Below are 72,089 nucleotides of genomic sequence, written 5' to 3' on the forward strand. Positions count from 1 at the left end.
CCTAAATTTGTTTGAATGATCAATAGTCTTCACTTCTCTCTGAAAGTATTCAGCTCGTTCATTTATTTTCATTGTCGTTATCAGTTGTATACAAATATAGTGTACATTTCTACGGCTTACTACGATTTATTGCTGCTTTGCATAACTATCTTTCTCTTTACGTGTCTCTCGTGTATAGAATTATTGAATTTACAGCATGCTTTCCTCAAGTGCGGATTCATTAGCGGTTCACTGCATGCATCTGCTCTAGGGATTCAGTATTGCTATGGTAGCTGTGGTGTGTAGTTGTGAAATTGTGTCCGGAAGTTTCAAATATCTCATTTTAATTGTCTATCAAATTTAAGTTATTAGAAAAAGTGGTTTTCGTTAAAACTAGGATATATATTGTAAGTTTTGAATGAATTAGAAATTTTCTTATTTCGAAAGGGAGTGAAATATTTGTCAACGACTTTACTGTGTTACGCAATGGACCGGATATTTTAAACGGTCCGGTGGGTAATTTCCAGTGTCGAGTCGTCAAGTGAATTTTTTTTTTGCAATTAAAAATTTTGTTGCGGTCCTGTCTAAACAAATAATGCAGACACACGTTATAGCATCCGAAGAAAATGGAATGCATAAAAATACTTTGTGGTAAATTTATTTTGTTAATAGGCCTACTCGTCCATACTGAGGAGTGAGGACGCATGATTTACGGTATTCGAGATTAAAATAATTTTTCTCAAAACAAATTAACATATTTCCGTTTCTGGTATTGATCATGCAGTGATTATTATGTTATAAATTAAAAAGATTAATATTTTGTTCTTGTATAATGAAATTTACTGAATTACCTATTATTACTGGAACGACGCAACCGATTCTATTTGATGCAGCTGTCTGCGCCATATTGCATTATGTAAATTATATTGTGTAGAAGAATGCGTCATTTGCCTCTGAGTAGAGGTATGATCCCAGCTGTCTACTATATTGCATTATGGTAATATGGTGGAGGAATAAGTAACATTTGTCTCAACAATTATTAAATATTACGATATTTCAACATGTAGCGTGACTCCAGAAACGAAGAATGCAACCATTTCCTGAAGTGTCAAAACACAAGTCACGTGTCAAGTGTTGGTTAGAGTTCAACGTAGCAACGTCGTCTATGGTCACAGTATGGTGAGTACAAGAACTGGTGTTATTTCCCAGTTTAATGTAATAAAAGGAAATCTAATTCTTATTCAAGCTCATTTTTATGATGTATCGCTACGGTAATTCTATTTGGTAAAATGAGGCTTATAATTAAATGAAGTGTGGGGCCGAGCTAGTAAGAATTACTTGTTCTTCCATCATATACTGTTATTGAGCTTAGAGGTTCTTGGACGATGCCAAATGAATGTTTTTTTTTATTCTATTTCTCATCCTGACATGCAATCTGAAGAATTGTGGTTATTTACTTGATTTGATGTTGATTTCGATGTACAACCGAAGCATTCAGAGAACTAGATTAGAGCAAATTTTGACTTGCCTCAGAGGGGGAAAGGTTCATGCAGTCACTAAAAATGTTGAATTTAAGCACGCTTTTTTTTTTACACCAACCCAGTGGGATGCTCGATCAATCTTGTTAGAAAATGTAACTATATAACATACGTGTTGTTGTAAACACCACTTATTGTAAGATAGCTTTAGCAAACTCATTTTGGCTAAGATTCCAACAATACGTCGAGTTGTTTGAGAATGTTTCTGTTGGTATCTTGATCAACTTTAATGATGATAATGATGCTGATGATAAACTAAGCTGTTAAAAACGGATCTAATCTCGTCGCTGTGCTCAACAGTCCAGTTTACTTTCCACCGTAAATATTCAACATATCCACTGCGTATTCAGCAGTCCAGTTGTACTGTTGAATATGCGGGACGAATTCAACTACACTCAACGGAGGCCGTATTAACGTAATTACTTCAGCCCATAGTTTGTAAGTCATTTTGATTGATAGGTCACAATTACTCAGGTGACAGAAATATTGGAAAATTAGAGGAATAAATAAGAAATCTACAGTAGCTTAGTTATGTTATTTGAGACCATCTCAAGAGGACTTTGCAGCGCTGTGCAGATGGACTGCTTTAATTCTCAAAATTCTTCCAAATGTGAGCTTCATGTATTTGCTTTAACACTGGCCCGTGATGTATTTTACAGTGCAATAGCTTTACTACGCCTTAAAAAAATATTAAGACCATGAGTTAAATTATGATGATATGGCTTGAAACGTTAGTTGACCCAACTCTAACGATGTTGACTTCACCACTTTAATAATTAATCACTTCGAATATCAATTTGAACTTTAACGCGATTAAAGGTTCACTTCGAAGTTCGTATATTCAAGACGCGATTTTCAAGATATTTTGGACTGGTTTTCGCTCTAGTCTGTTTGTGTCTTCCACGAACCCTGCGTATTTTCGTTCAGTTTTCTACCCGCACCCTTAAATTTGACGCACGCTTCGGTAAATTCAGTAAATTGGCAAATACCGAGCGAAGTTCAAAGCTCGACTCTTGTCTCTGAACAACTCTGTCTCGTTAATTGGATCTGGGGAAATACTGAGTATAAAATACTTACACTCCAAGATATTATGCATGAGATGTGTCGCTGAGAGACTATATTTTATTTATAGTCAACTTTTCTTTTAGCAAATGAAGTTCCTTTGCCAAGTTAATAGCTTCGCTTTGATTCAGTATTGTAAAGGTGCTGTTCAATGTTCAGAGAGCTTCATGTATAATATTTATTGGCATTATTAATATCCTTTTTCACGACATCGAGTGAAGTTAGCTAATGAATAAGGAATTAAATGCTTGTGAATTACATTCCAATGGGAATAAAAAACAAATGGAGTTGGCGAACGTCATTACTCGAGCGATAATCGGGGTTGTTTCGTGGTCATGATTTTGAACTCAATTCTCATTAAAATTTACTGAAAAATTTTCATATTTTCCCAGCAATAAACGCCTCCGGCCATGAGATTAATTTTGATTTCTCGAATGAGTGCTTATCTCACTTTTGAGATAAGCTCTTATATTTTCGTAGCAATAAATTAGGAAGCTTCCATATGAGCATGGAAATGATTAAGCGAGCAATTACATGGGAAACGCTAAAAGAAAATTCCTTCCACGATTGAATTTTTCGTGACTGACTGATGTCGGGTGAAATTTTCATGTGATTTGTAAACGTTATTTGTACGGTTTCAATCCGCTGTGATAAATAGACGTGGAGGCTGATTTTATTACTGTGGTTGACTATTCCATCATAACTTGATCGCAGTTTATTTTGTCCTCAGAAGATGAATTTGGGCCAGTAACCGAGTCTATTTCTTAGCCTGTTAAACTGATTAAATTTTTTAGTAATGGTCGACATGTACGTATCGGCCACTGATCAGACGTACACTGGTCAGACGTACACTGATCAGACGTACACTGATCAGACGTACACTGATCAGACGTACACAGATCAGACGTACACTGATCAGACGTACACTGATCAGACGTACACTGATCAGACGTACACTGAGCAGACGTACACTGATCAGACGTACACATGTACTTACCGTCACCGTGTAAAAGTTCAAGAACTGAGCATATTCGAGATGAGAAATTCAATTTAATTTTAAAATTTGTAACCCACGATATGAACAGTTATGGCGCCCCAAATGCAAACTGTAAATTAAAACGTAAATTTGAGCGTCACTTAACTTTCGTTGCAATTTTTTTCGATGAAATATGGTGCATCTGCAGTCAGAATGTGCGACAAATAACTTTCAGCAACTTTCAACTCAGGATCTTGATTTTTCGAATATCTTAAAATTTTCGCATGTTTCGGAAAAGAAGTCAGATTTATTGCGAAATAATTGACGCAAGTAAATTCGAAAAAAACTGCTTGTCCCATTCGTTGAGTGTTTTGGTTATGAAAATTCTAGCGGAAGACCGGAACATAAACTTATTTTATTTTTGGGTCGGTTAGTTCTGTAGTCTTAAAAAATTTGCCAAAATTCTTGCTTAAAATTGGTTCTGGCTGCATACACTTGAAGAAAATTTTTCGCAGCAAAATATATTACGTAATCTATGGCGCAGTGTGGATGGCATCGAAATTACCGAATTGAGGACATGTTCGGTCGAATTTCCCCAGGAAATTCCCTAGTTTGCTCGAATTTACCTCGAATGTCACACGTTGTGTTAACTGCGTAACATCGTCATTCAACCAAATCAAGCCCTGATTTCACCACAACTACCTCGTGAGACTCCAGTTTTTTAAGCGCAAAATTTACGGCCATGCCGAGAAAAAAGCGCCGACCCTTTATCATGGACACAATACACTTCCACGTCTAAAATTTCGCGCTAAGGAAGCTGTGATGATAAAAAGCATGTGTCGCAACGAAGCCATAAACTTTGAGCGGGAAGACTAAGTTGTGAGAAATCTTTTTCAAAGAAAAAATCGGCTACATGGAAAAAATGTCGTTATTCTTGATGGGCTTGTCTTAATGAGAGCTTGGGATTAGTACAAAATATGAAGCATAAGGTTTGGTACTCGAGGACTGTTTTAGGATATTGTGTTTGGTCCGTTGGAATTTTTTCAAATAGAATAACTATGTAGATTTGTTAATGTTTCCGCAACTGATTGGAAAATTGCATACAGCGTCAAGTAGATTTAATTAGAAGATAAGTTGCAAAATTTAAAGTTTTTTTTCACGCTACACTAACGTTTTGAATAGATCATTACGGCAGTATTTCATAACGTTCAGTGTTTTGAATTTCCTTTCCATAAATATTTTGACCATGAAGGCATTTCAGGACTCAGATGAGCTGTAAATAAAGGAGCGCCGCCGGAATCTCAGCTGCATGTCCGTCCGTATAATTGGTTCCATGCAACGCTCAGTCCGAGTAATAGAGGCGTTTGCTGTAGCTAAGGCTGAATTCGATAGATATATCGTAGTAAGATATTTTGGATAAATATGTGTTAATGACCAGAGAGTGACAGAGGTACATTGTGATGTTTCAATTATACACATGCTCGAACACTGACCTGACAAGACATGCACATGAACCAGCTAATAATTGTGTTCTACCAACGGTCATAAGAATACATTATTACTTAATAATATCACTCGTTTCCTCGAATCGCAAATTCACTATTAACTTAAAAACAAAGAAAACTCCACAAAAATTCATACTATCTTTATAGAAAACGTTCAGGAGTCCAGCTCCACCGTCAGTTTTAGGATATGGACGACGTAGCTGGACTCCGAAACGTTTTCTATAAAGATAGTTTGAATTTTTGTGATACTGTTACTTTAAATGAAAGAGTTTTATTGTAGTAAACGGTTTTCATGACTAACCCTGGAACCCTGACTATAACACACACGTCTTGTAGAATATTCACCCTCAAGCGACAGCCTCGCTGCTGCATTGGAGCAACTGGCCACCCGCATGCAGCAAATGACAGAGGTACATTGTGATGTTTCAATTATACACATTCTCGAACATTGACCTGTGCATGACATGCACATGAACCAGCTTAATAGTGTTCTACCAACGGTCATTAGAACACATTATTACTTAATAATGTCACTCGTTTCCTCGTATCGCAAATTCACTAATAACTTAAAAACAAAGAAAACTCTACAAAAATTTTTATTATCTTTATAGAAAACTTTTAGGAGTCCAGCTCACTTTTAGGATATTGACTATAGCTGGACTCCGAAACTTTTCTATAAATATAGTATGAATTTTTGTGACATTGTTACTTTAAATGAAAGAATTTTATTGTAGTAAACGGTTTCCAACACAAACCCTGTAACCCTGACTATAACACACACGTCTTGTAGAATATTCACCCTCAAGCGACAGCCTCGCTGCTGCATTGGAGCCTGAAAACTGGCCAACCCGCATGCAGCAGTGCCAACACTCCCGCATGTCGAACTTGTTTGCTGTGTCGCTCAGCCCAGACATCCGTTACAATTCAGTTAAATTGAGGCATTAATCATATGGTAGTTTGTTCATGTGTTCTTAAATTGAGTAAATAGCAAGTAGCCGTTATTATTTGTTTAGTATTTATTAAAAAAAATGTACAGTGATGCGATTTATTCTGAAATAATCACTAATTTGTTGGCAACATAGTACTTCTTTTACAAATTTTTTATTGCTTCAAAAGTATTTCTTCCAGATTATCATCAGTAGGCGAAAGTTTCGTTTTCAAAATAAAAAATTACTCAATAAATCATCTATTTTTCATGTGACGTCACCGCCGGAAAGATCACAACACTCATTATTATTGGATCGGTAAATTCAAATGGGCGACGAGCCACTGCCGTTACATGACAAAATTTGTAATCTCAATTTGTGAAATTCTGAAAAAAAATTTTCAACATGTCGGTGAAACGTCGAAACTCTTCGGAAAATGCACTGCTTCATTAGCTGCGGTCAGGTAAGTTGTTTTCAAGAAGTTGTTTGTCTGTAAACAAGCTGACATCCAAACTTCGCGTTCGTTTCGTTACAATTTATTTCATTGATTACTCAAGACTTTTTCTTCCAATTAGCGGACAAGACCGAAAGAACCTTAAAGTTTTAGACCTTGTAAATAAGCTTGCTATTTTAGCTGAAATTCGTGAAAGTTTCGATGCCTGCAAGATTTGTTTGCAGTTTGGCCTTCACCATGAACCATGGCCGTGGAATAACACACACGCTGCCGAAATCTTCCACCTGTACACCCCATGAAACTATGCGGGATTGGCGCAACGGCCGCTAAATTCATAGGCATCTGAATTTGAATTTTAAATAAATTCATAAACGAGTCTCTAGTATCTTTTGAAAGCTTGTCGGAACGTGTGAAGATGAAACGAATGCTAGAATTTGAAGGATTAAATGCAGCGTTTATCATCATTGGTGGATAAGGATCACCATGGACAAATGTGATCAGAAATCTACCGGCAAGTTATACGGAATGCCGACTGGGGTACTGGTTGACCGTCTTTTAGCACTTCGCAGAGTATTTCAATTTTTGCACTGATTAAATTTATCAATTTGCAGACATTGTCGTCTTTCAAGTAATATACACTATACAAAAAATATTGAAGGTAAACTTATTACATACAGTGGGGGGAAATAAATATTCGTACACTTGAAATGAACCATGGCCGTGGAATAACACACACGCTGCCGAAACCCTCCACCTGAACACCCATGAAACTATGCGGGATTGGCGCAACGGCCGCTAAATTCGTACGGTATGCGTCTGAATTTTAACTAAATACATAATCGCGTCTCTAGTATCTTTTGAAAGCTTATCGGAACGTGTGAAGATGAAACGAATGCTAGAATATGAAGGATTAAATGTATAGTTGACAGAGGTGGGCAGTAGCGCGCTACATGTAGCGGTAGCGGCACTACATTTAAGCAATTGTAGCGGTAGCGCCCGCTACATTTAGAGCATGTAGCGGTAGCGGCAGCGGCCGCTACATTTCAAAGTAGCGCTGCCCAGCTCTGATCGTTTAACATCATTCGTGGAAAAGTATCATCATGGATAGAAGTGATCAGAAATCGGCCGGCGAGTTATACGGAAAGCTTACTTGGGAACGGGTGAACGTCTTTTAGCACTTCGCTGAGTATTTCAATTGTTGTATTGATTAGATTTATCAATATACAGGCATGGTCGTCTCTCATCCAATCTACAGTATAAAACAAAGAAATATTGAAGTTATAGGTACTTGTTATATATTTTCAAGTAGAGTGTCCTCTCCATGAGTGCAAAAGTTGTTGCAAGCTGGAATTTTTAAAGCTGCCTCATTTTAGTTTGTGACTACATAATTTTTAATTATATTTACGTCGGAGCTAATTGCTGATGTACTTGGTACTTTTCGATGCCACGCCAGAATCTCCAACAAACATAATGTATTCAACAACAAACATAATGAATTAAAAAATACTCGACTGTGTCTTGGGCATATCGTTTTCTCGTGATGCCTAAGGAAGCAATTTCTACTTTCTAGTCACTCAGCTGGCTCGCGGAGACGTAGAGTCTCTTACGCTTTCTTCGTTAGCTCTTCCACGTTATATACTTCGGATGTAAAAATGCTTTAGTGAAGAAAATTGTGTTAAAAGTGTTATTTCCGTGTCAGGAAGCCTGCCATCAGGTCCTCAGGCCCCACAAGAACGCGCCTAATCGCCCCGTCTCGCTCCTTGTAAGCGGCAAATCACTTGAATTTTTTGACACGTTCGGCCGAGCCCGCGCTGCGTATCCGTGATACGGCACCCTCGGCTACCCTCGACGATTTTTTGTAAAGAAATATTGAACACTAAACCTCATGTATGCGTATTAGTATATATCGCTGAGAATATTATGACGATATTGGTATTAATTAATAATATTAGTATTATGCCGATAAAAGTTTGTTTTTGGAAAATCAATGTAAGTGATTCTACCATGAAATAGAAATAGTTGCTTAATGATCGATCATATGGTCCAAATTGCTCATTTTTATCCAATCAATTTTTGATATCTACTCATTATTGATGCTATATTCTCTAAAAAATTACCTACCTTCACTGTTCATCACACACAAATTATTTCATGTAAAAAGTTTTCTACCATGTTTAAAATCTATTCGCAAGTGAGCTTACCCATCATTGAAGTTTATAAAAACTATTTTCGGTCTTAAGTGCTTTTTCTTACAGCGGCATCAAACTGTAGGAATTTCCGAAAAATTTCTGGACTCACATTTTTACTGGTGATGAAGTATAGCGCAAAGAATCCTCAGCCTCCTTTGATGTCTGCATCAAGAATATTTCAGGTCTGTAATCAAAAGAGCTTATGAAACTTACTCGTGAAATTTGTCTGCTTGGAATCACGGTTGAAGATATGGCGTAATTGACTTTAAGAAGTTTTGCCTGAAACGGTTCGTGGATATTTCGAATTGCTGTTTAATTTTTAAAGGAATTTTAAGGCAACTTTAATGGGAACAGCCAATTACGAATGCTTACCCGAGTCCATGATGTTTGATTTCACTTAAAAAATCTTGTTTATTCCGTCGCTTTTGAGTGCACGAAGCCTGCAACAACTCTAACAGCGTTTGAATGTGTTTGTTATTGTGAATTGTATCTGCTAATTGTGGTTGTTATTGTACATGTAGCTAGCGGTTGTTATTGTAACTACTTTATGTGGTAGTTATTGTACTACCTGCTACCTGCAGTTGTTATTGTACCTGCTACCTGCGGTTGTAATTGTACCTGCTACCTGCAGTAGTTATTGTACCTGCTACCTGCAGTAGTTATTGTACCTGCTACCTGCAGTTGTAATTGTACCTGCTACCTGCAGTTGTAATTGTACCTGCTACCTGCAGTTGTAATTGTACCTGAACAAATCGCATGATGGCCTAAATGAGCGACATGTACAATTCCTGTCTTTAAGTGAGGCCACAATTGTTGGTCCTAGTTGCCTATTTTGCGTGCATAGCTTCGTTATGCCCACACCTTAATTCTAATTATCTGTGTATTGTAATCGTTGGGAGTGATTAGTGTAGTTACCCAAAGTAAAAATTATTCTCAAGAGAGTATCTTCTATAAAATAAGGGTTTATTATGAAGATTATCAAGCTTAGTGCGGTTGAAATTTCAAATGGGACCACAATATTTAGTAATCAAACAAAAGTATTCGAATGCAAATTAACGCCTATGACCGAAATTTGGCCGTATTATTATATGTTGCAAAATTATTTCAAATTTAAAGCGAATTAAACTTAATAATCTTCATAAGCAACATTCATTTCATTTGGCCAGTTGACCGCTTTCCCGACATGAGATCATTAGCGCTGTTTAATAATGAGGAACATGCTGCATCGCTCCTGTAGCTGCTTCATTATTCCTGCACCTTCTGCGTTATTCTTGCAGCTGCTGCACTATTCCTGCAGCTGCTGCACTATTCCTGCAACTGCTGCACTATTCCTGCAGCTGCTGCACTATTCCTGCAGCTGCTGCACTATTCCTGCAGCTGCTGCACTATTCCTGCAGCTGCTGCACTATTCCTGCAGCTGCTGCGCTATTCCTGTAACTGCTGCACTATTCCTGCAGCTGCTGCACTATCCCTGCAGCTGCTGCACTATTCCAGCAGTTCGAGTGTACGTATCCCTATCGTGGGCTGATGCTACGACAAGGTAGCACAGTACAGCTGCTCTGCGCAATGTACTTCATGATATTACAGTGCTATGCAGTAATGCTACTGGGTCCTGTAAAGTCTACGTTCAGGGGTGTAGAGTACTGCTCCATGTAGTTTCTCGCTCTGCAACCATTCCGAATATAATCATTATATAGCACAAATTACTTGTTGTTAGATTGGTTTTACATTGAATTTCCTTTACAATTTTCAAACTTATTCACTATTGTAATGATGAGCAATGTAATTTTATTAATAATCAATTAAATTCAAAATTACTCATCGTCGTATGGAAGCGACATATCTTACGAAATCGCTCCTATAGAAGATTGTTCCGAGTTATTATTATATGCTATGGATTAACTGTGCATGGGAGTGACGTGTGCGCTGCAGCGTGATGGTCTGTGTCATAACAACGCTGCAGTCAGCGCCACCGCCCTGCAGGACGTTTAATCAACGTCTATTCAACAAAACAACGTCGAATTCAACGTTGATTCAACGAAACACCGGATAATTCAATGTTAATTTAAGTTTGATTCAACGAAATAATTGATTCAACGAAATAGTTGAATTCAACGTTGATTCAACGAAACACCGGATAATTCAATGTTAATTCAACGTCGATTCAAAAAAATAACATCAAATTCAACGTTTATCCAACGAAACGACGTTTAATTCAACGTTGATTCAACGTCTGTTATCAGGGTTATACGTCTTCAGGTAACGGCGTAGTACAGCAAGGCATTCATTTATTTCTAGAAAATGAAGAGTAACGATTATATTCTTATGTAAAAAGCTCACGGTAATTCTGAAATCGAAAATAATACCTTGCTTTTCTTCGAGGCTTGGGTCGGTCTAATGGTTACGATCACTCAGACTAGTGTAGCGAATTAGGAGATCGAGAACCACAATTAAGTGCACGTTTCGAGGCAAGTTTGGAAATTTTTGATCAAAATTGGCAAGGTCGAGTGGTTGAAAATCGGAGACCGACATATCGCCTAGTCGAAAAGCTGACACCACTATATTTTAATTTAGAAATTAAAATGAAATACGAGTGAGTCCCTTAAAACACGGCGTTCGTTCTGAATTCGACACCTTATATTAAGAAAAGTTTATAGTGTCATTACATGTATTTTTTCGTTCATTATCATTAATAAGTTACTCTAAGCTCTCGGCCATACCGTAGGTCGACGAAAGATGTCGTTAATTAACTCAAGCATTAAATCATTTAATATACAGATATTTATTCTCTGAGGAATTCAATTGCCTAAATTATCATTTATGATGTGGTTTAAAAGCATTAATCCCTCCTACCCCTGCTTGCAGGTATCAAATTGTCGTTAAAACCTCACGCTGCCTCCAGATGTCGCCACTGCGACGTGTCAATTCCCTGTTAACATCCGTGGAAGTTTAGCATTTATTAGCGCATTTCTCATTTATTGAAAAAATACACTAATGTGCTCGCCATGTCCGTCTGTCCGTCCGTCTGTTTGTCCGCGACTTCATGTTTTCGCCGACGAGAAAATGCGCTCTCTGTCACTCACTGCAGTGAATACTGAGTTATATTTTCGAATATATTTGTGGTTAACGCAGTGCAGTGCAATGCGAGAAATATCTCCGATATCACAAGGTGAGCAGAATCACCAGTAATTATGTAGCATGGTCACTTTCTGTTAAACCAATTATATCATTACTTTACTCTGTTCCAATTATTCTAGATTCCACATTATTGAATAAAATATACGTTTAAAAATTACTTTTTAAAGACAACACTTCTAAAGAATCCAGTGTCTTAGGCAGTGTCCAGTGTTTTATTAGGAATTTTCTTAATTTTCTAAATTATTTATTTTGTCACTTGATTCATGCACTGTCTCCAAATTTACGCAAGTTTGCAAAAATTCAGATCGATTGGATAGGTAGAAGCGTGTTAAATATCGATTATAAGATTTGTAGCAGACAGACAGACAAACAAACAACAAGAAGTGAAGTTAAAGAGAAGTGTTGTAAAAATAGAACAGCACCAGCGTTGGTCAATTATCTGCCACTGAATTTGAATCATTTGCATTGAAATTCTGCAAAAATTATTTTTGTAGAAGTTTCGAGGAAATTATTGTAAACATGTCTCTAATGCATATTATTTCTTTATCATTTTTCTTATAAGATAATCATGTCGGTAAATTTTATGTACGCTAAATCTGAAAAAATATCCAACTATGCTTGAAAGCCACGAAAAAAGGGCGAAATTATTAATTTCTCTAAGGAAGTTGATGAGCCTGGGGTAACTTTAATTCTGGTCGCAATTTCTGCAGAATTTGTGTCTAGTGACGGTCATGTATGAAAGTTTTTACACCCGTAGGTACTTCCCCTCGAGCTCCTTGAATATTTCTTCTAAACACTTCGCTAATGATTCATATTAGTTGCCTGCTCTTCAACTTGGTAAAGGAATACAAATTTTGGCCTAGAAATAATTTCCGAACACAGTTTTATCAAAGTTCACAGTTGATTCACATCGCATAATTCTTATTATTATACAAAGAACATTTTGTCTCAAAGCTTCAGTGTAAATAATGCTAAGCCAAGAAAGCGATTTTCTCCGCCGAATTTCCAAGACATATCCTGGATCTCTATTAATTAAATTTCACGTCACACAAAAACGATTCCGAGTTCTTTAATCTGGCTTAAATTGATGCAGCGGCTGTGGCCTTCAGTGGAAACGCTTCGACTGACTCTTCAGTGAATATCAGACATGAATATTCTAAAGGCGATATCCTGCCGACAAACCAAGTCTCGAAACAAAGACACCAACACGTTGATAGAGCCTATATTTGATAACGATCGCTGCTGCCGATTACTTGAGAGTCTGAAACATTTTTATTTGGAACAGTAAATAATAATAAATAGTTTACAACTATATTGCAATTCCTAAATTCGAGGTGCTGCTTTAAAATATAATAAAAATATCGGGACAGGAACGCATGAAACTAATTATGAGTTGTCGGGAATATGAAAGGCGTTCGAACTAATCTGTGTCAATGGTAGCATAATGAATGAGCCAACGACGGACGATGCTGGTAGGTATTTAGTGTGCCGTCAATGCGATGCCCGTTGATTGTCTCGTATTAATTCTACCAGGTATCCTACCAGGTATCCTACTGGTATCCTACCAGGTATCCTACTAGGTATCCTACCAGGTACCTGATGCTGGATAGGTATCCAGTGTGCCGTCAGTGCGATACCAGTTGCTTGTCTCGTATTAATCCTACCAGGTATCCTACCAGGTATCTGATGCTGGTAGGTTGCTTGTCTCGTATTAGTCTGCTATTCGGATACAATTAGGAAAGAATATTCCATCAAAATGGTTTAGTTCAAAACTAAAACTTAGAAATTAGAGCTTATCTCTAGAGCTCTGGCAGAACTGAATCAGTCATTGTTTTCTATCTTAAAAAATCAATTGAATCATTTCGTGTTTTTTAAAATTATTTTTGTAGAAGTTTCGAGGAAATTATTGTAAACATGTCTCTAATGCATATTATTTCTTTATCATTTTTCTTATAAGATAATCATGTCGGTAAATTTTATGTACGCTAAATCTGAAAAAATATCCAACTATGCTTGAAAGCCACGAAAAAAGGGCGAAATTATTAATTTCTCTAAGGAAGTTGATGAGCCTGGGGTAACTTTAATTCTGGTCGCAATTTCTGCAGAATTTGTGTCTAGTGACGGTCATGTATGAAAGTTTTTACACCCGTAGGTACTTCCCCTCGAGCTCCTTGAATATTTCTTCTAAACACTTCGCTAATGATTCATATTAGTTGCCTGCTCTTCAACTTGGTAAAGGAATACAAATTTTGGCCTAGAAATAATTTCCGAACACAGTTTTATCAAAGTTCACAGTTGATTCACATCGCATAATTCTTATTATTATACAAAGAACATTTTGTCTCAAATTAAACAAGTATTTCACACAGTATTGAACTTTGATGCGGAAGATCTAATCAAGATCTAATTTGCATGCCTGTCTATCTCTGTTCCATTGGAACCGTTCATGATAGATCTTGGCTTGTTCGTGGCTTGGCAGCCTCGGCGCATTGATTAGGTAGTATTTACTGGGACGGGATTAATTAAACTCTGAAGACATGCAACGCATGCCTTCCCTTAACGGGTCTCATTCGGCGGAAGCTTTATGTTCTGCGGCCAATGTTGCATGTTTAAGGTTTTCTCTTCCCACGAAAATATTATATTAGGATAATGTATTATACCTACCTAGCATGTCATATAGTATTACCTATAGCAGGATAATGTATCAATATAGGTAATAGCAGGATAATGTATCAATAATTATAATACATAAGAAATATATTGTCTGCCTCCATGTTAGTATTGCTCTGAAGTCCGATTGAAATTATACTTGTATAATAATCGGACTGTAAAGATTTTAATGATAGCTTCTTTCCATAGAATAGGCCCCAGAAAAACAATGTTATTGAAGCGTAATTTTTAATTAATGGAATATAGGAAATTTGCTTTTACGTAGCAAATTAAAGGAATATGTAAGAGAACAATTACCGCAAGAAGATTTGCACAACCAGAGAAGTTTTTTTTAAGAAATCGCTGGCTCGTGATTTCTTGAACTGTCCCGAATGAAGTCTGAATGCTACATAAATGTTTGTAACGGAAATTATGAACGAGAATATGCAAATGAGATAGCTGACAATCCAAAAGCTTTTAATCACCAGCGAGTTATGAAGAGATGAAACGTTGATAGCACAAGACCATAAAAGTAGCATGGTGAGTCCTCGTGTCTAACTTATATCAAAGTATTTAGTAATTAAGTCTGTCCCGTGTCCACGCAAGTCGCTTTCGTGCCCATGTAAGCGGTGGTCTATTCAATAATTCAGATACTACTTAGACGTCAAAATAATGAAGCTCTGGTCTCTCTCATTAAGCCTAGAATCTTATACGGTTTATTAATTTTATTGGAAGAGATCATTATTATTTTATCGAAAGTTGGGGCCGGGTAAGAGGTCTCCCATTAGATCCTCAAGATTCGTGGATGCGACTCCTATTTAGATGTGATGGATGCTTTTTTTTTTCTGATGAGGTCCTGGTCACTGGATATAATACATGATATAATTTGCTAATTATTGGTAACTTTGAGAATAGTTTTGACTCGAATTTTTAAGGCTTTGGTTTTCGCTGCCGCCGGGATACCACCTATAAACATAAATCTTAATGCAATGCTGTGCCACAAAATCTCTCTTGATGTGTGTAATACCTAATTCAAATTCGTAATTTTATCTTGAATAATGAGTGAACTAATTTCAATATGTTTTATGTGATATAAAGATTCTTGCATATAATTTATTTTTTTTATGTTAAATAAGTCATAACATTACAAGGGTACTTCTCTGGAGTCTCCAGCGCATTCTGCTTAACTGTTGCTTTAGTGGTAAATTTAAACAAAGAAAACAAGGAAATTATTTTTCAAAGAATATTTAAGAACCTGGCATTCTCGAGGAGTTCCTTACATATTTTCTTTGAACCCTTCTCGTGTTCTTAGAACTGCGGCTCACAGCACCGAATTCCTTGGCAGATTTTGGCACAAAAATTTTGGGATTTTAGTTCTATGGCAAATTATTTTGGCTTAGTTTAAGTCCTTCATAATTGTAATTGGTCTCTCATAAATGAAAATAGTTATATTAGATACAAAGATGTAAGTTGGTCAATTACAGCATGGGCGATATCACCCTCTGATCGACAACTTGGTGACAATCTTCGATTGAGATCTGGCTGCATAGAAACAAGTTATTTCCAGCGTTGGAGTCGAATACCTGACAACAAGTTTCCTCTGGGAAGTTTGTCAAAGGAAATATCTCATCATCTTGACTGAGCAGCGTCTGGAGAATGACTGCTTCGTCGACACGTATGACTGAGCAGTGTCTGAAGAATGACTTTGCTGCGTTGACACGTATGACTGAGCAGTGTCTGAAGAATGCCTTTGCTCAGTCGACATGTTTGACTGAGCAGCGTCGAGAAGCAAGGCAACTGGACCGAGATGCTTGCTTTTTGCGGGATGCAAGAATATATTAAGATTTTCTATAAATAAATCGTATCGTTCACTGGTACATTTTGCTAGAAAAATCTGTCATTGATGCAATTTTGATCAGGAATTATTTTTTATCTTTAAATCGGAATTATTATTATTAGGAATTATTTTCAATCTTAAATAAACAACTGTTTTGAAGATCTAGCTTCTCGATTTTTTTGTGAATGGCATCTCAAATCAGTTGCTTGATCGTACATGGGCAACTCTGAAGCCTTCTGGTGTATATAGTATAACTTCCGTAGTTCGCTTCAATGCAGAAAATATCAAGTGATTAAATCTTCTTCTGCAGTGAGTTGTTATTACTTAATCCTTCACCTTCGCATGAGCAGCGTTCTTACCATTCATTTTTTTCAGCTTACAAATGTTTGTTTTTTTTTGGCATCTGATTGAACTATACTAAGCCACAGATTTTGTAATCAGGATCGTATTGAACATGAATAAATTGTAGATATTATAACTAGGATCATGCTCAATATGGTTTTAAACGGCTCAAATAAAGATTACGCCAACAAAGTTCATTACCAGGATCAGGTCGAAGAAGTTTGAGTGAAAATTGCATTTTCAAGATTGCCCTAAGAATTATTGTATAAATTAGAGCACACATTACATAGTTTTCGTGGAAGCAATGCTAATATCGCTCGTTTTCTCGTGAGCTTTGAATAAATATCCCAAAATATAGTATTGAATATGATCATGCGAGGTCCGGAGAACGTTTTTATATGCATGCCGCCCGGTTCTTTCGTCTGGAGTATTTCATCTCAAGTGTCGCATATTTTGTGCAGCGAACTGGCGAAACGCTGCAGCGCTGCACGATAATGGCAGTGCGATCTCCATTCCAGGGCCTATACTTTAAAAAAAGTTAGGAGATCGTATGTTCATGAACCAATCATTGACGGCCTTTTAAGCAAAATCCACCAATCATAGTCAAGAAAATAAAGCGTACCTAAGTACTTACGTTCACTTAGCGCGTTTTGAAAGTATGGCCCCAGGGCCTATACTTTCAAAAAAAATTAGGAGATCGTATGTTCATAAACCAATCATTGACGGCCTTTTAAGCAAAATCCACCAATCATGGACATTAAAATTGAGCGTAAGTATACTTACGTTCACTTTGCGATTTTTGAAAGTATGGCCCCAGAAGCAGAACGTTGCACATATTCGCAGAACTTTCATCGTCTGTCAAATGCTGAATGACAAAAAGGCGCCTAAGTTAATGCATAAATAAAACCTGATAAATTACATAATTGTTCGCAAATTCATAAGTTACGACTAAAATTCTCATTCTTTTTCTCTTAATTTACTTATGAGAACTCCTCTTCGCAAATTCGTACTGAAATTCCAATTGGTAATTCCAGTTACTGAGAAAGCCTTCTGGTAGTTTGATGAAATTTTAGGTTCTTGAATTTAAAAGTAAAAGCTTAATAGAATTTTATGAGCACGCGTCTAATTTAAGTGAATTATTAGCAGAGTTTCAGAATCCTTGCACAATAAGACAGATAAAAATACTCTTAAATATTCACGTACTGAAAAAAATATGTTTTCAGATTATCGATGTCGATTGCCAGAATCTCCAATAGATAGAAATGGATTGATTTACGGTCGCTGTGAATTTGTATCATAGAAAGCGTTAACCTTTCTTTCAAATCCGGAAGTTTAAAACGTGTGAATGCTCGTATCAAAAGGTGCAAGTAAAAACCGTCGCTGGGGATTAGAACTTTACTCTGAAAAACATCGTCGTTATGAGCCATAACAAGATATATTTTTCTGTACATGCCTATGACTCTCAATAGAGACACCAGTGATGGCATCTCTTCACTAGACGGAAATCGACCTAAATTTTAATTTAAAATTATCTATAGTAACACTGGTCGAAATACATTAAGTCTAAACTCTCAAAATCGCTTCACAGCAACAGTAAAGATAACATTCTAATACTAGGGATTAGAATTCTCCATTAACTTAACTTAACCAAAACCATGGGTTTTGGTTAAGTTATTCACTCTATTAATAAAATTGTCAACCTGCTTATTTGCGCATATTTAATTACACTGACACATAATAAGTATATATCGTTTGTTTCGCAATGACTTATTGAATTTTATCAGTATTCTCCTGGACACGTATTTCTTTTGGAAGCATTTCTGACTTCATGAAACGTTGAGCCAGATTAATCGAGAGCAATTTTCTGTGAATGGTTCGCATAATAAAATTTAATTAGGACAAAAAATATAAAAAAATTCATTGTGCCACAAAATTGGCGACATTATCATTACACGTATCGTGAACATGCGCGTCAACGGGCAAGTTAAAGAGTAGAACTTAGAGCTCAAACCTGTTGGACTTGAACTTTAACTTTAACTTATTGACTGTAAGTTTCACATATGACTTTAACTTTAACTTTTAGGACTGTAAGTTCTTGTTTATTCTGAACAGAGGTTATTTTCCTTCCATATTTTATCTATTGAACGAATAAGATGAGGTTCTGCAGACGCCAGTGCAGCAAATGCCATGAAGGTTCCCTGTCGTTTGCATGAATGTAAGATGCCCTCTTAAGAATTCATTAATGCGAAAACATTTAGGTGGATTTACGAAACTGCTTAAGAGGTTCTATTCATTTTAATGGTGGTTTCTGATGGGGTATAAAATAATGCGTTCAATGTATATTTTAACTATCGTAGTCATGCTAATTTATATTTTATTATTTTTCCAATGGAAATAAATTAAGTGATCGATTTTGTTCTGAACATTAATTAGGGTAAGACAATTATTTACAATGACAGCAATCGGATTATACCCTAACATAGAGCAGCTTGCAGGCCAGTCTATAGGTGCAGGCTGGCCTTCCCAGCTCTAGGTGCTGGCTGGCCTTCCCAGCTCTAGGTGCTGGCTGGCCTTCCCAGCTCTAGGTGCTGGCTGGCCTTCCCAGCTCTAGGTGCAGGCTGGCCTTCCCAGCTCTAGGTGCAGGTCAGCCTTCCCAGCTCTAGGTGCAGGCTGGCCTTCCCCCAACCAACAATGAATAATTCTTGATATAAATCGCTGAATAATTTTATAAATGAATATTAATACACCGCATAAGCTTTATACACGCATATACTCTGCTTCCTTATAGTTACTTCAACATTTATCAATGCTACGGATTACAAAACACATTTAATTCACATGCAAAGCACCACGGAATGACTTTCTTATACTCATTCAGTGTTAAATAATTGATACAAAGCTTAGCAATACTTTAAGTAGGACGGGTGATAGTGCTAGCTTAATATTTAATCTATGTCTGGGCGCTGGTTATATCTTATTTCAATGATAATATCTTATTTTAAGTAAGTTTTCATGACCGACGTATGGATTCTCACCCCCGGAGAAAGCCAAGCATGAGTCATGAAATCATGAACTAGGATGTAAGTTGTACAATCATTCATAGTGAATAATGTTATGTATATACGACACGCAACTCACACAAAATTCACTTAATATAAAATCCACTTATAATGAACAATTCAGTGAATATACAAACTAGTTAGTGAATATATATTTACACTCTGGAATAATTCAGTATGAATACCTTCTATTTGTTAATTACACTCCAGTGAATATTTTGAAAATATTTTATGCATTGACAACGCATAATTGTCACATTGTAATTTTTAACGGATTTAATTATGCACAATCGATTTTGGAGAAAATTGAGTCTGAAATGAGTTTTCCTTGATATTTACCATTAATATGAGCCATTTGGTAATGATTTATTATATTTTTTTTTATATATGATGAGCCATTCGGCAATGGTTTAAATTTTTTTATAGCGTTTGCTACATGCAATATTTTAGAAACATTTACTAATATAAAAGAATAGTTATTCACTAATTTAACACGTATATATTCATGATGTATACGTGCCTTTGAAATCCACCATTTAAAGTTGAAAAAAAGTTCTAGCGCATAGCGAGATGGCAAAACATTTTATCCGTCTACGATCACAGAATTTTACCAGATCAATTTTTATTTAGATTGTAATCTGTCCCTTCTCATAATTACCTAAAAGATATTATAATAAAATAACCTTCCAAAATGACAATCATCTCCTAAAAAATCACCAGAAAATGCTCTTAGCAATTTATCGAAGTCACGGTGCATTCAGAACTAGCCGCAATATAATGACTGTGATGTAATGTTGAACTTCATCGTTTATCAAAACAAGCTTCCATACTTTAGCTGCAGAGTCGATATTGTTTTTATCAGCAGAAAAATTCACGGAAAAATGTGCATTTTTAACAATTTTGATTCATTATCAACGGGGCAGTGTTGTTAGCTTTGAAGCATCTTGCACGTTTCTCTGTGATGACTAGCAATATTCTACACACAAAATATATCGAACTCATGTATTGTGGTGCCAATTCGATGAGGGTAGTTTCGGTCGCATTTTTAAAAAGAACGATAAATCAAATTTAGCATATTGGTCTTATTTAATGTTTTCGAAAGGTAAAGATATATATATATAAAAGTTCGTCAATTATTATTATGGCGACACGACCGTATAGGGTACGAAGTTCTGAGCTCAGCCTTGTTATTAAACACTTGTCACCGAAAATTACACGTGTTAAAATAATGGAAAATTGCACGTGTTAAAATAATGGAAAATTGCACGTAATAAAATAATGGAAAATTACACGTGTTAAGTGATTCAAAATTCATCGGGTTGATGATAGAGCTGACAATCGCGCCCGTTGCACTGCAATGATTAACTTAAAAGCTTTCAGTATATCAGGTAATTTAGTTATAATATACAGAATATCTCTCAGACTTCAGACAGCAATTTACCCCTTGAAGACTAGGAATGGTATTGTTTATTTATACAAACAAATATTCTATGGACGATTATAGCTTATTTCTAAACATATTCACCTGAAACGTGTGAAGCAATAAATTCTTAAAAATTATTCTGCTGTTCGATGCCTTGCGCAATCTCTAGTGCTCTTATTTTAACATTTAATATACTATTCTTTAATAATTATTATGTAAAAACTTAAGCAGCTCAGGCTGAACACACATTAACATTAACTAATTAACATCTACGCCTAAAAATTAGTAATGAAATTTGGTGGAAAATTAGTGGAAGTGGAATGAAAAATAACAAAGTGTAAGCTTCGTGCCACAAGCGTAAGTTCAGAACCAATAATCACTCCCAGTATGAATAAAGTTACAGTTTACACGGACATATAACAACACAGTGTCATGGATTTAACAGATGAACATTGTTCTTGTTCTTCAAGTTAGAGTAATTGATGTTATTGTGCTGTTCATGGTCACCAAGAATATTTGTGTCCAAAGCAGGTGAATCCTGTGCGTCACTGATATTCTGTAACTTTTTTGCAAATAAAAAAAGCTTTACCTGTGTTGGTTTATAATTAAGGAATATAGAAAAGCTCCCCCTGTGATGGTTTAAAAGGTACTCAACGTAGCAATAATACATGCACAATCAAGCGCATAAATTATGTTTGATAGCTTATACAAGTTGTATAAATAAGCACACACAAAGACACTTAAATGAACACACTAAGCTAGAAGGTTTGCCCGGAATGGCGCGAAATAAATCGTTGCCGTTTGAGTAAACTATTTTTCCGAATTTCGTCGTCCCGAGTCGGGTTATTTTAAATCCAGTTAATAAATTTGAAACCTATGTAAGAGAGGCCCGGCCAAAACCACATTTAGGAATGAACTACCATTTAAATCATGTTAAAGAATTTGAAGTAACTTTTCCTTTTAAAAATAATGTACACTTGCGATAGCAGAGATAACATTTTAATTTTTATATCTCAATTTTTTTAACTATAATGTGCCCATGCGATAGCAGAAATCACATTTTAAGTTTTAAATATCACATTTACCTCAAATTTTCAAGGTCATAGAATTTCGCCAATTAAAATAAATTTCCATGAAAAACGCTCAGCTTCTTTGTATTCACGACGCCAGCCTTCATATATACTCACAAATCTTGAATTTTCTCAAAAATTGAATGGATACACGCATGTAAATGCTGACTGTTGAACATCTGGTCATTATATAGCGAATAAAAGATATCTTTCCAGCGTCATATAATGAATAATAATAAACTTTTAAACGTCATATAATGTTGCATCCTTTTATGTGTTTTTGTTTTTGCTAAAATAATGGTGCCGTCTTCTATCGAATAGCAAAAAATATGTGCACGCATCAAGGCGCTACCCGATTATTTTTTTGCCCCTTAAAAGTAAAGCGAGGATGATTTTAATGGACTTAATTGTAGCATTAATGTTTATAAAAACTTTAACCTAATGATCTTCATTTTTGTATTAAAACCGTTACTTGTTTCGTGGATGTTGTTATGCTAACTACAATAGAACTCGGGTGAGTGGACTATGTCATGGGCATTGCGTGTTGATTGAATGCATGTTTCGTCTCGATGTTCCCAGTTGCGTAGAGAAACAAATTTTTATTCATAGATAATATCCTATAAATTTAATTGCGCGCTTTCCAAAAACGCAAATGAATTGGAGGTGAAAGATTTCTATCTTTAAAATCAGCATACATGTGTATTAAATAGAACCTTCACTTAACACACGGTGCACTTGCTTTTTTAAAATACGTTCTTCCAACAAGTTTTTTCTCAATAAGTTTTTTCACAAACAACTTTGGTGGTTGAAAAAAACATTATTTTAAGCTAATTAATGCAACACGCGTTTCAAATTTACATGCTTCGTCGTTTCGATGTATTTTCTTCTCGGTGTCACAATGAATTAACGTTCGAAGTATGGCTTAGGAGGTCGGAATCTTTTCGCTCAAGTTGACTTTGGTTTCTTAATTTCGTCGGGGCATCAGGCAGCTCAATTGTTGACATCAAATTCACTGCTGAATCTGACTGCTGGCGTTGCGGAAACTCCGAGAGCGCGTCTCTCGAGAAGTCTTGTTTTCCAAGATATTTTGGAGCGCAATCTAAATCTCTTGTTGATCTCTCGAATTTGGATATCGGTGAAGTGACAGGTAAAATTGAAGTGAGATTCCTAGCAGAATCCACTGAAGGATTAATGAATAATGCGTCGTTTTTACGAGCATCTATGCGAGCGATGTTGTTTTGAGCTAACGGATTAATGTTCGTGCCGTCGATAAAATTATCACATGAGAACCGGATTGCCGGGGTAAATCTCTCAGCAGACACTTCGCTATTCCGTTCAACTGGATGTGTATTGTGGAGTATATTCGGCTGCGGGTGTGCGTCTCCTGTGAGTCTCTGACAATCGTTGTCACTAAACGAATATAGATGATGGTGGTTGGCTGTACTCGTCATGTCCAAGCTATCATACTCTTCCTTATTTATGCACGTATTATCATACTCGGTGTTTGTTTTACTGTTCAAGACACTATCAAAATTATTTTGCCGTTCTTCCCCTCGCGGAGACCCCGAGATCATCTCTGAGCCATCCTTCAAATTTGAATATCGAACGCTCTGATAGGCGCCGACTCCAGGATTTCGAACGTCGTTGAGATCTGCGGCGTGTGTCTCTGGAGGACGCGACGAGCTTGTCTCATTTCCGAAACTTCTGGATGCAAAAAGACCTGGTGATTCATAATTAACTTGGGTGTCACTGGTGTGTGACACCAGAGGGACTGTGACAGGTGTCGCTTCCTTTTCCGAAGAGTCTTCGCAAATCACGGCCAAGACAGGCGCCTTCACCGTCGCTGTCATAGGTATGGCCTCGCTATAAGATGGAGAAGAAGGGGTATATTAAAACAGCGGGTCATGTTCAGTGGTTGGAAGGAGTTACTAAATTTGAATGTTTTAAATGAAAATGATGGAGTTTGAACAGAAGCAATTATGACAGTTAAATTTGATACGGCGGGTCATGTGCAGTTGTAATGGAGTTACTCGATATGAATGCTTCAGAAAAAAATCACAAAGAACGGTTAGCCATAATGACAGTCAATTTGACACGGCTTCATAAATTTTGTAAAGTTTCAATAGTCTGTTGCTTAGGAATAAAAATTGCGCAGATAGTCACCTAACTATAAGTAGGAAAGCGAAAGGCAATGTGAAAATTATCCGGCTGGACCTTAAATTTATGATCAATTTTGGATTCGATCAAAAATTGTATAAGATGAACGGCTTTCATGCCGTGGAGAGTGATGCATAATGATCTATAAAGGAAAGTTGAAAGCGAGCAAATATTTTCCTGCTATCTAAAGTGAATGAGAAAAATATTATGTTATAAAGTTCAGGAAGAAAAATCAATTTCAAACAGGACTCCATCGCCTCTAATCGTGCTGAGACATGACATGTTTAAGACACTATCGAAATTATTTTGCCGTTCTTCCCCTCGCTTTTGCATATAATCTTCAGGGAAGGAAACATCATTCTGAACAAGAACTAGTGTTTCAAAGACGAGTTATCTGTAATACATTATACTGAATAAGACGTAGTGTTTCAAAGACGAGTTATCTGTAATACATTATACTGAATAAGACGTAGGGTTTCAAAGACGAGTTATCTGTAATACATTGTACTGAACATGAGGTAGGATTGTAAAAAACACAGTAGTAGTATTAACAAAAATATTTTCAAGTCCGCTATAATCACAGTTGCTTTCGTAGCTAGAATATTTTAATTTATAATATATAAACTTTCATGAAGACTGAAAATTGATTACGTGAGAGCAATTCAAATGACGCTCAGTAGAGCTCATCCATCGCCAAGTTTACTGATAACCCCGCACTTGTGACCGCGGTGTGTCCTCCCGCTCATGATGATCTCTTGTACATCCGCACTTATTGGTAGGATGAGTGTTGTGACATGGAATTGTGGTGTTATGGTGGGAGTGTTGTGACATATGGTTGTGGTGTGTTGAGAGTGTTTTGTGTGGTGGTGTGGTGGGAGTGTTGTGACATATGGTTGTGGTGTGTTGAGAGTGTTTTGTGTGGTGTTATGGTGGGAGTGTTGTGACATATGGTTGTGGTGTGTTGAGAGTGTTTTGTGTGATGTTGTGGTGGGAGTGTTGTGACATATGGTTGTGGTGTGTTGAGAGTGTTTTGTGTGGTGGTGTGGTGAGAGTGTTGTGGTGTGGGGTGTTGGTGGTGTGATGGGAGTGTTGCGATATGTTGTTGTGGTGTGGTGGCAGTATCGTGTTATAGCGTTTTAATTTGGTAGCAATTGTTGCAGGTGGCAAATTCATGCGAGTGAGAGTGTTCATTTGGATGTTTCTTATAAGTTTATTGGGCCTGATAGTAACATTAAACTATTGATGAGATTAAAATATAGGAGTAAGGAGTGTATGGTTTGTTTAGGTTGTTTGAGTTACATTCATATTCTTGGCTTCTAAATTTTCTTTCTAACTCTCGTTTTAATAATTTAAAAATAATAATTTGTGACAGCCTGATTTGTGCCATTCTGTATCTATACGTACGTAAATACTATACGTAAATTTATTCATATTGTGTTTATTCTGATTTAAACTTTTTTCCTTGTGCGCTCTTCCGTTTGAATATTAAAATAATCTTACTGTTTGAGCATAGACACAAAAAAATTAGAGGATCAAAATATAGTTTTAGCCCCACCTCTGTACGTTGGTGGACATAGAGAAGCGTCGGGATGACTTGAAGAGACTGCGACTGTGCGAGTAGTTAGTGCTGAACTTGCGCAGTGTGATGCGCACCTGCAGCACAAACAGTGATGATATATGCGTAGTGTGATGCGCACCTGCAGCACAAACAGTGATGATATATGCGTAGTGTGATGCGCGCCTGCAGCACAAACAGTGATGATATATGCGTGGTGTGATGCGCACCTGCAGCACAAACAGTGATGATATATGCGTGGTGTGATGCGCACCTGCAGCACAAACAGTGATGATATATGCGTAATATGATGCGCACCTGCTGCTAATATGATGCGCATCTGCTGCTGATATGATGCGCACCTGCTGCGCGAACCATTACACTACTCGCGTAGTGTGATGCGCCCCAGCAGCACAAACGTGCACCGTAATGAGCACTCGACGCACTCACGGCTGCCGCAGCGCACTATAATGAGGCAGTACGGCTGCTGCTGCTGAGTGTTTATGTTGATGCTTGTGCGGTCTCTAGTAGACTTTCGGTGAGGGAACCGCGCTCGAATAGGGCTGTAGAATAAAGACTTTAAGACTTGGTCATTATGATACAGGCGTATAGACATCCTCAACGTATGGCTGCTTTACCTTTAAGGCCTTGAATGTGAACCTTACGGATGAAGAAGCGCGGCTTTAGAAGTTCTCATGCTTTGTGTAATTCATGTCAGCGTAACAAAATGAAAACAAAACTAATTCTTGTTTACCAAAAATAAAATTAAAATTATGAAAATTCATCTCACAATATACATTCCAAATTGAGTTAATGTGGAAAACTTCCCACTTTCCACAACACTCGTACATAATTCACTAACTCACGTGGCTGGCTTTTCAGGCTAATTACTTGTCCAAAAGTGCAAATGAAATTCCAAACGAGCAATATAGGAGCTCATTTTTCAGTTTGGCAACAAGCAATTTCCTGGCGGGGAGAAACGCCAGCTCATTTCATCATTTCGACAGCTTTATTAGGCGACTATTCGTAACCATTCGTAACTATTCGTGAGCATTCGTCTCAATTGCAAGGAATAAATCAGGCTCATTGCGGTCGTTAGGAGACGCAAGGCACTAGTCTGATCAAGCTCAGCCTCAGCCCGCATTTTGACCTCAACATCGGTTAATGTCATTTTCGATTTTATTCTAAATTGAAATTTGCGAAGCAGTTTAGAAAAAATTTTGATATCGTATTATTTATGATGACATTTATTGGGATGTTTCTTATATTGAAAACAACTGATATCGGTGCTTTGAATCTGATTTTTTTTTGTAATTGTTCATAATGGTTTAAAATTTAATCTAAAACGTTCAAAACAAACCTATGTTCTGACTTCTGAATAACGGTGGGTTCCAAGGGATCAAAGTTATCTTAGATAAAATTTGTTAAGGCAAAAAGCTGAATATTTTTCTTTTTTTTTCAGTCATACTTTAAAAACTAAAAAACTTTAATCGAGAAACATTTATCGCTAGAAATTATTGATACTTAATTTAATGTTATTATGAAAAAATTTAATTTTCAAATAATTTTATCAGTCAAAAGTCGGACATGAAGTTACGTCGACTTGGTTGGTCACTTGAGACAATTTCAGCATTTCTAGATATGAAATTGAATCCAAAAGACGTGCTATGAACTTTAATGGCCTACTCAGATGCGGCCACGGCAGGTCGTGATATGCGAGGCTTGTTATGTATCACCGTTTTGACTGCACCAATATCTGCCATCTTCTAAAAGTAGCTCCATTAAATAGTTATGGAAGAGTTTGTTGCCGCCACGGGAAGCTTTTCTTAATTTCCTAATGTTCGGGAAGTCAATGTGATAGAAATTTGGACCTAATTCTTTTATTTAGTTAATATGATATGATTGGTCTACGGACATATTCAAATGATTACACATTGGTTCTCAGTTCATTTATAAAGTAATCAACTTATTTTTTCGATTCTTTCGAGTATTCCTGCAAATTTTTTCGATTCCGTCGTGGGTAATTCAATTAGAATTACCCACGCACATCTTGGTTACGCAAAATTATAAAATTTTGATTCATATCGCCATTTCCTTCCTTAATTATCCTCGCACATCCTGATTTCGTAAACACATAAAACTGTGAGGAATTTCACTCTTCCGTGAATGAATTACCGCGCAATGATTGGTTACGAATACACACAAAATGAGACGAATTTCCCTTTTTTCTGAATGAATTACCCACGCACCTCATATGGTTACTTATTCATAAAAACCGTGCAGAATTTAGCGTTTTTTTGCAGGAATTACCCACGCACCTCATGGTTACTCAATTATATTATACATAAAAACCGTGCTGAATTTTGCGGTCTTGTGCACGAATTTTCCACGCTCTTCATGGTTACTTATACATAAAAACCGTGCTGAATTTCTTGATTTTATGCATGATTTCCCACGCTCTTCATGGTTACTTATGCATTAAAACCATGCTGAATTTTGTGGTTTTGTGCATCGATTACCAACGCTCTTCATTGTCACTAATGCATTAAAACCATGCTGAATTTCCCTATTATGCGCATGAATTACAAGCGCACCTCTTGGTTGAGGAAGCAGTAGATGAGCGCCACGAAGAAGCCCTGGAAGGAAGTAAGGATTGTGTTGAAGTAGCTCCAGGCTGCGAAGGTCCAGGCCCGCTGGTCCAGTAGTGATGACACCATCTGCAGGCTGTTAGTGATGCCCAGCAGCGGCAGCAGCACTATTGCTGCACGCACCGCTTTCCTGCGTGTCATAACAACAGCACTTATCAGCACTAATGTATTTTTTATCATTTATCAGCACTAATAGCGTATTATTGAGCTGGCATGACGACCAGCAGCAGCACTATTGCTGCACGCACAGCTTTCCTGCGTGTCAAAACAACAGCATTTCTCTGCATATTATTATTAGTAACGTATTATTGTGCGCTGTTGAATTACTTTTATGTTGTTTTCAGTAATTATGCATATTATTCTAGGCTAAAGCAACGCTTTTCTACGTGTCAAACAACAGCATTAATCAGCACTGATAAGGTAATACGGTGCCGGCGTGATGCATATAGCAGTGGCAGCAGCACCATAGCACACCTATTTATTAATAGTTAATAATTGGTGGATTGAATAAAATAAAATGCTACTGATGCTATATATTGACGGATGATACGTAGCATTAGTGGAACACAGCGAGTTACCTGGTGGTCCACGATACAAAAATGTTTGTGAAACCCTGTATTATATTAAATTTGTTTAGTTTAAAGCAATGTTGGGGAAATTTTTAATATTCAATATTACAACCTATTCAGCTTTCCGTATTATATGATCGTTAATCATTGGAATCATTCAAGAATCGATGTTAAGAACAGTTTCAATATTCAAGCTTATTAGCTGATGTGCCGTTGGATAGTAAGCATGGTTATAATTGCTTAATACTAATTAAAATAAATTGTTAGCTATGAAATCATCAGTAAAACTTTTTCATCTCCAGCAAGCTTCACCAACACATAGGCTGCGTTCACACTAATCAAAGGCCATATTCTATGAAATCATTACGGTGATCGCAATTTGTCTGATGACCATATATTGCAATTTATCATAAATCGTTGCAAAGTAAATCATACCATCATTAATCCTATTATCTCAAATCCTAGCATCATAAATCCTAACATCATAAATCCTAACATTATTAATCCTAGTATCATGAATCCTAACATCATAAATCCTAGCATCATAAATCCTGGCATCATAAATCCTAGCATCATAAATTCTAGCATCATGAATCCTAACATCATAAATCCTAGCATCACAAATCCTAGCATCGTAAATCCTAGCACCATAAATCCTAGCATCATAAATTTTAGCATCATGAATCCTAACATCAAAAATCCTAGCATCACAAATCCCAGCTTCATAAATCTTAGCATCATAAATCCTAGCATTATAAATCCTAGCATCATGAATCCTAACATCATAAATCCTAGCATCACAAATCCTAGCATCATAAATCCTAGCATCATAAATCATGACACCATAAATCCTAGCGTCATAAATCCTAGCATCATAAATCCTAGCAACATAAATCCTTGCATCATAAATCCTCGCATCATAATCCTAAATCCTAGCAACATAAATTCTTGCATAAATCCTAGCATCATAAATCCTGGCATCATAAATCCTAGCATCATAAATCCTAGCACCATAAATCCTAGCATCATGAATCCTAACATCATAAATCCCAGCATCGTAAATCCTAGCACCATAAATCCTAGCATCATGAATCCTAACATCATAAATCCCAGCATCGTAAATCCTAGCACCATAAATCCTAGCATCATAAATCTTAGCATCATAAATCCTAACATCAAAAATCCTAGCATCACAAATCCTAGCGTCATGAATCCTAACATCATAAATCCAAGCATCATAAATCCTAGTATCATAAATCCTAGCATCATAAATCCTAACACCATAAATCCTAGCATCATAAATCCTAGCATCATAAATCCCAGCATCATAAATCGTAGCATCATAAATCCTAGCATCATAAATCCTAGCAACATAAATCCTTGCATCATAAATCCTCGCATCATAATCCTAAATCCTAGCAACATAAATTCTTGCATCATAAATCCTCGCATCATAATCCTAAATCCTAGCAACATAAATTCTTGCATCATAAATCCTCGCATCATAATCCTTAATCCTAGCATCATAAATCCTAGCATCATAAATTCTAATATCATAAATTCTAGCGTCATAAATTCTAACATCATAAATCCTAGCATCATAAATCCTAGCACCATAAATCCCAGAATCGTAAATCCTAACAGCACTGTCATCGGGCCACGTAAGTTGAGGGCTAATTTTTGTACCCTATCTGTGAACAGAAATTTGATAGCTAAACGCTTATAAAATTTAATCGATCGCAATTTTTTTTAGCATTTGACTGCAAAAATTCTACCGACAATTAACGTGCACAGGAATATTGTACAGAAAATTGGAATTAGATCTGGGGTCGGGGGAATCGGCCACGAGAAAAATGCAATGATATATCCGGCATAACGCTTTCTCTTAGTGATAGGTAAATTCAGTGTGTTTTGGTTTCATCTTTGTGCTGAAATCGAGAACCAATTTAGATACACAAGAGAAAATTGCTATTTTTATTAGATTTTTATTAGTCGAACTCACAGGAAATACGTTTTTCTCTCGAATCTTTAGAGTCAAAACGATCTGTAGGTTGAGGACGCTTCACATGTACACATTTTCCATTAACATTTTCCAAAGCAAGCTGCGCAATCTATGTTGTTTTAAGTTACACCTTTGTTAATAGACTGAATTAGAAGTATTGATTTGACATTTTTATTTGAATTCAGATTTCCAGTTACCTATGTTTTTCAATATGCCTTTTTGATTTCATTTCACGTCTATTGCATGGAGCTTTTGTTTTGAATGCAGCACTAAATTGCTATTTAAACATTTAAAAAGACTATAATCAAGCAGAAAAAATATTTTGGTGTTGGAAATTAAAGGTAAATTGACTGTGAGCAGCGCTACTGTTCAGATGCGGCTAATTAAATCCTCACAGGTAAAAATGCGTGCCGAAAGCATATTGTACTCGATTAATAAGTAAAAATTGTTCAAAATGTCAGCCTTCAAATTATAGTGAATGTACGAGTTTTTTCTTTGCTTTTTATAGCATATTATTTAAGGTAGGCCTTAATTAATTAAAATCCTGACCGCTCCAGATTTTTAATATAAATTCTATAATTTGAATATCTCATTAAAATAAATCTGAGCAACATGTAATCCTATAAAGCTAATGCGAAGGAAAACTAAACTAAAGAATTACTAGAGGGAAATTAACTAAATTTGAAGGACTCACTTGACTTGCTGCGTCTCCGTAGACACGCTCGCCTTCAGTTTCGTGATGAGTACCCGCAGGATGTTGAGTAGGAACAGCAGGTTCGTCTGGAAATTACATGTAGAAAGTTTGTTAACATTTGCCAGCAACATCTCTACGTCTCTGAGTCGATTAGCCGAATAGTGCTTCATTTTTGTAACACTTCTCTTCAACTTCACTTCTTGTTGTGTGTTGGTCTGCTACAAATCATATAATTGATATTTAACACACTTCTACCCATGGTTGAATTAATAGTATTAATTCAACCATGCTTCTACCCGTCCAATCGATCTGAAATTGTGCACACTTGCGTAAAGTCAGAGACAATGCTTGAATCAATTGGCAGAATAAATAATTTAAAATATTTAATAATTTGTTTCATATTAACAAAATTTCAAAAATAATTTATTTACATATTTAAAAATGAAATAATAAATTCATTGCGCATGTGTAACATCGGAGACATTGGCAAGTTTAGAAGTGTTGTCTCTGAAAAGTAATTTTTAAAAGCACGTTTATTTAGGTTCATCAAAGTACAATTCGAATTTAATGTGTTATTTCCCATTACTTCGACTTAGCAGCTGGGGCTGAAAAGCGGTTTTCACACATTCTTTGTAAGGCCGTTAAAATCATGGATATTAGGATTTAAACAGAAATTAGAAATCGTGTAGCGATATAACAGAGATTTTGTACAGGCACATAGGAAAAACTCGAAGCCAGTGCAATTGCATGAAAAATATATTCTCACATTCGCCAACGTTGAGAGTTCGACGCAAAAAATCCTAAACCAATCCTGATAGGAAATACACATGTTTTCAAATTGCAATTTTAAAGGTAATAATTTCAAAGTGTATATTGGAGCAAATTCCCAAACTTTATGCCTCAATTCAAAGCTGCCTCACTCACTGAGGCAGCTGCCTTACTGATGCTAACTCAGTCCTGTGACTTAAGCAATTAACTTGAAACACACCGCGGGATTGTGGGTAGCGTTTGTGGTCACGGGCAAAAATTCCGGCACTTCTGTCACGGGGATATGACAACCACAATAATTTCTCGCTGATAGGCTCGTCTTGACTTTTCTGACTTTTCTTTTTGACTTGACTTTTCTGGCGCTGAATGCGTGATTCTCAACTCTAAATGCAAAATTTATGATCTTATTGTCGTAAATTTTTGAACTTTTCTTCATTAATATACCCTTAACCGCCGTATGCCGCTCTCCAGGAACATAATTTTCAACTTAAATTATACGTAAACTATTGCATGAGCGTAGCAACCTGAGGACGTTTGTAGGCAATAGAGAACATTTTAAAGTTGTCGTACGTGGCGGCAACCATCAGTGCAAGTCATTTTGCGCTCACTAGAACGTTTCCTTTTTAGGATGTAGGCGCGTGACAATATTGCTCCGATTACTCGTGTCAGGCGGTAGAGGGTTAAAACCTTAATATTTAAATGTAAACTTTCGCCTCTCAATGTATTTTTCCTTCTATTACTGTAAATTTTTGTCTTTTTTTCTGAAACATTGTCTTCTTCGTAAACTGTAGTTTTCAGTAGTGCTTGCGACCTTGATTTTTGCTGTATTTGTTTCAATCTAATGTATATTAGCAAAGACATTCAGCAGGCTGTCATTACGCGACTAGAAAGATCACAAAAACTTGTTATCATCCGCATTAGATAATTGCAGCTTCTGGGGAAGTACTAAACCTCAAATGGCAATACTAAAATTACTCACAGATGCTAGATGAAATAGTTATTTTATCTAATATAGATTATTTTTCGTTCGTAGATACGTAGGAACTGTACGTATATAATGATTATGTACAGTGTTTTTTTCAAAATAATTTGTCAAGATAGGAAATAATATATATTGATAAATGAGACACTAAACGTTATGTTTTTCATGTTAAAAATCTGGCGTAATTATTTTACCTATGATAGTGAAAAATATCGAATTGATAAAATGAAATGATACTGTCTAGCAGCATCGTCCGCTCAAAGTGAAATTTAATGCCCAACAATGTCACAATTTCAATATAAACAATCGCTACTACGCTTCCTCTCCTCGAAAAGGTCGCGTGTGATGTAAAAGCTGAACCTATAATAATTGATTGTATGAGAAGAGTTCGCCTAAAACAACATCATATTTCATTTATTACATAATTTGATACTTGATGTTGTAAAATTAATATGTATGATAAGTGCAATATGTCTATATTCCATTACACTTATTCCGCTTAGTTTACACATTATATAAATTACTTTGGCATAATGACTTCTTAATTGATATTTGGGCAAGTGTAGACATGGAGGATGGTAGCCTCGCGAATTCTTGTGCAAAACGATATTCTTTGCATTCCATATTGTGAATAGCCTGTTTATTAATATGGATATTCAAGATCCGGATTAAATATTTATATGTAATTATTGGGCCATTCTCCTTTTTATAATATTTTTATATTTATATATCGTGCTCTATCATCAAAGGAAATGAAGACTAAATAAGCAGTTAAACGCTCAAAAGAATTGCATTGTACTGTATTAATTTCAATTCTCCCGCGAACCCATCACCGAAAGTTCGTTCCTAGTATCAAACTGCACGAGCTTCCTCGCAGCTTTTACGCTTATTGCAGCAAAGTCGAAAGTTCCGTAGACATTTCCAGACTATTGCAGCATCGCAAGCTTCTCAACTTATACAACGGCATATCACTCAGAAAAACAAACGAGACTTTGTCCAAATTTGCAATGTGTGCGTCACCTTGACCTAGTGCTCCCCCTGGCAAAATGGCGTATATCAGTGCTACGTGCAGAAAGAACTATTCACTATTTAGACAACACGACACATTGATTATTCTGAGTACCAGGCTGCTGAAGTCGGCTTTTCCTGGAGCTTTGGTGCCGCGCGCATTCCGGCCAAATTGAAAAGTTTGCGTTCCGAAATGCCTTCCTTGCATTATCTTAATTCGTTTCAAATATACAAAAAAACGCGTATTGCGAATCGAGTTCACGTGAAAGCACTCACAGTGAATACGTGCCTCGAATTATTGGAACTGATTATTAATATTTAATGTATTTATAGAAATTTGAAACAGTCGCCCTAGCAGACTAATATTTTATTATTTTATAATCTTACTATTATATTGTATTTTATTATATCATCAGTGCATTATTAACGGGAAGATCGTACTCGACTAAATTCTCTTTCAACCCGTAATGATTTTACCATTAGCATCGCGATACTTACCTTGTGGTCATTTTTATTTATTTATTTTATTTGTATTCATGGCATTTGTATTATTATCGGGATTCTAGATTCCACTGTTCTAAAGCCGCCAGCCTTTGGAACAGTGGTGGCAGTAGAGTGGCAGTATTGTGAAACTGCATCATTGCATGGCAAGCTTCTCTTAACGACATGACACGCCCCATGCCTGTACTAACTGTCCACCCTACCCGGTGATTGTTTCAACCCGGTGATTGTTAAATCCGTCCTTCTACCCGGCGTCGGTTGCAACAGCCCCCAGAGCGGCCGTGATGCCTGAGGTGTGATGATAGCGACCCTGGGGTGTGATGATAGCGACCCTGGGGTGTGATGATAGCGACCCTGGGGTGTGATGATAGCGAGCCTGAGACAGCAGGTATGGTGCGCTGACAGCAGGTATGGTGCGCTGACAGCAGGCATGGTTCACTGACAGCAGGTATGGTGCGCTGACAGCAGGTATGGTGCACTGACAGCAGGTATGGTGCGGAGACAGCAGACGTGCCCAAGTTCCTACGATTTATGTTCATTGCCAATTAGTCACTTTTCATGCTTCATTTGTCATGTTCAGCTTTATCTCACCTACAGCCGTCATTTTCGAATGAAATGCTCTGCTTTGTGAAAAAAAAAACTAAATTCTCCCCGATCAAAGAGTATTTTTTAGCTCTCTGGTCTCGTTGGGTCAATTTATATTTCGCCCATATGTCAAAAAATTAGGAATATATTCATCGCATTTTTTACATTTAAAAGTTTTTCTCGCCTAAAAGCGTTGTTCATAACATCTTCCACTATGGCTTGAATAATAAAATGCCGTGCCCGCTAATGCGGCAACACAATCTAGCCCAACGTCCTTTTATTTTCTACACCGAAAACAGCGACCATTAATATCTGCCTGCATGCCTTGATTCTAGGTAGCCTTCAATAAAAAATGTTTCCTATGAAAGAAATAGCGTTAAAAACTCCGCTCGGGATTCATTCGATGAGCGAAATTTTTGTAATCAAATAGATTTTTTAATTCCGGCGTGAAAATTGCTGATATGGGATAAAGCAATTCTATGTTGAAAAATAGCAGCCACTTTTTCAACAGTAATGCTGATAATAATTCATCGATTGAAACAAAGACTTGATAAAAATCTTTAAAGTGCTCAAGTTCATCAGTCGTACTTTAAGAATTGGCATATTTTTTTAATTTTTGCGCAACAGTTGTGTTGTCCAATAGACCAAAGTAATACCAAAGAATTAGGCTTCAAAAATGCCTGGAATTTTTTTCTGCTAGTTCTGGCTCATCTGGATGATTCAGGACTGGCTGGATATCGCCTTTAACTATACAACTAAATTTCATGAGCCATTCCACGTGCGAAAAATATCAAAGAAAATTTCCATCGCAACAATCGACGATTTCATTAGCTCGGAATTTATCGTTTTACTTCCGGGTTGTTAATTAATTTCACCTTAATTAAGTTAAAGCATCGATGCAATTCTTCCGTTGAACACAGAATGTTTTATTTAGTTTAGGATGTGCGCAGTTTATGACCTGTAAATTTACCGCGATTTCTTGAGGCTTGCAGTTTCTTACATTTTGTGTGTAATTTCTAATTGAGCTCATTGAGAATAAGATAAGGGATATTGAGGATGACTTAGTATTTGTAAAATATTTTCTGTTTTTCTTGTTTATTTAAAACCAAACCAATGTTTGTTGGATCGTTTTATTTCTAACATTGATAAAGTGCATAGAAGTACCTGCATGTAGCTTGCACATATAGGATACATTGACATAAAGGCAGACCATGGCATTTATTTCATATTGAATCATGCTTAATAATGCATCAGCCACTTTATTATTTATGACTATACGATGATTTATAAGTCATGGAAACTTCACATTTTAATAAGTATCCTCTGTCGGGAAACTTCTAATATGAGATGTTAAGAGAGGCGAAAATATTTTTAATATATAAATCAATTCAATTCACTCTCACCAGAATTATGGCGAGACGCGGGCCTTCCAGAATCCAAAAATATGGGCTTAGACTGTAGCCCCACATGCATCTGAAAAAATTAATATTATTTATTAATATTATTATTTTATAGTAGCAAATAACAAAACACGGAAATGTTCGGTCGGGAAAGGAAATGACCGATTGTAGGAAATCAATTTGGAATTCAGTTAAACGTTGTGATTAGTGACAAATTGGATGAACGAGTAATATTCATTGACCATCGTGAATATGCAGAATAGGGAGAAAATAATTTAAATTTTGTCAATGGGAAAATTGACAAAAGACATTTGCTTCGAAATACATCGTGCAATTGCCACAAGTTAAAGTTTTTATTACACAAAGCATCAAGTTTGTTAAGTATAGAGTTTTTAAAAAGTTTCCTCGATGAGAAAATTTAGAATCAAATAGTAAATTGATAAAAAAAATTTTAATATCAATTAAGTTAATAAATATTTGTACATTTTATATGATGGAGATATATTTATTCAACTTTCATTACCTTTAAGCAAATAGCTGCTCCCGATATACGCTTTTAAATTCTACTTTAGCTCGAGATGACAACACATTGCCCCAACGTTACTGGAATGCGCTTGTCAACCTACGAACGAATTTCGAAATTTGATGAAAGCGTATTTGCGAAAACAATTATTTTCTCCGAAAAATATAAGCAAGTTGTTTGTAGTTCTCGGGTGCCAAGCGAGGGAAGATATCTTGATGGAAGCGGTTTATGTAAGATAACAGAGCCTGCGTTTTTTGTAGAACAGCGACGAACTGAAAATTTTTGCTTATAAGCGCGAACAGGTAAATTCTGGATACATGACATAAAAACATCTGGTCTTTAAGTTGAGTAATTCAGTCAAAAATTGGGGTGGAAATTAAGGGTGAGAAATTTAGGGTAGTAAATTAAGGGTGGTAAATTTAGGGTGAGAAATTTAGGGTAGGAAATAACGGGTGGTAAATTTAGAGTGCTAAATTTAGGGTGGAAAATTTAGGGTAGGAAATTAAGGGTGGTAAATGTAGGGCGGGAAATTTACGGTATGAAATAAAGGGTGGGAAATTTAGCGTAGGAAATTTAGAGGGAGATATTCAGCCAGAGAAATTCAGTCGATTTTAAAAGTTTGATTTTAGCCCTAAAGTAGCACTGAGATTCAAACTTCATAGTTTTGAGGTAATTCGTTCTTGTAACAAAGTTTGCTTTATTATGCGAGCTATTCTTAACGGAAAACTAGATTAAAAGAAACTTAATCCCGCGCTGAACTAATCTCCCCAAAACGGACGGAAATTTCCTCACTGCGTGGTGGAGTGATGAGTGACGGTCACGGCCGCCCACACGGCCGTCATCACGACAGGCAGTCCCCAGCCCAGGACGTAGTAAAAACTGTAAAGTTTTTCAATAGAAATTGTTAAAGTTTTAACGCGTAAATTAAACTCAATTAGTGTAAAGTTGCAGGGGACCCTGCTCGCGTGTCCCCGGTTGAAACTCAGTTACTTAGAAGGATCACATGTCAAGTTTATTGTGGTGAAAATAGTGGGCTTATGGCACCAATTTCGTTTGATGAGAAATGCCATTTCTAAAAATTGCAAATAAATTAGCGCAAATTAGTGGACTGTGCATTTCAATGCCGATAAATCGGGTCAAATGGTACGTTTGGGGCAATTAAATCGAGTCAAATCGTATGTTTGGGGTAATTAAATGATAATACCCGCAGATATTTTTGTAATATATTTTAAAGTAAAAAATATCTTCAGGAGAGTCTTAAACTCATGGGATTGCAGCATTGAAAACAAATCGTTCAATGGTGATAGATATTTTGGCAATTATAGTTATAAGAGTCATATTAGATGCTATAAGTAGCAAGAATTTTTGGTTGAGTGTTAAATTAGTTAATATTGTAATTCGTAACATAAAATATACATGGAGAAACCGACAGGTTATTGGTATTCAAAATACATGAAATTAGTGATTGAGAAGCTAATAATTATGATGTCTCTGGCCAGCTGTACTATGTACTTGAAGTTTAACACTAACATGAAGTTTATCAACAACATGAAGCTTATCACCAACATGAAGTTTATCACTAACTTGAAGTTTATCACCAACATGAAGTTTATCACCAACATGAAGCTTATCACCAACATGAAGTTTATCAACAACATATAGTTTATCACCAACATGAAGTTTATCACCAACATGAAGTTTACCACCAATATGAGTTTATCACTTACACGAAGTTTATAATCAACATAAAGTTTATCACTAACACCAAGTTTATCACCAACATGAATTTTATCACTAACATGAAGTTTGGACGGTCGCTGAAGACGGTGATGGTGAGCATGGAGTGAAGGTAGTGGCCCTCTATGAACATCCAAAGGAACATCGCCGTGCGCGCGTACTCCAGGAGGATGTAGAAACTCTCGCATAACATCGCCTGTTGTGGCACAATGGCGTCTGGTTAGATATGTCAGATGCTTAATTTCACACAATATCATTTAGAAAAGAGGATTTTATGTTCTTATTTTATATGTATGTTATGGCATTTTATTTTGATAACGTCGCTGTGATGAAAATAGTATTTTTTTGCTCAACTGAGGCTCTAGCTACACAATTTGTGTAATTTGAAATTTTTACAAGTTCGGAACGTGAATTTATTCAAAACTAATATGACAGAATGTCGTAGCCCAAATACCGTTGTTTGTAAACATAACCTTCTAATAAAATATAGAGAATTCCAGTCCCTTTCAATAAATAATTTTTTTAACTGAGCGTCTTTTGAATTTGTGATCGTGAGCTTGAGGGTTAATATAATAATAGACGCTCGGGAAAATCAATAGGTCACAATGTGTAAATAGTGACACACTTGCTTTCCCTCGGCACGAGCGGGCGTAAAATTGATACACTATTTTGCCGGTACAAACTGGGTCAATATGACCCACAAAGGAGCAAAAAATGCGTCACTATTCGGACAAACTATAACTCATTACTCAGAGTGTACCGTAAGCGCTTAAGGCGAGGGCTTTTGGCCACCCAATTCGTTCGATTTCGCTGCTATCCACGAATTGAAATGGAAGAAGCGAATTCAAAACCCTTGCAGAACTAATGAAAAACTATTAATTTTTGAACGTGTAACAGTCACAGTATTCAAGATTGAATGCCGAGGAAAAATTAGGTTACTTGAATTAACACGTTAACAATGAGGCATTCTAGATGAACCATAGACAATAAAGAGAAAAAGTTAGAGTAAACAACCGAATCCTCGATTATTTGTTGATAAATATTGTTATTTTGACTTTATAATGAAAATTCTAATCGTTTCTTATAGCTTCCAAGTAAAGAAAATCAAGAAAATCTTCGGCCCATTTATGTTGCTCACCAGACATTCAAAATGATGGCATAGTTTCATCAATATACTGCTATAGTTGGAGAACAAACTTACATGCAGAAATGTGAGTTGAAAAATTGCAACAAATTCTGAACGTGAATTTCGAAACAAATGTGACAAAACCTCGTCGCCCAAATACCGTCGTTTGGGAACATAACCTACTGATAGAATATATAAAATTCCAGTCCCTTAAAAAATGAATTTTTTTAACAGAGCTTCTGTTGAATTTGTTATCATGAGATGACTAAAAAAGATTTATTTCATTCGAGTTACCATTTGTTTTATATAACAATATTGTCTTCTAATTTGTCGCATTTCCTCCTGAAGATGCAGTTCTATAGTCTTGCAAATGCTCAATTGAATCCGAATTCAATACCTTTTTTTTAATGTACGTAATTAACCTGCATCAAAATTGTGTTACTTAAAAGATTGAAAGACGATAATTTTTAATCACGTTTTAATAGGTACAATAAACTCTTTTTTTCACGAAAGAGACCACAAGCCAATCAAATTATCTACTAAAAATATCTTCTAAAACTTTATGTTCTTTTGAATGCGCCAACTGCCGGGCCAGGCTTCTAACGGAATAATCATGTTCGCTACTGAATGGAACTTTTTCAAAAATGAGAACATCGAACCCTTTCTGAATAAGTGAGTGAAACTCGTAAAAACTCACACTTGATTTCTCACGGCAAGAGCAGCGAGCGGACTGACGTAAAGTAGATACGCCGTTTTGCCGGTACGAACTGGGTCAATATGACCCACGCAGGAGCAAAAAAGTGCGTCGCTATTCGGACAAACTATAACTCATTACTCAGAGTGTACCGTGAGAGATTTTGGTGAGGGCTTTTGGCCGCCCAATTCGTTCGATTTCGCGGCTATCAGTGAATTAAAAATAAAACAAACGATTTCGAGACCCCATGCCGAACTGATGAAAAACGATGAACTTCTGAAAATGGAAGTGTCACAGTTTTTAACCTGAGAAAAAATTAGGTTACTTGAATTAACACGTTAACAATTAGGCAATTTAGATAACTACGAAATTTTAACAGAGAGAAAAAGTCAAAGTAGATAACCAAATCCCCGGTTATTTAATTATAAATTATGCTATTTTGACTTTATAATGAAAATACGAGTCGTTTCTTACAGATTCCAAGTGAATAAATTTAGAAAATCTTCGGCCCATTTATGCTGCTCATTTGACATTCAAAATAATGACATAGTTTGGCATGACATCCTTCTAATGTTAGAGAACTAACTTACATGCAGGGCTGGCTAATGTGACGTTACTTACAGTGTTGTCGATGCCCTGTTGCCCAGGGGTGTCACGCGTCACATACTGATCAGTGTAGAGCGTCAGACGCACAGTTATCTGTATCATCATGGCACCGAACAGGTTGAGATGCATCCGCGTCCTGTTGTTGCGTAGCGACCTGTTGCAACAAACACAGTGGTAACAAACACTGTGCCAGCAAACACAGTGGCAACAAAGACTGCAATAATCACTTGCAACAAGCACTGCTGCAACAAATATTGCGGCAACAAACACTACAGCAACAAACACTGTGGCAACAAACATTGTGACAACTAACACTGTTGCAACAAACACTGTGGTAACAATCACTGTTGCAAGAAACACTGTGGCAACAAATACTATGGCAACAAACACTGAAACAACAAACACTGTTGCAACAAACACTGTGGCAACAATCACTGTTGCTAGAAACACGGTGGCAACAAACACTGTGGCAACAAATACGGAGTCAACAAACATTATGGCAACAAACACTGAGACAACGAACGCGAACACGGTGGCAACAGACACTGCTGCAACAATCACTGTTGAAACAAACACTGAGGCAATAAATACTATGGCAACAAACACTGAGATTACAAACACTGTGGCAACAAACACTGAGACAATAAACACTGAGACAACAAACACTGCTGCAACAAACAATGTGGCAACAAACACTGTGGTAACAAACACTACTGCAACAAACACTGTGGCAACAAACACTGGCAACAAACACTGCTGCAGCAAACAATGTGGCAACAAACACTGTGGTAACAAACACTACTGCAACAAACACTGTGGCAACAAATACTGTTGCAACAAACACTGGTAACAAACACTGTGGCAACAATCACTTGTAACAAACACAGTGGCAACAAACACAGTGGCAACAAACACTGTGGCAACAAGTACTGTGGCAACAAACATTGTGGCAGCAAACACAGTGGCAACAAACACAGTGGCAACAAACACTGTGGCAACAAACATTGTGGCAACAAACATTGTGACAGCAAACACAGTGGCAACAAACACTCTGGCAACAAGCACTGTTGCAACAAACATTATTGCAACAAACGCTGCTGCAACAAACATTATGGCAACAAACACTAAGACAACAAACACTGAGATAACGAACGCTGAGGCAACAATCACTATTACAACAATGACTGTTGCAACAAACACTGAGACAACAAACTTTGCTGCAAGAAACACTGCAGCAACAAACACTGCTGCAACAAACACTGTGGCAAACAACACTGAGACAACAACTATTGCAATTTCTAACAATCACTGTTGCAACAATACACTGATATATACCCTTCCACACACACTGTTGCAACACTCACTGTTGCAACAAACACTGCTGCAACAAACGCTGTGCCAACAAACACTGTGGCAACAAACATTGTTGCAACATACAATGTTGACCACTCATATAGTCAGGCATATGTTGTCATACCCTGACATGCATGCAAGGGCATTGCCGTACATAAAACTTAGATGCAAAACCTGCTGTTAGATCTTATCTCTGACGCTAATGCGGTCTGGTAGGTGTGATGATAGCGACCCTGGGGTGTGATGATAGCGACTCTGGGGTGTGATGATAGTGACCTTGAGGTTTGATGATAGCGACTCTGGGGTGTGATGATAGCGACTCTGGGGTGTGATGATAGCGACTCTGGGGTGTGATGATAGCGACCCTTGGGTGTGATGATAGCGACTCTGGGGTGTGATGATAGTGAGCCTGGGGTGTGATGATAGCGACCCTTTGTGTGATGATAGCGACCCTGGGGTGTGATGATAGCGACTCTGGGGTGTGATGATAGTGAGCCTGGGGTGTGATGATAGCGACCCTTGGGTGTGATGATAGCGACCCTTGGGTGTGATGATAGCGACCCTTTGTGTGATGATAGCGACCCTGGGATGTGATGATAGCGACCGTAAAATTGGATGATTCCCGTTATATGACAGCAGGTATGGTGCGCTGAAAGCAGGTATGGTGCGCTGAAAGCAGGTATGGTGCGCTGACAGCAGGTATGGTGCGCTGAAAGCAGGTATGGTGCGCTGACAGCAGGTATGGTGCGCTGACAGCAGGTATGGTGCGCTGACAGCAGGTATGGTGCGCTGACAGCAGGTATGGTGCGCTGACAGNTCCCAAAACTTTATGCCGCAATTCAAAGCTGCCTCACTCACTGAGGCAGCTGCCTCGCTGATGCTGACTCAGTCCTGTGACTTGAAGCAATTAACTTGAAACGCCATGCGGGATTGTCGTTAGAGGACGTGGCAAAAAAATAAATCACGGGCAAAAATTCCCGCTCTTCTGTCACGCGGATATGACAACCACAATAATTTCTCACTGAATTGGTCTTCTTGACTTCTTTCTAGCGCTGAGTGTGTTAGTCCCACCTCAAAATGGAAAATTTATGTTCTTAATGTCGTAAATTTTTTTAATTTTCTACGTTAAAAGCTTAATATTTTAATGCAAGACTGTCGCCTCTCAATGCATTTGTTCTTTCTATTAAATTATTTTTTTAAATAAAACATTGTTTTCCTCTTAAATTGTGGTTTTCAGTAATGCTTCAGAGCTTGATTTTTACTGCATTCGTTTTCAATAATCTAATGTATATTAGCAGTGACATTCAGCAGGCCGTCGTTACGTGACTAGAAGCATCACAAAAAACTTGTTATCATCCGCATTAGATATTGCTGCTTCTTAAATCTCACATGTCCATAATAAAATTACTCACGGATGCTAGATAAAATATTATTTTATCTAATATACATTATGTTTCGTTCGTAGATTAATTCGTAGGGACTATACGTATATAATGATTATGTAGTATTATTTTCAAAATAATTTGTCAAGAAAGGAAATAATACATATCGATAAATGAGACACTAAACGTTACGTTTTTCATGTTAAAAATCTGGCGTAATTATTTTACCTATGATACCGTAGTGAAAAAAGTCGAATTGAAAAAAATGAAATGATGCTGCCTAGCAGCATCGTCCCCTCAAAGCTAAATTCAGTGCGCAACAATGTCACAATTCCAATATAAACCATCGCTACCACGCTTCCTCTCCTCGAAGGGGTTGAGTATGACGTAAATGCTGAACCTAGAATTGATTGTGCGACAAAAGTTCGCCTAAAACAAGATCATTCGTTACATAATTTGAGACTTGATATTTAAAAATTTATAATAATATAAATAAGTGCAATAAGTATTGTATTCCATTACACTTATTCCGCTTTGTTTACAAATTGAATAGGTTACTTTCGCATAGTGACTTCTTAATTGATATTTGGGCAAGTGTAGACATGAACTGTGGCAACAAACATTGTGGCAGCAAACACAGTGGCAACAAACACAGTGGCAACAAACACTGTGGCAACAAACATTGTGGCAACAAACATTGTGACAGCAAACACAGTGGCAACAAACACTCTGGCAACAAGCACTGTTGCAACAAACATTATTGCAACAAACGCTGCTGCAACAAACATTATGGCAACAAACACTAAGACAACAAACACTGAGATAACGAACGCTGAGGCAACAATCACTATTACAACAATGACTGTTGCAACAAACACTGAGACAACAAACTTTGCTGCAAGAAACACTGCAGCAACAAACACTGCTGCAACAAACACTGTGGCAAACAACACTGAGACAACAACTATTGCAATTTCTAACAATCACTGTTGCAACAATACACTGATATATACCCTTCCACACACACTGTTGCAACACTCACTGTTGCAACAAACACTGCTGCAACAAACGCTGTGCCAACAAACACTGTGGCAACAAACATTGTTGCAACATACAATGTTGACCACTCATATAGTCAGGCATATGTTGTCATACCCTGACATGCATGCAAGGGCATTGCCGTACATAAAACTTAGATGCAAAACCTGCTGTTAGATCTTATCTCTGACGCTAATGCGGTCTGGTATGTCAACCTCTACGTCCAAGTCAAAGGTTTTCAAAACTGGCACTGAGTAATTGAGTTGCAATTTGCGCTAAAATAATGTGGCACTACAGTTTTCGGCACACCGATGTTCATTGAAGCTGCGAAAGTAGGAGCATGCGTAGCGTCTCAAGCGGCAGTGACAGATGACCAAAAAAAATTAGCAAAATTAGTGCAAAATCTCCGCCCCTGGAAGAGTCTATTTATACTGGACTTTGAATTATATATACCTACCCATCGAAAATTGAGACGTTGTGCGCTGTTTCCAACTGCCGCTCACATCAACTGGGAAATAGAGGTTACTCTTGTTCCAAAAATTAAGCGGAAATTTGGGTAATTAGTGTGAAATACGCTGAGCAGCGGCAGAAACATATTTTTCGGAGCTGAAACATTCATATTTTTCAGCCTAACTTTCCAGAGTCCATATTTTTCAGCCTAACTTTCCAGGTTAGATTGTCTTGTTCTAGTGTCCAAGTACACGAAGTCACCTGTCATACCAGAAACTTGCACTGGTTCGAGAAAACATTACCAAGCTCACGTGCATGAATCCTCAAAATTTTTAAGTTGTATGTCATCAAACGTTTAGCAACAATTATTGCTACACTTATCTAGGTTACTAGCACACACTATTTGACTCACCTGAAGTAGCAGAAAATAATGATAGAGGTGAGGATGGCGAGCATGGAGATGACCAGCCCCACCATCTCGATCACTCGACTTGTCCTCGCGATCTCAATCTTGAACTGCAGCGAGCCAAAAACTTAATTATTTCATTAATCACAAACACCTAATTATTAGTGTTTGTTGCAGATTGATTAGTTTACATGTGTACGGCATTAATAAAACTTAAAAATTTTTAAACTGAAAACTTGGTACCAAAAAATGTTTCTCTCAGCGGAGTTAGCGATTTGTAAAGTCAAAAATTCGAATTTTGGTTAATATTAGTAAATCAAATTTAGTTGTGAGATTATTTGATTTCATTGTAATTCTAAAAGGGAAGTTTTCTGGTAATTCCGCGGTCATGCAATTAATATTGAAGAAGTACCTTTCATTTATGAAATTCATATTGAAATACGTATTAATAAGTGAATGTCTCCAAGACTTTTGTAGCGACGGAAGATGTAATAAAAGCGATATAGGACAGTAGGCAATACATAAGAAGTTATATATAACAAGAAAGTAGTAAATTATATATAGTAAGAAAGCAGTAAGTTATACATAGGAGAGGAGAGAAGAAAGTAGTATGCTATATGTAATAAGAAAGTAGTAAGTTATGCATAGGAGCGTAGATAAGTAAGTAGTACAACCATGGCTTCCTCAGGGCTGTTGGAGTGCAGGTCGTCCATGACAGGATTCACCTGCAATTCTTATCTTACCGTCGCGCCTTAAAAAATATATTGTGGTCTTCCCAATTGAAAATCGCCCGCCGCTTCAGGTAAAAAAGAAAGGGTTGCTCTCTCGGAATCCTGATAGAATAATATGGGAAGAAAAATTGCTGCCGCCATAATCTCGTTTTGATTCGCCTCGCAACCAAGAAGTTTTCTTGCCTTGCCTAGCTGCCTAACTCAATGCTCGTTCACTGCATTATTCTTTATTACCTTGAATTAAATGTAAAAATTTTAAATGTAATTGCAAGATATTAATATTGGCTTGGTTCTTATATTCATTTCCTCATTTATATATATTTTGTATTGTAAAATTTGCGGGTATATTTTGGCAGTCATTCACTGACGAAACTGACCCTTTATTGGGATTGTTATTACGGTATTACTGACTGAATTATAAACGATTACGAACGTCTCTACATATGGGGCGTGTGCAACCCATACGCGGTAAATAAATGTCACACAGGGTAAAAAATGTCTATGTTTTCTTCTATGATATAATTATTTTAATTACTTTGGGGTAGATGAATAAATTATAATATTACCTATTAATTGATCTTGTGCTTCATTAAGCTGGTGAATCTGAATCACATCTACTGTTTCAACATTATCCAGATTATGTTCATTATACATTTCTGATTTCATTTAGAAATGATTTAACAGTAAATATCAAGTTCACTATTTTGTCTGACGAAACAAGTTCAAGGGTACAAATATCACCGGATGCCTGCATCTAAATTCAACACTTTGCCGGGTTAAAAATTACTGCCTACACATCTCGAGCCCAAATCCTGAACAAGTTTTTACGACCAACTTTTTAATCTATCGGAACTATTCAATTCAGCATTCATATGCCACGAAACAATAAGTTTGAGCCTTCCTCGTGATGATATTTCCCGCGATGTTCATTGCAAAAAGTTACTGTAAACAGTTTTTGTTAGCGGGCTTTGTGGATGAGTTTATTACGTGCAGTTTTATCTGCAACTTTACCACAGTGAGGCCAAACATTGTCACACTCATGCATTATTTTATATCATTGTTGAATGTTCACTCGACGGCAGTGAAGGTATAAATTGCATACTATTGTTGAGCATTCGTTCGACTGCTGTGAAGACATTCATGAACGAATTATTATTGTTTAGTGTCCGCCCGACGCAAGGAAGATTTAAGATAGCTTCGTGCGCAGAATGCTTCCGAATTCGAGATAAAAAATACGAAATGCCAATGTAATGCTACATCGACGATGGGAGCGAACTATAGCAAAAAATATTCATACGTAGAACCTGACTACTGTGAGTTTATTTGTATTTAAAAATTAATTGAAAGCGGAAAATTATCATGAACTTTATTATTATTTGACACGTTTAGAATGACTTATATTAATCATTGCTAAATTTTTTATATTTTCTTATAATGTGTCAGAATATAATAATTTATCTTCAGTATGTCTCCAACAGAAAGCTGACGGCTTAAAAACCGGCTCTGGCCAGGGCTGAGTAGGGCCAGCCCTTTATAAATTAGACTAACTAGCTATAAAATCTTGCTGAAAATGATCTGTAGAATGAGCGCTAGGAACGCAGCACAACAGATTAGATAGTACACCGATGTTTCTGCAGGCAGCGCCTTCCAATGCGACGTATGTTGTACCAATATCATTGTGTTAAATAAATTAAAAATATATAGAGGACTCATCGAACTACCCGGTAAGTACTCAATACGGCATTTTTTCACTGATACGTCGTTTTTCACTCAGACGGCAGTACTGCTGCTGTGGCTGACTCTTACTTCACGCGGCCAATTGAAATGGACCCTATACATAAGACGCCTCCATGCTGTACATCCCAAAAGAATCTTACAAACTTTATAAAATATATGGCGTGTGATGATGATATATCGAGTTCTCGTGCAACTACCAACGTTAAAATTTCAAGATGTAAAATATGAGACGATTTAAAGGTGGTCAACCATCTATCATTGGCACCTTGCCTCAGGTCACATAGTTAATTAACGGAGAAGCGCCCTTGTATTTTCATCATCGCACTGCAAAAAGTTTTACGTGTAAACAATGTAAACTGTTCCGTAACTTTGAGTACAAGACGAAACTCACGTCAATTAGCACCTGGCGAAAAGTTAACAAATCGTCCCCTCACTGGGGAGAAAAGTTTAGCACTTTTGGGGAAACGTGAAGTTTTTTATCGATGACTCAGAGTTGTTTGATTACTCAAAACTATCAACGAAACTTCACACTCGACCAAGCATAGAATTTTAACGAGTCTTGAAAAATACAAACTCAGCATCTCGTGAAACAAACTATAAAGTGTTGGACTAGAAGCTCTGGAAATTACTATACAGCAAAATGTATAAATCTTACTGGCGTTGAAGCATTAAAATAAAATTCGCACTATGAAACGCTAGACAAAGTCGGCACAATCAGCTGACAGTGTCTCTTATACTCAAGATTTTTTCTTACTGCTAATGAGACTCGAACCTCAGTTGAATCTCATTACCTTCTCATTACGAATCCTCAAATTTATTGAGAGAATCAGAAACTCTGATTTTGTCAGGGCCTAAATTATAATATTTGATTTATTAAATCTTGAATGTGGAAATAGGATTCCTGTGAGAGCTCGCTTTTTTTCCATTCTGACGGCAGAAGTTCTGGCAATATTCCTTTATTCATAATGTTCTCAGTAGACTTGCTAATATTTTTCTAAAACATTTATTTTCAATGTTCATTCACGATCTAAGTTTATCCTGTGTCATTTGTTAAAAAATGTCAGCCTACCACGGCTAACTTGACATAATGAGCAAAGTTGGTAAGTTAGGTGATGTTAGAAAAAACTTTCGAAGTCAGAAAGTCCGCGGAGGTTGAACTGCGCATCTCGAAAAGGATCTTTTCTTTACCTGCCTGATCAGGAATTGAATATCCTAAGAATATCAGCTTTGACGCTCAACTCTTCGATTGCTTCTGCGTACTATCGAACTGAGCTTCAAATTGTGATTGTGTTTCGCAAAAGAAAAATGGGATCTACATTAAAAGATGTACGAATCCTTTCACGGAAGACGAGAAAACAATAGATTTAAGAATCCTTCTACGAAACATCATAACATGTGATAAGGCAATAAATTTTTTCATTATTTATTGTTATTATTGAATATGCCATTATTATTATTTATTTATTGTTATAATTTTTATTATATTATTATTAGAACGTATAAAAATTACAATTTTCTGTTACATAAGCATGAAATTTCCCTCAAAATATTTTAAATTTTACTCTGCAGGGAAATGTTATGTTCCCAGGAATATAGGCCTACTGTACACCTCAATCTCAGTGCCGTCCAAAAATGCCAATCTTGGATGCACCTTAACTGCCGACCTCACATTTCTGTTCTTCTTAAGACAGCAAAGCTTCATCTCACGAGAATGACGTGTACACAAAAACAGAAGATGCATGTAATTCTTTAAGGCTTCCATATAAATTTTTATTATATTTTTTAATTATTCCTGGATTGGCGTCTGGCGCGATATACTTTTTTTTTGTTACGAGAAGCTATAGGCAAGGGAAACGCTTGCCGTCTTTATCTAAGCATCGTGTTTGCCTTGAAAACCTTACTTGCGTAAATATTGTCCTAAACTCTACACATTTTTGCGTTTATAGTCATTTATGACTATTGGTTTCTAAAATAAATTGCCTCCATTGACTTCAACGCAGTTTTTTACGCACACGCCCTTCTGCACCGAATATAATAACGCTATAAGAGTGCAAAACGTCAGATTATTGTTATAGTGACTTCTTTTAAGTTTATCTGTACCCTTATAGTTTTAGTTCGAACAAAACTTGTATCGATGTTACATGACTGCATGAAATGTGTTTTATGCAATTTATATTTTAAACTCAGGAGCGGAAGCAATTTGAACGGTTAATGGATGCACTTTGTCTAAGTGTGTTGGCTCGGGATGCGAGCCCGAAATATGAAGCTCATCTGTAGAACTGGACTGCTATCATAAAAAGGGCCAGCAGCATTGTCTAAACTATCATTTAGACAACTATTCTCGTGCAATTTCACTATAAACATTTTTAAAAAGTTTTGAAATAAGTTATTCAAACATTTCTACATGAAATTTTGATCTAGGTAGATCTTAAATATTGACGATAGGAATATTTATGTAAAATGTTTTCGCTTACGTAATGCATTCGTCAACTCTTAGATACGGTTCGTTTGAATGTTAATATTAATAAACTTTTGAATGTTAATATTAATAAACTATAATTATAAATTATGTCATGACTCACTGGATGGGTCTGCCCCCTTGATTTGGGGGCATGGGAGCCTGTGCAGAGCGGGGGGCGAGGGGGGCCAGCACAGGAAGCCGTCATATGAAGCTCTGCACCTAACTCCTGTACAGCGAACCAAACATACAAAAATTAAAATAATCAATAATACTTTCCTAATAGTTTAAGAATCAAGAGTTTATAATAATTTACTGAATTATTTTTAATTCGCTTATAATCTATAAGATATCGTGTGGAACTAAGCCTCTACCGGTTTAAAAATCATGGACGCGGCATTGATGGCCAACGGTCACCATATGTCCGACCGGTGACAGCGCGGCTTTGAGTTGTAAGCTACGTTATCGTACAGCCTTGACGCTGCAGTGTATGAATTTATGGGTACGAAATATAGAGCAATTTGCCTAACGTCCATGATTTTTAATGTAAAACGTTAAGGAATGATTTGAACAGTGTTCTAAATGCCTAGTTGTACAATCAATGAGCAATAATTATTGGAACGATGCATCATGAATGCCGATACGGAAAAATGCCTGCAACGACATTGATATTGTCAGAATACATACAATGTACGGAAAAAATTAAAGTCAAATGTTACTGTGAAAAAAGTGTAGTTAAGAGCACTGTGACGTTCAGGAATAGATAAAACATCATCAATTAATCAGATAATCTCTTCTATAACTATAAATTTTCCTAGCCCAAGTCACAAAATAGACAACTCGTTTCTGCATTCCGTCTTATGTGTTCCGTCTTATGTATTCCGTCTTTCTGTATGTCCGTCTTAGCTCCTGTTGTTTCACGCTTCGTATACAAACGGAAGTCAAACGACATCCGTGACGTATCCGACGTCAGTCACGGAGCTAGGAAATGTTTGACAAATTGCTTCCTGACCGTAGATTTTGAAATTATTATCTACAGAATTCGCACTGCTTTATTCACTGGCAATTTCAAAGTATAGCAGTCGAAAGTTTCTAGATTCTAAACTCTTCCACATAATTATACAATATTTTACGTGTGATTTTTTGACATTGTGAAACTAATACAGAAATAAACCAACTTTTTGGAAATAATCCAAATCCAAATTCTTGACGCAGATGAAATGTTTCTGCTTGTCTTCAGAAATTTGAGGAACGATATCGCCTGAAAGTGCAGTTCGTTTCTGAGAGTTGAAATGAGATCTCAGGGACACTCTAATCCTATAACGGCCGTCTCAACTCACGGGCGAGTTGTCTTCTCTGTTGCAAGAATCTTTACGTTTATTATGATGTGTTATATGAAGCATGATTCCATATAATGTGATCATGCCCGTGATGTAATAATTAATTTGGAAAGAAATACCTTAAGTAATAATGTCACTAGATTGCTTTAATCGCAGATTCTAGAACGTTTCTCTATAGAAAACGTTTCGGGGTTCGATCTCCATCGTCAGTTCGATAAATCTAGAGCACAAATAAAGTCAGAAAATTAATAAAGTTTGGAGTAAAAAAACACAAAAGTTAAAAACCTAAATGTACAGACAAAGGGATGAATAATAAAGTATGTACCTATCTATTCACAATTTCTAATGGATAAGAACTGTAGGCAACATTTAAATTAGGCTTCTCTATAAAAATATACAGTAATTCCAAAATACGCAGATCGGAAGCACCATAACTATAAGCTAAAACCTTAAAGTCTGTATCGGACACCGGAACGTTGCACTGTTCAGCGTGAGTGCGCACAGCAGAATGAGGAGGGCGCGATAGTAACTTCCCAGTCCTATAACTCCTACCTCTATGCTTATATATAAGCATATATATAAGCATATTATAAGCATATAAGCCTCTATATAACTCCTACCACACCGTGCACAACTAAATTTATAAACTAGGGACGATCGCATATGAGGAGGAAGGATATCTTTGTACCTAAAAAAACGAACTTATTTTGAAATTATTCACAACTAAGATACGAAAAATAATGTCCGGAAAGTATTTCATAAACAAATCTTTTAATTCTCTTGACAAACTTCGGACGCATGGCCGAAGGATGGAAGAGAACAGTAAACAACATTTGTACTCTCAAGCTCTGGAACAACTTCACTGTATCGCTTGGACATGAATTTCTTCATCTGGGTAAACACGAAGCCAGAAGGAAATCCATTAAGCGAGAAGTTATTGAGCAAAAATTCAAATACAAAATGCATGGCATGGAAAGTCGAGCAAATACGAAAGCCGCGGTGTAATAGTGTTTGAAGCTCGTTAAACTTGAATCTAAAATAACAAAAACTAAAAATGTTGGTGCTTCGGCCGGTGAAAGTTGATTTTCTGTAAACAGGGGTTTGAAAACGGCCATTAGATTTAATAATAACATAACATAGTGATGTCGGCGCTAAAGTGTAGGCCTGATGCGGCCTGTAATATTGCAGTCTAGAAAGGACAAACTATTGTTCGATTCAAGTTCCATGGTAAATGTAATAGAATTATGTTGCAAGTTTAGGTAATCGAATAAAAGTTTTACATGAGAAGGATGTTTGAAAATAAGAAAGAGTTCATCGACGTATCTGTTATAAAAAATTGGCTTAAAATCGGGAGGACAATTGTCAGCCATGAAATCTCGTGAAAACACATAAATATGTTCGCAAAGGTTGGGCTGAGACTGATGCCCAAACCGTCAATCTGTTTGTAAAATTTACCAGCAAATATGAATATCGAATTTAGAACTGATAATTCTAGCAGGGATTAAAAAAGATGCTGTTCAAACCAATAACAGTATCATGAATATCTTTAAACAGAGTATTTAGACAGATCTCAATAGTTTCAAAAAGTGGCATATTTGTAAATAAATTTTACACGTCAAAAGAGGCCATTGTTAAGTCCTGAACATCAGTAAAATCTTTCAAGCGGTCAACAAAAGTGTAAGAATTGGCTACTGTTTACTGGTTAGTTGTAGCACCGTTTAAGACAGGAACTAAAAACTTAGCCAGTTTAAAGCTAGGGGAATTATATGCGGCAAAAATTGGTCGGAATTGAAACTTTGAGGCAAAATCGGACTTATAAATTTTAGGTAAGCCGAAAGCTGGAAGCTCCAGCTTTAGGTAAGCTGGAGCTGGTTTCCGAAACGTTTTCTATAGAGATATACTGAATTTTTGTGGTGATTTCTTCGCTTTTAAATTTCTAAAAAATACCTTCTGTTAACAATCTTGGCCGTTCAAAATCTTTTTGTTTGAAGCGAATTAATGTTCAAATAGTCGAAACGAATCGTACCAACGTTTTATGAACTATTATACATTAAATAATCCTAGTTGACTCCTATTCTCTTCAAATTAAAATTTAGTACAGTTGTCCACTCTTCTCGTTTAATGTAGACTCTATAAGTAGGAAAACGTTACATGAAATGAATACAATTCGTCCCATGAGGGGTGGAGAACTCATCGCTTTATTGATATGAACACACATCAAGTGTGTTCATATCAACACACTTGATGCTCATCACATAACGCACCTGCTTACGGTCACGATCGACTGACCGTCTTATTTAGGGCGACTATATTACTTCTATCATTATACTAGGCTTCTTCCTCGTGTGTGATAGAAAAATCTCCCAATGTTATATTATGAAATATCCTTTCCGAAGAATAAATTCATTTGACAGTAATAGCATTATTTAGTTGAAATATTCTAAAAATTAATAATTGAAAATTATTTGCAAACAAGGTATCCTGGTGCGTGATGAGTGATGACATTCGATATTAAAAACTGAATTAAATTATACGGTCATTTGTTCTATCCTTATTGACTCTCTATTCTGTTGTAAAAATAAAATAAACGATTTTGTTATAATATCTACGAGGGTATTGGTATCCCGCTAGGATGTGCGTCCTCTGTTCATCGCTGGTGCCACCTTTTATTGTAAGCATAGCCAATGTAGGCGCGGAGGCAGTATTCCTCACTCTTGATTGTGCTGCTCTGGACGAGAGCGCGCAAGTCCTTTTTAAACCGCCTTTCCTCTTGAGAAACGTGATTTTTTGAAGATAGCTTCTCGTCACGTAATTTCTACTTTATGAAATTGCCAAAAAGACTAGTCTTTGGACCCACGTTCCAATTCTGTATCTAGTTCGTATGTTCCCCACTTCGTCTTTGTCCAATAATAAGCAAAGACACCGCTTGCTCTTTTTTTCTTGCTCTTTTGAGCACCTACAATAGTGACCTACGAAATATACGATAAAAACATATTAAAGTCCATTCAAATTTACTGATCACAATAATGTAAATTAAAACCGCCGTAACTTTGAAAAAGCATAAAAAATTATTTTTATAAAGCAAAATTGGGATCGATAGATCATGGAAAGTTTGTATATAGTTTGAGAGATTGTTAAGCTAACTGTAAGGTACACCCACCATCGAACTGCGTGGCGTTGACATCCAGTTGATGGTAGTGCTGCAGGCAGTCTTTCTGGGATGCGAAGCTCTCCGACAGTCTGTTCATGTCCCCGGTTATATACTAGGCTTCTTCCTCGTGTGTGATAGAAAAATCTCCCAATGTTATATTATGAAATATCCTTTCCGAAGAATAAATTCATTTGACAGTAATAGCATTATTTAGTTGAAATATTCTAAAAATTAATAATTGAAAATTATTTGCAAACAAGGTATCCTGGTGCGTGATGAGTGATGACATTCGATATTAAAAACTGAATTAAATTATACGGTCATTTGTTCTATCCTTATTGACTCTCTATTCTGTTGTAAAAATAAAATAAACGATTTGGTTTTACTAATATCTGTAAGGGTATTGGTATCCCGCTAGGATGTGCGTCCTATGTTCAAGCTGGTGCAACCTATAATTGTAAGCATAGCCAATGTAGGCGCGGAGGCGGTATTCCTCACTCTTGATTGTGCTGCTCTGGACGAGAGCGGACAAGTCCTGTTTAGACCGCCATTCATCGTTTCTCGTCACGTAATGGCGGTGTTTCTCGTCACGTAATTTCTACGTGGTGAAATTGCCAGTAAGACTAGTCTTTGGACCCAAGTTCCAATTCTGTATCAAGTTCGTATGTTCCCCAGTTCGTCTTTGTCCAATGATAAGCCAAGACATTGCTGTCTTTCCTTTACCGGAGATTAGGTCGAGCCTAACAGCAAATGTTAACGGCCCTACTGCATGTGGAAGCCCTTGCTCTTTTGAGCACCTACAATAGTGACCTACGAAATATACGATAAAAACATATTAAAGTCCATTCAAATTTACTGATCACAAGAATGTAAATTAAAACCGCCGTAACTTTGAAAAAGCATAAAAAATTATTTTTATAAAGCAAAATTGGGATCGATAGATCATGGAAAGTTTGTATATAGTTTGAGAGATTGTTAAGCTAACTGTAAGGTACACCCACCATCGAACTGCGTGGCGTTGACATCCAGTTGATGGTAGTGCTGCAGGCAGTCTTTCTGGGATGCGAAGCTCTCCGACAGTCTGTTCATGTCCCCGGTTATGGAGAACGCTGTGTTCGAGACCTTCTTGCTTGCTGGAATCCGTCTTACTTGCTGGAGACAGTCTTACTCGCTGAACGGTTTGAAAATTTGCACCCAATCGTGTGGTCAAAGACTGGTTGAGAAATGAAGGCTTACGAGATTTTGCACCGTGTCAAGGGTCGGCTGAAGACATGAGAGTTATGGAACATGAATACATCAGAGATCAACTTAAACTTCAACTCTGGATTAAAGTTCTACAAAGACTCAAAGTTATTCTCTGAAGTGAGGTTTAATAGAGGATTAAATTTACAAACTTTTAAAAGTCATACAGTAATTCAGGGTTCAATACTAGTAAAGTTCTGCTCTGAGTCAAAGTTATACACTGAATCAAGGTTCAACACTGAATTAAAGTTCAGAAATAAATTAAATTTCTACGCTTGATCCTTTTTCAGCGCTAGATAGAGGTTCTACGTTCAGTGCTAGATCAAGGTTTTAACACAGGAGCGTTTTCTTACACTTGATCGGAGTTATACGCTTGATCAAAGTCCTAAGGTAGATCGAATTTTAAACCTTAATCGAAGTTCAGCTCTTGTTGTAGGTTCTATTCATGATCAAAGTATTCCACTTGATTGTATTTTTTCACTGGATCAAAGTTTAACACGTGTCCAGGGTTCTATATTTGGTCAAAGTTTTTCACTCTATCCAAGATTTAGAATGGACCAAATTTGTGTTCCAGATCGAAGTCTCGTTACAACAAGTTTATTTATAAATTTTTTATCACAACATACATTAATTAATATTTCTGATTTATTTAAAGATGCTTCTGGGCGTGATTTAAAACGATTATAATTTCAAAATTACACGAGTACACTGAATTAATAAGGACAATTCTTTGACTGAAGAGTTATTTTTCCTGCAAAAATTATTATAAACTGGAGTAATACTTTCAGCTCTGAAATTAATACCCCAGCCATGAATAATCGGCAGAAATGAGCAATTAGTTGGTATACATAAAATGACAATTTTGCAGCTTTTTTAATTATGTTGAAACAATGTTTGCACATATTTTATAACAATTATCTTCTCTTTACGCGTGTCTGTTATTTTGCACTGTATGGCTTAAAATTTGTATCTGTTATGTACAATAAACAGTCCCTTTATTTTTATTTTGAACTTCACTCAAGACTTAACATTAATGACGAAATATGAATGAATTAAGTACAATAAACTGTATCTATTTTTTAATTTGAACTTCACTTAAGACTTAACATTAATTACGAAATATGAATGAGACTAAAGTTAGAAATAATTTTGATTATTTCATGCCCTAAGTTGTTGATCACGTACAGATAACAATTCAGTAAAAGCTGAATATTTGCAATCTCAAAGAGAAATGCAGCAACATTTCTTCCAGAACATTTCTTCCCGGTACATTTCTAAAAACTTTCGCCTGGTGGCATAGGCTGAGCGTTGGCAATGTGTTTTTTTTCTTATGAACCGTTGACGCTCTTTCCGCCTTATTAGTCTTATATCATATATTATTAGTCTTATATCATATATTATTAGGCTTCTCATTACCCCGGGGTTGACGTAAACTGAGCGAGTGACCGTCCGGAAACGACGGTCAGAGCAGGTACGAAGCTGAACTTAGTCTTTCATTTATTTCATTGTCAGTCTGGGATAATCTCTCTGACTATGGACGTCAGCGCTGCATTATGAGAAATGAATGAGGCTTTTTCCAAATAGCGGTGCACGTTCTACACATGGGGTTCTACTCAACATTGTTCCTATTGATGGCAGCCCTAGGAGGAATTTTTATCTTGACCTGCCCAATGGGAAATAATGTATGTCGAATTATATATTCAGCAACGTGAAGAGTTTGATGTTTATTTTCTTCCCAGTTAAACAGACTTTACATGCATTGAATTTCGAAACCAATTATTTAACTTAAATGCAGCCTTTTCTTAGTTTGACCCACGATAATTAATTCGCTGCTGCTATTCTTATTATAAAATAAAAAGACATTAATTTTTTAAACGTGGCTATATTCATTGGGTTAAAACATTTCATTAATCTGGTTAATCAGCTTCGGAAAAGTGCAGGGCGGAAACCATCAGTTAACTGTCACTGTAAATATATAGGTGGCTGTATAAACTGCTTACGTAAACCCACGATTACTTAGATGGCTGTAATATATCTTCTATCAATAACTCCCGATTATCAAGTCTACCTACACTTGCGGCTCATTTGTATCATCTTATTCACAATTCAAGTCTAAAGTGATATTTATAAAGTGATTCAAGTCACGACATTTGGTTTTAAGAGTTTAGCGCTGCCTATGCGTGATGACTCTTAACTTTTTTGAAAGTATGGGCCGTCGGGTAAATGGAAGTATGAGTGTTTTTTTTTAGTTTTCCGTCACGCGATAAACGACATGAGTTCTCGGTCGCCAGGCAACAAATACTGACAAATGGCAACCAATAACTGCAAAAATGACCCAGATATAGACAAATATGCAACAAAAACAGAAAAAATGCAACAAATAATTGTAACACAGTTATAGTAGGAGCCCAGAGAAGTGCAAACAGTTATAGACAATGAGTCATCAAATAGGGAGGAAATGTTTCAAATAATTGAAGCAATGGCAACATCAACGACAAAAAATTAAGTACATACAGACTAAGAGGCAACGAATAGCGAGATAATTTTTTAAATAATTGATACAAAGGTAACAATTAGCTGCAAAAGCGCCACAACTCCAGATAAGCAACAAAAATCGAGAAAAGATGACAAATAATTTAAACAATGGCAGCCAATACATAAAAAAATTACACAGATACAGATCAAATACTGAGGAAATGCTTCAAATAATTGAAACAAAGTCAACAATTGGCTGCAAATATACAATAAGTCTAGACTACGATGCAAATTTGCAGAGAAAAGGCGACAAGTATTTGCAAGCAAGGTAATCAATGCCAATAAAATCGTAACAAATGTAGACGAATAGGTATAAAATACAGCAAAAATGCTTTGAATAACCAAAACAAAAGGTAACAGTTACCTCCGAAAATGAAGCAAACCGTAAGGTATTCGTTGCACAAGCATTTTAAAATTTAAAAAATATAACTAGGTACTCCCTGCAGTGGGTGACAGAGAGCGCATTTTCTCGTCGACGAAAACGTCAAGTCACGGACGGACGGACGGACATGGCGAGCACAATAGTGCATTTTTTCCATAAATGAGAAAATGCGCTAAAAACCGCCGCAAAGCAGTCGATAGCAATCGCCATGAGGCAGAAGCGGATATGTGCGCCATAAGTCTTGTGAAACATCGAGGAAAGAAGTCATAAATTCTCGAACTTTCCTGTGTCTCGTGGAATATAAGAATTTTGAAAACTTGTGTGTTGTTTCAATTGTTTTTGATTCATTTAGATTTGGATCAATATTTCTATTTGGTATATTTTATTTGGTAACAATATTGATATTATACTAAATTGGCTCACGACTAAAATTTCCAGCAATTGAGCGTCCCGCACCTCTCGGACAAAAACGCGGCCTGTCTCACGGCCGTGCCTCAAAAAATTCATCGTACATAGAATATCTTCCAAACTACTGAACCGATTTCAGTAAAACTTGATATATAGATTCTTGACCACCTATAAAGGTGATTTCTAGCCAGCACATATAAGACCACAGCGAGAATCCTCGCAGGTTAGGTCCAAGTTAGGCCTAGTTCAACTACTTTCAGAGCACAGTAAACGAACCTTTCCTGACCAGACCTAACCTAAAGGTCAGTCGCTCCCCCCCCCCCGTGGGGGCACCCAAGGAGATCAAAGTTTCCTAAGCCGAGAGGGAAGGACCAGTAGTTTGGAAGATATTCCATGTACAATACGTATTTTTGCCCGTATTACCGTATAAATCGAGAACGCGGGCGAAATCGCGAAAATTCACACGGGCTAGACATCACCTTTAGGTAGTCAGGAATCTATATACCAAGTTTCATCGAAATCGGTTCAGTAGTTTGGAAGACATTCCATGTACGATGGGTAATTTTGCCCGTATTACCGTATAAATCGAGAACGCGGGTGAAATCGCGAAAATTCGCACGGGCTAGACTCGTCGTAGCTTTTGCCGCTGCAATGACAACTGCTAATCATGGCTACCTGATTGGCGTCAATCAATTGGCGCCTTAATTACGCCAATCAGAAACTTAATTATTGATGATTTTCTACTACCGTACTGTAATTGGCGTCCATTACAGCATCGCGTACCGACCGATGCCCAAACATTGACCATCAAGTATTTACCGCTTCACCACACCCGTCCGAGACATACATCACTGATTTCAACGATCATTACTCTCAGTCAAAGCTGTACCTTACACTAACTGGGTACAGAATACTTAATTACTGTCGGTAATTGCGTAGTCATCAAATACTGTCAGTATTTGATGAGATTGATTGGAATTGAATGACCAGAAATTGAGGGTAGAATCAAGAAGTTAATATCGGCTTAGCATTGATCAGGATAGGGCTTAAAAAAATAGCGTCATTCTAACTTGATAATAAAAAATATAAATTGAATCATCTAAGTGCTCATGCAATTCATGATGCCAAACTCATCTGCGATTTTTTAAAAAGACCGTCCGATGTATTGTAAAAGAACGTACGTTGAAAAGATAGTACGCTGTTTTAGTTTACGATTACACACAATATTTTACTGCTCAAGTTGCTTAACGCTATTCCAGTTCAAGTGCAACTTTTTATAAAGATTATATTAGCATGCAATTCTGCAACATGCATGCCGATCAGAGTCTTGGTAAAATGAAGATCTGTTGATAATCTTCTATGAAGAAGTCGAGCTATTTTGCCCTTGTGTTTTGTCCAGTGGAAACACTTGCCCTGGATCTTCTATTAAAGTTCTATTCCACTTTCTACTCGAATTTTTATCCGCCTTCTGGGCCTACTTGCCGGCAAAATATTTTTTAAATTATCACAGACGTCCGTCAATTATGTGCTGCGTGCACAACAATTTTAAAGAGGATTAAAAATAAAAACTTTTACCATGATCATGTGCAAGACTTTTAAGCTTGCGGTTAGCATTTTCAGCTTGAAAACAACACATCGATTTGACAATAACATCAAAATACTGCAGTCATTTTTACATCCTCGGCTCCTGACAACCCTTTCAAGTTCCGACCCGATTACTTGAGGGTCGACAAGCACTTTTAGAATGTCATCTATACATTTTGTTCTTTCGGGGCTCTGGCCAAATTAGATCTGTCTAATTAAACGAGAATGGGACTCTTGAGGATGCTTTTGAACCGCCCTGCTTGCCCGGACAAAGGCCAGTTTCGAGGTGAGTTTGTTTCCGGGTGTAACGCGTAAAACAAAAGGAAGTGCGTATACCGGTCACGCTTGGATGTATTGATTTACTTCATTATTGTATGATTGTAAAATTAACTGCACTTTCATACCATCACTCTCTCTTACCTCTTGAACATACCAAATAACTGCCTGCCATGCAGTCTAATGATGGCTTTTCAATCAATGAAACATTAGCTGCAGGGATTCCATCTTATATAAGTAAAAATTAACCCTAGATTATTCATCTCACATTATATATACGACGAGTTACTGGCTGTCAAGGCTCTTTCATGTCCGTGCTTCAGGAAGGAGAAAATCGTTCGGATGATGCCAGCATGCTTGTCTCCGAGTGATCGGTTCGATAGCCCTCTATGACAGCCCAGCCCTCATCAGTGACGTACTCTGAAGAAATTAAGCTCTGTCGCGGTTCTGACAGAAGCCTTTGAGAATGACGACGTGCCAATGATCAGGAACGGGTTCATCCATATCCGATTGATCCATTGGAATTGAACCGTTTGATTATTCAAAGAAAAGTACGCGGTTCTGACAGAAGCCTTTGAGAATGACGACGTGCCAATGATCAGGAACGGGTTCATCCATATCCGATTGATTCATTGGAATTGAACTGTTTGATTATTCAAAGAAAAGTATGTTACTTTTGGTGCGAGGTTTCTTCCATATCTATCGATGAGCTGGATAATTGCATGTGATAAATGAAATCAAAATTAATCGTAGACTGAAGCGTTTGCATTTGTGTTGATGATACAGTTTCATGACAAAAAATTACAACACGATAGTTTAGGTTGTCCGTTAGTTTAGGTATTTCGTCGTCCGTTAAAAAATCGTCCGTTAGTTCAAGTTCTTTTATATACAGAACCAATAAAATACTTTGAATTTAAGGAAACCCAAGTGAACTATGCAGAATGCTTAAATTCTGCATTGTCCTTGTTCAGAAATAAAATCGCTTTACAGTTTTAATTTTGAATAATTTAAGACCGTTACAAGAATTAAATGATTGTTATTGTATACCAGGATAATCCAACAAAATTTTAGGCTGCACAGTTAAAATCAGCTAGAGCTATGGAAATGAATTAATATTCACATGCTCTAAGAGATCATATATTGAGCTTCCGTCAGATTAAAATGAATTTCCCACCGGTCATATAATGCGCACATTTCACACGTACGCAACAGACGTGTGCACGTTTGACGTGCATGGCAGATACTCACACGATAATTTATGTACACGTATTAATTATGTACACGTATAACATACATGACACATACGTACGTTTGACATGCACGATAAAGACGCACACGCGTAGACCTTCACAACAAACGTAGTCGTGTGGCATGTGTTACAGAGAAGCACATATCAAGTGACGTACAGAGCTCACCACCACCATCACCACCATCATCACCACCGGAAATTGCCCACATTTGTATGTGGATTTTATCCATACATTTAATCATTTTACATCTTATGGTGGGTGTCTCGCACACCTGGTGCACACTTGCGTACAGTTCTCTCACCCAATGCTGCGTTCCATATGAATATTGGAGCTCTGGTTCCTTACTTACATTTGCTAAACATCAAAATTTTTCCGTTCATTATTAAAAAGATTCGAGTAAGAAAATATCTTGGTGCCGATAAGTAGGTAGCGAGTTAGTTATACCTATGGTTTTTTTGAGGGTTAACAAATATTGAATTTACGATAATTAAGTCTCTTATGCAAATAATCTCTCCTGACTAAACATCATCTATATTTGTAGCTAATGAGATTTGAGATGAGAGTACATTACGCTTCTACATAATTGTTTAACATGTATAATGAACAGCTAAATGTAATATTTCAGACGGCGTTCCTGTGGGATGTTTCAACACTCATGCTGGCTCGAGCTAATTCATTGTTTTCTCAACAGAATATTAATTACTAATTTATACATTCTGTAACCAGAACATAATCTTTAATTATTATTGTTGTAGTATTTTATCACAGGCAATTGACTGATATCCTGCTTGTTAATAATTACAGTGATGTATAATTTATTTGAACAGTTTTCTCAATATTAGTTGATGTAACAATGAATAATTTAGGGATATTGTTGAATCGATTGAATATTTTTTCAATATCCAATTTGTTATTAGTAGTAATAGTAATAAAATAATGAAAAAAATCCCTGGACGGATTAACGAAACGATTTTTCAACCAACACTTCGCCAAGAATGAAGGTTTTCAGGGCAACTAAGCCTTGTTTCGGCACTTTATTAATCCTAATGAATGAATTATTTAACATACACTAAAAGCCATACGGCCGCAATTTTCGTTCAAAAGTCATGTTAACAACGTGGCTGGATCAGTCATGATAGGTTGCGTGCGAAATCTTCACCAGATCTCACACTTGTCAACGATGGACTTGAAACTGAGATGCTGGTGCGATAGCGGCAACTCGTGCTCCCAAAATTCATGGTCATGCATGGCCTTTTCATTACGGAATTTTTGACGTTACCCTTATACCTGAACATACGTATAAGAGGGAAAAGAAGATAAATTATCAGGGATAAGGAATGATAGGGTTTGATATGATTTGCATCCTATGAGTGGTAAATTGTTGGTCCTTGGAAAATCATTCCAGAATATTTGACGTTAGCTTGAAACTTTAAACTCTCAAAGGAAGAGGACTTTAAAATTCTGAGAGACAATGAATGATATGAATGTAATGTATTGAATGATATGCTAAACTTGGTGAAGATTCATGTATACACTAGTCGGCTGGGATTTTCCAGCATCGTGAGCCATTGCCGGAAAATACTATCGTTAAATTAAATTATAAAATATTAACAACACAGCGAAATATTTATAAATAAAAAAATTTCCATTATAGATTATAATTTAACCAAAAATTTTCACTTCTGTCTGTCAGTGTATGCCTATTTCATTATGGGTGAGACAGTCTACCTGCAGCAAAGATATGAACTATTGCAACCCTTCCACCTTTAGGTTTCCTAGCAGCTCTCACTGCACTGAACATTGTTCCTATTGATGGATGATCATGACGCTCGCAAAAATAAAAATGGAACATGCATTTCAAAAATACCATAAATCTGGTGAAGAAAATAATTCCCTTTTCATTCAAAATGAAAAAGGAATGTTGACACACGAGCAGGGTTGCAGATCAACTCTACATCACCGCTCGCAATGCAGCCTGAAGTTTTCATTGTGTGGGAAGAACAATCAACTTCTGCTTTACATCTGTCAATATTTTTACGAATTGTGTGATTTGCATTTTTTTGCATTCCTAGGAAGCGAAAAATTGAAGGCTCCATTATCTAAATTTGCAATGAATTCAACGGATATTATAATACATTTGTTTTAAGAATCCATCGCGCTCGAATTGCTACATTTTTTAACTGCTGTGCTATTTTCATAGGAAATTTTGCTATTTATATTGTCAATGATAGCTTTCATGAAAGTGACTCGAATTAAACTATGAATTTTTTATGTTTAAAGCATCTAGTTATATTCCTAAATCATGTACGAATTGAATTCTATTCCAGGCTTTTTCATTTGTAATTTCTCAATAAATTTCCTCCACCAGCTTAATTAATTTCAAGCTGCTTTTGCTTCGGTTCAGTTCACATTTACGGATGATTAATTTTTAATGGAACCATCGCATTTATGCTGCGGCATCTGACACAAAAACTAATGGCTGCTTTTTCTCACCGTACCATTGAATTTTCACTTAATTTCAACTGGTATCCATTGCTCATTTATTAAATAATTTATGTGTGCTAACTGCTTTGCTCAGTGGAATCGTTACCTCTTATTTATTTAATATCTAAGTATTATTGTTCATTGTTTTATACATATTTTAAGGTTATACGTTTAACTCTTATTAATTTATAAGTTACATTGAGAAAAATGAAAGATAAATACGAGATTTAAATTAAATTAATTACATATGTAACCTTCCGTTAGCTTTTCAGAAAAATTGACTAAATTTTTAATCGCAGAATTGGAGCGCATAAGAATTTGGTTGCTTCACACACACGTATTGGAAAACGAGTGAAATGCTGGAATATGTAATGATTGAACATAATGAAACGTTCTCCGTGTTCTTCTGGATGAGTGCCTCTTGCTTCTTAATGAAGAAGATCGTTTCTTGCAAGAGTTTATTATCTCAATTGAAGTCTAAAATTCTGCATCCTATCCTTATTACCTGGCATTAAATTCACTATAGGCTTTCAATAAATGCTCGTCAATGAAAGCAAAAATAAATAAATAAATAAATAAATAGTACTAAATATCAAAATGGAAGCGATGTTTTTCTAAACCAAATATTCATAGATAAATCCCTAATTACAGAAAAATTCTGCAATGTAATTCTATAATTTTTAATTTTTTGCTCTATATTTTTTAATTATTATTCAAGATAAAATTATTACAAGCCCATTGCTTATTTATTTCATCACATTCATTCATTTTATCAGTCCATTGCCCATTTATTTCATCACATTCATTTATTTCATAGGCCCATTGCTCATTTATTTTATAACATTCATTTGTTTTATCAGCCCATTGCTTATTTTTTGAAATCAAACATCAAACCTCCACATATGCTCCTCGTTTGCTGCATTAGAAATGAAAAGGACTTCAAAAGGAAAATGTCCTTTTCATTACAAATGAAAAGCAAAGTTCCTCTCTAAGTACTACAGCGAACGACATCACACGCATGATTATAACATAACATAACATAGTGATCTCGGCGCTGAAGTGTAGGCCTGATGTGGCCTGTCGCCGATTCTTTTCCTTTTCGTGCCTTGTTCACAGTATCGTGTTATTTGACCGTATCTTTTCATGACTGGCGATAGTTTGAAGTAGCTACTAGACTTCTGTCGCGTTTATAAAATAAATATTAACGCGAAGGAACAGGAAACAGAAACTTCTCGCCAACCTCGAGGATTTTTCCGCGAGTTGGAAACAGAAGTGGCAAGAATATTACCGCCAGGCTTCATAAACAACATTAACGCCTTATAACAACTGGGCCATGACAAAAGATCGCGCAGCAATTACGCGGCAGAGGAATGATTCAGCCTGAGATGAGACGTAAGTGGTGCAGAAAATATAGACAAGATGACACCAGTTACACCGGATCACGACAAATGGGTCAAAGAGGATAAATATTTTCCAGATAAACAAAACCCGTTTCTTCGAACTTAGAAGTTAACAGTTTAATTATGAACAAATTGCGAACGTTAATGAATGATTGTTCAAAAAATTCGATACAATTTTGAGCGAAAAGAAAAGGTCTTTCGAATTTGCGAATTGCCGTTTCACATTTTGTCGTTTCAATTATCTACCAAGCAATGACGCGGAAGTGGTCAAATGATTCTTACATTAGTAAAGGCCTAAGATTTTCAGCCTATCAAGAGGCGGCTCAAAAGCCAAAACTTGATGTTAAAAGAAGCTTTAGTCTGATTGTTCGTAGAATCTGTTATTCTTAGTTGGTGAATCTGTTTATAACTAGCAAAATTTTGCCATGTATTCACAGTAAGGAGATTTCGTACGCAAAACAATCACTCTTCTGTGAACACATTTCGGTTTCACTTACTATCAAGACTGAGTAACCTCAAAAAATATTTTTCCTTATAGGGTTTCTGTAAAAGTTTCGGTTTCGTTCAAGTGTTCGTATGCCGTTCGAAATTTTGCAGAATTTAGAAATACATCGCGAGTCTCGTTGTAAACTAATTAATAAAATATATCGAAAAGTCCTCATTACAACCCAATATTCATTTTCTAATACCGTGTTATTTCGTTTACCGATACTATTGTATAATGAGCTCTTACATTTATCTCTATTTACATTCCTACAGTTCCTACACCTATTACAGTTGGTGCAAAATTATTTCTGTGCGACTTAAAATACGAAGAGTTTTCTGTTGTCTATGAGACTGGACTCGTTAATTATGCTCGAGCTCACGCTCCGTAAGACGCTTATATGTAGAACTGATATGAACCGCACCAATTTCAAATATGCGAGACTTGTCATAAATTAACAGCTCCTTGTTATCTTCACAAAAACAGTAGCTTTTGACTTGTCACGTGTTGCAGTGATAAGCCAAATGCTGTGATGCAGCAGCGTTTGGCCTATCACGACGTGTAGGACGGCCATGTAGATAAAAGAAGGAAAAACTGACCCTGATCCTACATTTTATGAGGGAAATTTATTTTGTCCCGATATTATTGAACCACAATGATGTCATTTCCTGCAGCGCTTGACTTTTTCGTTTAAAAATAAATTAACCGTTGTCAATGCTGTTCAAAGTTGAAGGCGAGGTAAATAGTCACCAATAGTAAAAAATATTTAAGGCTTAATTTGCACGAAACGGAAGAATGGTAATCTACTGACTACAGTTGAAAATTTTACCCCATCGTAGAACGACAGAAGAATTCTAACAGACGCCGATGAAGCCTATAAGTTTATTCGGAAGGCATAACGTAACAACAAAAAGACTGTGGTCCCGTGGAAATCATGCTTTATAATATATAAAAAAATTCATCATGGAGCAGATGTAACAACACACAAAGATGAAAGTATAGGTCAAAATGACATTTTTAGATGTACATCGCTTCGACCGTCATGGCTGTTGCTGATAAACCTTTAGTTGCGGATCACTTATCAATTATTGTTTCTCGAATTGTGTTAGAGCTTTTGGCAGCAAAGCACAAACTACACTATTTCTTTACCCATCGCCTAATATTACGTCCCAGCAATAGGCCGCGAAATGCAAAATCCGTGATTGTGAATAGATTGAGTTATAATACTTATTAAAGTAATTAAATTAGAATTGTCTGGAAAGCCTTTATTGTTTTCATTGCTTGTAAACTCTTCCTTCACTCTAAATGCCGAGGAAGTTTCACAAGCTGTTTAAATCTGCCGAACGACTGCCTCAAAAACCCGCGAACCTGCGAATATCCGCGCATGATTCTTCTCGTTTTTATTTGCTGAGATTCAGTGAAGAACGATATGATATAGCAGAGAATTACTGTATTTGAGGAATTGAATGATTTCAGACTCTAGCATCTGCATTAGAGTACGCGAATTCTTCCGCGAAAATTGTACAAACACATGAATCAGTTTATCAATAAAAATGTAAGTATGAATTATTTATTTTTCGGGAATTATTACGATACACGAATTACTTCAACCTAAAATCAGGGACTGCAACTACGTGCGGACTGCACGCAGCGAATGACCCCATTGTTTATTTATTTCATCACATTCATTTATTTTATCTTCCCATTGTTTATTTATTTCACCACATTTATTTTTTTATATGCCCATTGCTTATTTATTTCATCACATTCATTTATTTCATCTGCTCGTCGCTTATTTATTTTATCACATTCATTTATTTCATCAGCCCTTGCTTATTTATTTCATCACATTCATTTATTTCATCTGCTTAATGCTTAGTTATTTCATCACATTCATTTATTTTACTAGCCAATTGCTTATTGATTCAAATCAAACACCTAACCTCCACATATACTCCCCGTCTGCTGCATTATAATAGCGGTTTCAGCGTTTATTAGGCTGTAGGCCTGTCGCCGATTCTTAACATCGCAGAACATTCACAGCATTTTGCGGTCTCGAACGCGCAACTCACTGCAACAATTCTGCTTTGCTTAACCGCCCGGCCTCCTTGCCGATTCTGACCAGAAACTGGCGCACAGAGCTGGGATCGAACCCGCGCCTCTCTGCGCCAAGGGGAGGCTGTTCCACATGTCGGTGATTCGAAGCGAGAAGAAATTTTGTGGCATGGAGAAGTTGCAGCGCAGTTTTTTTAGTTTATAGCCGTGGCCCCTGGTGTTGGTTCTTGTTTCAAATTCTTGTTCTTCTTGGTTCTTGTTTCAAATTATAGATATACACATCTTACATTACATTGGAATCTGAAGCTAGCTCATAAATGGCGCCAAAAAGTAGCAGGTATTTAGTTCGCATATAATGCATCGTTTAACAATATACTTATTACTATTGACAGTCAATGTTCTATAGCGACAAGCATCGATCGACGTCGAAGGTGAGTTTGGCTCTTACACGGTGAACGGCTGTTGACTTGCGCTCTACGCTGTGGCACTTGTATTTATTGATTATTCGTGTTTTTCTAATATTCATACACACAAATCCGTCACTACACCCTATATATACTTAACAGTGAGAATACCGTTAGTTTCTGAAAAATAAAACCTCTTTATTTTATTTATATGTTTAAAGTTTGATTACACCCAACACGACTGCCAAGAATTCTTCTAGACCATTATGAACGCATTAAACTTAATTGTTATCCTTGCTTCTCAAAGAACCATTGAATGGTTAGTGAAAGGATTATCTGTGCAAGATATGAGTATTAATTTTCTGAGATTACTTAGTTCAACCAAATGTTACTTTAGAACTGTAATCTTTGTCATAACTTCCGGGCTTCATGAATGTATAAACACTTGGCGTAATGATATCTAAGCTTCAATGCGTGAAACAGTTAAATTTTTATTAAGTTTAATCTCTAACGCTTCGGTAATCCTTTAATCGTATTTCTCTGCGATCTGAATGTATGCTATGTTTGACATCATAGATAGGATTATTAAACCAATCTGGGTCACTAGTCTATCAAATTGTTGGTATAATCCTGAAGGAAATTAGAGGATATTCGAGTGTTTCTTCCTACACACGAAGCTCCTTCTCTCATGGAGAAGCCTTTGGAGCAGAGTGCCTGGGCCCAGTGATTGATGATCATCGACTTGTTATCTTAACCTTCCGATAGAAGCAGCCACTAAAGCCACTTTAGTTTCACTAAACGATGCTTGATTAATTATTTTTGTAGTCGAGATGATCATTAATTAATTACTAGTGTAATTGAACCAAAATCTGAGGAATACCAATTTCTGAAATATTTGAAAAATTAGTATTCACGAGAGATTAACTTTATTCGCTTTGAATCAATAGTTAGCGTTTCAGACAAAACTCAATTATAAAAATAATTTCTTAATGGGAATGGCAAATTGCTTCTTAATCGTTTAAGTTCAAAATTTATTTCAGTTCATTTGTTCCCCCAAAAGTTGGGATCACAAAATCAATAAGATATTTTTACTGGAATTTCTTTGCAACGTAAATCTTTCGTACATACAATCGGCAGTCGCTACGAGGAAATTCTTCTGAAAGATTTATTCTTTTATTTGCCGGTGGTGCTAGCTGCTGACATCAGCAGAAAAACCATTGAATAAATAGCGGCCATCTTGCTCATCTAGCTTGAAACTTGATAAATAACAACGAGGTCACCCCAACGCGATTGCAATATGTTCAAATTTTGTTATGATTTCGTACACACTTAGCCACATGTTCATTGATACAATTGCATTCTGAATGGAAATATAATTCTTCGTGTTTTTATTCAACGGGTCGACCGAAGGAGACACAAACTAGCCTGGTTTCAAAATTAATACAAATTTCAAAAAAATTCAACTTTGGGGTTGGCATGGTGATGACGTGCGTCCGGTCTGGAAGATTCTAAAATGCAATCGCAGTATGAAGGATGATTCACGGAAACTTCCTGATTTGAAAACTCAATGAAAAAAGAAATAGTTAAGATATCTTTACAATATAATTTCTTTGAAAAGACATTACCTGAATTTCTGTATCATTTAGTTTTAAAGATGACATCGGTCAAGTGACGGACCCCATTGTCAATGCATCCACTTAGTCGATTTTTGAAGTTTCGTTCAATTCGCTGAAGCATTGACGGGTATGTTGGCGATGGTTTGGCGTATGTTGTTCTTCAAATGAGGTAGGGTCCTTGAACAGTCATTGTAAACAATTGATTTAAGATAACTCTGCAA

General features: G+C 36.6%; 1 protein-coding gene across 1 annotated transcript; it reads right to left on the reverse strand.

Annotated features, from left to right (window-relative positions):
- Positions 1-22,889: 22,889 nt before the first annotated feature.
- On the reverse strand, positions 22,890-55,845 carry LOC108678399 (calcitonin receptor-like protein 1). The gene is made up of 12 exons (XM_018166814.2): positions 55,758-55,845; positions 51,382-51,486; positions 47,006-47,064; positions 46,338-46,441; positions 41,718-41,856; positions 39,339-39,472; positions 38,332-38,418; positions 37,020-37,089; positions 31,773-31,858; positions 28,454-28,637; positions 25,860-25,957; positions 22,890-24,010 (listed from the first exon to the last, which is right to left on the reverse strand). The coding sequence occupies exons 1-12, from the start codon at positions 55,843-55,845 to the stop codon at positions 23,041-23,043; spliced, it is 2,124 nt and encodes a 707-aa protein (XP_018022303.2). The 3' UTR covers positions 22,890-23,040.
- Positions 55,846-72,089: the final 16,244 nt, after the last annotated feature.

Source organism: Hyalella azteca, unplaced genomic scaffold (assembly GCF_000764305.2).
Source record: "Hyalella azteca isolate HAZT.00-mixed unplaced genomic scaffold, Hazt_2.0.2 contig16722, whole genome shotgun sequence".
In the NCBI taxonomy this organism is placed as follows: Eukaryota; Metazoa; Arthropoda; class Malacostraca; order Amphipoda; family Hyalellidae; genus Hyalella; species Hyalella azteca.

Coding starts and splice junctions, on each gene's coding strand:
- LOC108678399 (XM_018166814.2), bottom strand. CDS start 55,845: ATGAACAGACTGTCGGAGAGCTTCGCATCCCAGAAAGACTGCCTGCAG. Junction 51,487..55,757: donor CAACGCCACGCAGTTCGATG/GTGGGTGTACCT, acceptor TTCGCTGTACAG/GAGTTAGGTGCAGAGCTTCA. Junction 47,065..51,381: donor CAAGGGGGCAGACCCATCCA/GTGAGTCATGAC, acceptor CGGTAAGATAAG/AATTGCAGGTGAATCCTGTC.